The sequence below is a fragment of the Lygodium microphyllum genome, chromosome 10, assembly GCF_053477565.2.
Source record: "Lygodium microphyllum isolate KBCC chromosome 10, Lygodium_microphyllum_v1.1.10, whole genome shotgun sequence".
Classification (NCBI taxonomy): Eukaryota; Viridiplantae; Streptophyta; class Polypodiopsida; order Schizaeales; family Lygodiaceae; genus Lygodium; species Lygodium microphyllum.
This window is the reverse complement of record NC_141144.1, coordinates 33,854,953-33,927,041: the sequence shown is the minus strand read 5'-3', so window position 1 is coordinate 33,927,041 and position 72,089 is coordinate 33,854,953. Positions and strand designations below refer to the sequence as shown.

Genomic DNA, 72,089 nt, shown 5'->3' with positions numbered 1-72,089 from the left:
ACATAGAGGGCAAGCGGAATGTTGTGGCCCCCACAACTCTCCTATATTCAAGGGAGGATTGGCCCCAAGATGTGTCGTCTTGATTTGTAAGGCATAATGAAATATAGTTCACTCTTTGTATCTTTTCTTATCTAGGAGATTTATTATTTTCTCACACAACCTTTCTTGAAGATAGCCACTCTAACTTATGACAAAGGAACCTCTTTCACTCAACATAGATCAATAATTTGGCAGACGAGTACCATGCATCTAAAAGATTTTCTTTGATACCATGCTTCATCCATATGCAATGTCAGCCCTAGTGTTCTCAAAGATTTTTTCATGCTTTCCCCTAGCATAGACCTTCTTTTCATGCTTTCCCCTAGTGTAGTGTAGAATAATTGAGGAGACACAACTACGCCAATCCGTGCTTCCGCTCCTTTAGATATTGAACATAACCTAAATGATGCACTTTAGTCATCTATTTTTCATGAAATAAAACTTTGCATTTCAACCTCAAGGCCCATTGATTCATTATGTCACGTTCTTTATGTTATATGATATTTTTCCATAGAACCAGCCCCTAAACGGGCACTTTAATATGCAATGCATGTAGGGTGAGACTAAACCTCATGCCCCATAGCCCACCATACATGTGAGTGTATTTTACTATTTTTTTCTATTTTTATAGATTTAAAAATCATTTTTTCTTATTTTTGTGCTATTTTTCTCAATTATTTCTATTATAAATACTCATTATTTTGTAAATTTTATTACACACCAACAAATTCTAACAATGGCAATCATCATATACTATTTCATCCACATGTAATATTTCTTTCTACTATTTTTTTAAAATATTATCAAAACTACTTATTTTTGCGTGTTTTTTAATTTTGGATAATTACTTTCTTATTAATGTGATATCAAATTGTGAATTTTCTTTATGACCAAATTTAAACACGTCACATGCTATGCTGATATCAAATTTCATGCCATAGGCACATCATTTTCATGATTGAACATAAAAATGAACCAAATTTTCATGAAAAACAAGACTTATTGAGATTTCTCATCTTTTATATTTTTATAGTTGCATATATAGACAATAAATTGGTCTAAATTTAGGGTCTACTCAGTGTTGGTCATCGCATCTTAGCATTAGTCTCATCTCATCTTCATCTACCGGTCTGCCATCTCTCATCTCAACCTTCTCTTGATGATTCCCACAAGAATAACCCACAAGAGAAGAGACAGAGAGGAGAGAAAAAGTGTAGAAATGGGTATTTTTTATCAAGCCACCATTTGTGGAGTCGGATGTAAGGATGGAGAGTGAAAAAATGAGGAAGAATCATGCTGCCATCGGTTGGAATGGGTATTTTGATGCTCCATATCTCTCTCACCCCCCTTCTTCCCCTTCACATCAATCCACCTCCCCCCCCCACTTACTCCAAACCTCTTTCCCATTTGGCCATTTCTATGCTTTCTACTACTAGGGCACCAATAACTTCCACATTTGACATCAAAATGGTGACTTGAAAATATTTGTATGTTTGTCTTAGACTCCTGCATTGCTTGGCACTTGTCGTTGTTGGTTTCACTACTCCAAAAATTTTATAAAAATTCAAATCCACTGCGGTGTCGTGATGCTGCATGTCTACCACTGTAAACATGAGGGCGGAATTTGTGCCAAGATTTTGGACTCTTAAGTCACTGTAATATATCAGTTTATTTTTCATTGCATGTTTCTTCTGTGTTTGCATTTGCATGACGCACAAGCACATGTAGTTAGGCTAGGCACAAATTCCTCAATGCATTCATATTTTTTGTGTGGAACATCGCTTGATTGATTGCAAATCATGGACTCAAATTTGCAAACTGAATGAGTGAAGGCCACAAAGTTCTTTTCCAAAGCATGATCTTTGATAGAGAATATTGCATGGAGAAACAAATTCATATGAAGAAATCCGATTTTGAAAACTCAGAAGAGTCATGCATGTCAAGTTTTCAATTAGCCTACAAGAAGCATATGAAGGGTTTGATAAGCTAACAAGACGAAGCATTGCAAGCATTGCATCAAAGGGCATAATGATCATGATCATTGAATTGGTTATATGTATACTCACTTGGTCACAATTTATGAGATGCAAAAAGAATCCAAGGAAGAGAATGATCCAAATTTATACAAATTCCCCTCTTGACTATGCCAAATGATGATTCTACTCATCTAGTTTCTGATTTGACTAGACATAATACTGAGGGCCAAATTTGTTGAGCAACAACAGATTTGTCAATCGTCCAATGATCTTCTATTCCTTTCACGATTAAAGAAAAGTGTGATCACAAGAAAAGATCATGCGAATGTTTCAAATCAACTCTAACCTAACTATGCAAATGGAAGAGCATAAGAACTAAAGATTATGACTTTGGAAGAGAGGAGGAGCATGTCAAGGTGGCCTACGTTGATGAATAAGAATGTAATCTTTGACATATACGATAGAAAATTTATGAATGCTTTTCGCTTTCAATTTGGAGCCAAATGATAAATTGGTGGAAGCTTTTCCAAAGCTTTTCTAAGTTGCAGCTTTTGTTGCTGCGCTGGCAAAGATCAATGGCGTTGATTATTTAAGAGGGTGGAGTATGTTGATGGTGGAGGGGGGAGACGAAGAAGTGAAAGGGCGGGAATAAAGCTCTTGTTGCAGAGGGAATGAATGAAGAAGATAAAGAGGTGGTACGCAAAACGACACAAAGAAGCCGAAGGGTGGGTAAGCACGGCCGAAAGATGAATGATGAAGCTCACAAACGAATTCGACAATGAAGAATGCAGTAGAGAAGGATGGCAATGCAAAAAGGTGATGACGGTAGAAACAAGAGGAAGGTGAAAAAGGAATCGGACAGAGCGGAGCAGAAAAAAACGAGAAAGGCAATGAGATGTTTACTTCTGATCGTGATTGCTATACCAACTACCATTGAAGGAAATTCAACAGTCGACTTTTGATTTTTTTGTGTGATGTTGATCTCACTGACTGACTTCAACAAATATCTGGCCAAAAAAGAGGCAACATAGATTAGGTATGAATTGACAAATTGGCCTATATGTTTAACAACTTCACAATGTTCAGGGTGACGAGAAAGCGATGACAAAGGAGCGAATCGCGGCATCAAAGAGCTCGAAGAAGCACACAGAAGGGGTCTCGCAGTCAAGGCCATTGTAATGGCAAAGAAGAAGTCTCAATCGACAGCAAGTCGAGGGAGAGAAGTCGCAGAAGAGAGCATCGACGAGGGAGGAGGGTGACGGAGGACGAGGACGAGATGAAAGATGACGTTGAATCTACGGAGATCGGATTCTATGTGATGCTACTGTGACGAAGGAGTGCCGAGAGCAGAAGCTAGAGAAGGCCGGCGGACTTAGTAAGATGACGGCAATATTGGTCAATGAAGGGCCAAACTATGTGTCTGCTAATGGTCGTCGCTGTGACTTTGGTGTGAGCTGATATTACTGTTTATAGCCATGGTGTACTTTGGTATAAATTTTCTCATCCACGACCATGACAATGGTATAGCCTCCGATAAATCGTGCCCTTCCACTCGTTGCGGATTTGGTTAGAGTGATAAATTCGACATTGTGTTACCTTGAATGTAATAACACTTGAACCAATAGTCCTGCGGATGAAGAGAAATGAGGAAAAGAGATCAGTGCTTACATGCGCAGCTATCCAAGAATGGAGACCACGGCCATGATCAATGGTCATGAGAAGTAATTGTCCTCTATGGCTTATTTTGCTCATTAAGACATCGAAAGTTTTGTCAAAAAGTCACGTGGCTTTTCTATAAAAGCTCAAGCAAAACATCACTCACCTATTCAGATCTTCATGGCCACAAGGATTGACAACAAGAATAAGGCATCAACAAGTTCATTTCATTCACTAAAGCATGCTTCAATCAAAGCATATCAATTTGTTCCCACATACTCATCGCATGTCAACTTACAATTGTGTAAACCTCTATCCATACTTTCTCTATAATACCTCTTCTCTTCTTCATTCTGTGAGTGGATCTCTTACCTCGGATGATTATTTCTTTGTATCTTGTTCCCAAATACAAAGCAAGTTTGAAAGTATCCTTGAACACTAATGTATTTGAATCTTCTACTCCATCTAAATGCCTTGAAATTGAGTTTTCTTTATCATCCTTTCCTCCCATCTTGCTAAGCATCCCTACGGCGAGCGACGTCACGAACTTCGCGCGCGAATTTTGTGTGACACCTGGTGATCCAGACGTGAAAGCGTTACTTCTGATTGTCGAGATGGGAGACTCTTAGAATACTCCACCAAATTTATCATCAAGTGCTTCTTCCTTTTCGACTGATGAGATGAAGAATTTATTGCAAACTCTTTCTTCAGCCATTATAATGCTGAATCAGCAGATGCAGTTATCTATGCTACAGCAGCAACAGCTACGCCAACAATAATTGGATCAACAACGAATGCTACATCAAGAACAAGAGCATACACATGGAGCAACCAAAGCAATTGAGGCCGTGGTAAGTGAACACAAATTATTTGATGGACGAAACGTTTCAGCTTATCTTAAAACATTTGAAAGCCAGATGTGCTTCTTTGGAGTTCCTACCAACTGGAGCAACTATTTCTTATGACTTGTATGCATGCTTTGCAGGTTAGAGTGATAATTTATTTGTGCAATATTAAAATTCGAATGTCTTCAAGAAGGTGCTCAAAGATGAATATTTCCTATAGGATTATGGTATTACTACTCGGAAGACATTCAGAGAGTGGGTCTATCAGCCCAACAAAGGACTTGTTGCTTCCGAGTTATTGTGCGAATTTGAAGATCGTTACAACCAGTTGGATGCACTTGAGAAAAGAGCCCTAAACTCGGAGAAGGTGGAGTTATTCTTGCAGGTGTCTGCTCCTGCACTACGAGACGAGTTGGGAGAGCTTCTTGAAGATCGTATGCAGCCTATGGGATTGAAGATGGATTGGCAAGATGTTGTTGATGCGGTTTTCACATTCACAAAGAGGTGGAGATGGAAGGCTCGCTTACAAAACGGTATGCAAACACCTCTAACGATGTCTTCTCCGACCTCCACTTCTCCTAATGCTCCTTCCACTTCTTCTCCTACCTCTCATCCCATGTCTATGCCTACTTCTATGCCTATGCCTATGCCTATTCCTATGGCAGTTATTAGACCATTTGCTAAACCAACTGTCGAAGACATGGTGGAAGAAATTTCAAAGAACTTGAAAGATCTACAAATAAAAATGGCCAGAAGAGATCTACAACCACTTAACCCAGTCCCAAATTCTATTCCATCCTCTTCTGCTCCTATGAATTCTTCCAGAAACGATCGTGCTCGCTGTTGCATATGGTGTGATAATCTAGACCATGAGCGTAAGGACTGTCAAGATTATGAAGAGGCAGAAAGACTGAAGTTGGTGGTTTGGTAGGACAGGATGATATGTCTTGGAGATACAGAGCAACCACTTAAAATAAATTTTGACAAAGGAGGTATGAAGAAATTATTGGAGGAATCTCTCTTACATTCTTCTTATGTGAAGCAAGAGGCGGCAAGAGAAGCTGCTGCTTATGGTCTTCAACTGGAGCAATTACCGAAAGATAAGTCTCCTTTATGGTCATATGCATTGCATTCACTAAAGAAAGGTAAAGCTTAATCATCTAAACTTTCATTCATAGGATATGCCATTAGAAAAGGGACTAGATAAAATGATCACGTAGATGTCTTCTCTATCTATGGTTATATTGCAAAATCTCAAGAATTTAAAGCACTTGTTCAAGAAAAGTGCAAAAGAGATAATGATCAATCTGAAGGATAAAAAAGGGCAACTAGGAGAATTGAAATGGTTCTTCAACCTTCTTCTTCAAGACCGGAGCAAAGTATGGCCGATGTACAGAAACCAAAAGTACAAGAAGATCAAAAGGCCCCAAAGATAAAGGATTCAAGCCGAAGAAGCAACCTGGACTCAAGATACTATTCGACATTGAGACATCCACAGACTTGAAAAATGTACTTGAGGATGGAATTCTTAATTGCAAAATTAAATTTACACTTGGAGAAGTTTTGGGGATTTCAAAAAGGGAGTTTCATGATGTTATTATTGACATCATAAAAAAAGCACCAAATTATTGAAGAGCCAACACAGGATATGATCCATGGAGAGGCTTTAGCTATTGCCGAGGCTATTATCTATGGATTACAGATTGAGGAGGTTGATTGTGAAGAAGAGACCATTGAGGAGCCGACAGATGGAGCTCTATGTATGCAGTCTAAAAAGTCTCTTCATCCTTTATTGCAGCCCATACAATATTATGAGAGTGATGATGCGCCTAGATTGGTGCCTCGTAGACATTTTTCTCAAAGTCACTAGGGGCTCGTGCGACTAAAGAAACTGTCATCAAGCTTGGTGAGATTGAGACTCCTTGTGTTGCTCTTTTGGATCATGGTTTCGAGATTAATGTAATTGTGCGAGGTTTATATGAAACTGGTAGATGGCCAGTTGATGTTGATCATGGTTGGTGCATGCGTGCGGCCAACAACCCTGCAGGAGAGTTCTATGCTACTTTTCCAAATCTGAAGATTGCTATTGGAGATGTGGGTGAGTCTTATCATTTCTTTGTTCAAAAATATTGTTTCTATCCTATTATTTTGAAGCAGTCATTTATTGTTGAGTCTTGGATGGAGACTAAGGTTTTGGATGATGGGTCTACGTATGCACGGATCCGAAGCAAGGATAGGAAGAGAGCTATCCAGTTCAGGACTGTTTGCATCAATCAACAGAGGAATAAAGATTCTTTGAGGGATTCCCCTCTTCTAGCAGGAGAATTGGATTTTTGCTATGTACCACTGTCTTGCCAAACGATGGTGGTACGAGTTAGAGAAAGCTATCGCCTCCTGGTAGCGGTAGTTTTTCCTCATGTGTTTATGGTATATCCACTGAAAGTACTTCATGTTTTTAGCATATTTCTGATATGCCTAGAGCTGCTAGGAAGTATGTAAAAAGAAAAGAAAAAGAATTGATGATTGCAGGTGTTTTGCAGGAAGAAGACCGAATAGATGGTCTCTATGATGGTCTTTCATGCTCAGATACCATGGATGAACTTTTGGTATTACTACATGCTAATAATCAAGAGTTGACATATGTCTTACAAGTTCATTCTCTGGCGATGTATTGTGATATTGTTGATTTCATGCTTCAAAATAATTTGGGTGTTAAGGATTCTTAGCAAAAAGTATTCCTTGCTGACATATTTCAGCAAAAAGATTTGGGTGTTGCTATTTATACACAACAAAATTTGTGTTTATCAGGGTATTTTCATCGAGGGATGAAATCTACAGGTTGTAGCAATGAAGCCAGAGTTCAAACAAAATATAAGACTGTTCACAGAAAAGTTAGACCGATTGCAGGACCGCTACCTTTGGACAGTGATGAGATGATTAGGAGAGCTGCTATGCAACCTCCTTTGCAAGATCCTACAGGTATCAGAAACATAAGTTTTCAGCTGAGACATTGAAAGAGATAAAGAATTGGACTGAAGATTTTCTATTTCCTAAAGAGGTAAGATGTTTTGAAGAGATGTTATGCAGACATGAAAAAGCTTTTGCTTTCTTTCCATATGAGATTAGATGCGTTGATCCTAGGGTTGTGACACCTATGGTTATTTTTACCATTCTGCATGTCCCTTGGAATCTATGGCCTATTAGTGTGTCGAGGGCTCACTTGCCCAACTTGGTAGAGCTTTTGAAAGAGTGGATCATGATAGGAATTTTAAATCATCTTCAGCTCCATATTCCAACACATGGTTCACAATTCCTAAGAAGAATGGGACAGCCAGATTCATATAGGACTTATAGCTAGTAAACAAGGTCACTACTCGAAATATTGGTGCTGGACCTATTGTGGATGTGTTTGCTGAAGCTTTTGCTGGACGTTGTCAGAGTGCATAGGGTTGAAGGTCACCACAAGGGTTTGGCAAGAAAACTGGACAAGATAGATGGAGATATGTCTTCACGAGATGGGGGTTCAAGAGCTTAGACTCTAGAGATGATAGAGATAAGAGAAGGGTTGAAGATAGATTCAGGGAAAGGAGTAGAGGGAAGAGAAGGGGTTGGAAGAAATGGAAGTCGTTGAAGAATACTCCCAATTTTTTTTTAGAAAATATAGAAGAATACTAAGAAAGATGAAGCCTATCAGTTTATTCCAGCATTATGAGAGGATAAAACTCTAATAGACAAAACCATGTATAAAATATTACCTTCCTCTATGCCGCTTAGATCGCCAATTTGATGCCTCCATTGCCTCCGAAAGGGGTGTTAAATACCAAGACACCTGGCCAGAATTCTGCCATATCACTCCTTCTTCATCTACCACTTTGGAGTGCTGTTCACTGCCTAAAAACAACGATCAGGCGTCGCGTGATTTCGTCAATCTTTTTTTCTACATAAAATCCTCTCAATTTGCCTGAAAGCTGCATGCTTTCTTTTACATGTCATCCTAATCTAGAAGTTGTCTATAGTTTTATGGATTTTTACAAAAGATAATATCTAGAATATAAAAAATTGGTTAAAACTTGTCCAAAAATCTAATATTTTTGAACCATGGACACTAACACTAATGTCTAAAATGGCATTGAGTCTCTAAATCAATAAGAAAGCCACACTCTAGATTTTTTTACATGGTGTGCACATAGCAGCAAGACATTCACCCCCTCCTAACCTGCACATCCTGTGGCATGTGCCAAAGTCTTACGGATCTGCAGTGTTAGAAGAAGTATCTTTTGCCATGTCAATGTCTTCATCTTCTGTCTCTTCTTCTTCTTCTATGTCTTTCTGCTTTGGAATTATATCCAAGTTTTCTAACTCACATGTTGAACTTTCTCTTCATTTGAAGAGCTTGATTCTTTTTTCTGCTATGGATATCTTTATGTTGGTCCCATCTAATTCGGCCAATGAATATGTTGCATTGTCATGAACGACCTTTACCACATACGGGCCAAACCAACACTTTACCATTGTCCTAGAAGTACTGTATTGATTGTCTAGGCTACCGTCATGGATAAGGACCCGGTCATTTTCTTGAATTGCTCTTGGATGAAGTCGATGTTGCTTATCAAATTTTCTTTTGTTCTTTAGTCTTACTCTCTTTAGCTTCTCAATAGCTGCTTGAATATCGTCAGGCCTTCTTTCTAGCTGCCATGTGCACAAAGTCAGCAACTCTTCTCTACTGATGCCTTCCTCCCAAGGTAGAAGACTCTATGTGAGAATAGATTCTTCAATTGGCATAACTCGTTGTTGTCCATGCATAAGTTCAACTGGCATATAGCCAGTCACTGTACTGTGAGTAGTCAGGTCAGCCCATAATGCAAAAGGTAGCATTTTAGGCCATTCTTTGATCTTTCCTCTACAAGACTTTGCTAGAGCTTTGAGAATAGGCTGGTGCCCTCTCTCACTTTTCCCATTTCCTTCAGGGTTTTAGACTAATGTTAAAGCCAACTTAATATCCAATTGAGTAAAGAAGTTGTGTGCCTCATTAGCATCCAACTCTCCTCTATCTACAATTACTTTACCCACACAACCATATCTACAAAACACTTCTTCAAGCAAAAAATGACAAATAGCTTGAGTGGATTTGGTTGGTAAGGCTTTGCCTTCAACTTGATTGGTTAGATCCTCTCTTGCAAACACTAAATGTTGCATTTCCATATTCGTGTAGTAGGCATAGTTATAATATCAATAACCCATCTAGAATGTATAGACAAAGGATAAGTTGGTTGTAATCCATCTCGATGCTTAACCATAGAATACATTTGACACACATACCAGGTTTCAAAAAAAAGTGCTATATCCTAATACATGTTTTGCCACCAATACTTTTCTTTGACTTTACTAAAGGTTCCCCATATGCCTCTATGGCCAGCCCACAAGCTTTCATGAAATTCCTTCATTATATGTTGTTGCAATCTTTTGTTACCTAAAACTCGGACAGGCGCTCCATTCTTTTTCTTTGCATGCTTCCATAGATGTCCTTCTTTAAGAAAAAAGCCATAAGCTTTCCTCTTGATATGCTTGAACTCCTCATCAATGGAAGTCTCCTTCTTCTTCATTGTGCTCAAATATTGGCCGATCTTCATCCAATCTTCTTCATAGTCTTCTTCAAGGAAATGAACTAGAACTTGAGCAATGTAATGAGCATGCTGGCTTCTAGTTGACCACCCTGTTGTTTTCAGCTTTGGACCAGTATATGCAGTAATTGAAAATGTATTTTCAGGAGCCATGGAATGAAATTCAGCAATATAGATTTTTAAGCTTCATCTTCTTCCATCAACTCTTCTTCATTGTCATATCTTGCACGTGATAGCATGTTAGCAAGTGGATTCACCTTTCTTGCAATATGCTTTAAATTGGGATTGAGAGATTTAATATACGCAATCCATCTTAGCATAGCAATGCCGGGTGTAGAGTAGTTGGCAATCATGCCCAAGAGTGGAAGACAAGCAATTTCTACCACTATGGAAGCACCTATAAAGTATTCACAATCACACTTTAATACGGTTACAATCCTTAGAATTCCCTTATTACTTGTGCATATCTTCTTTGACGTTCATTGAGAACTTTTGCTCCAAAAAGAATTGCATACTTGTTACCTTCAAGATCCTCTTGGCCAATAGCCCATCCTATCCCAATGGGACTTGTACCCACAGTAAGGTGACCATTTGAATAATCAACCCTTTGAAGAGTGGGGTTGAAATTAATAGCTTCTTTAATTTACACATAGTGAGATTATGCTCATTACCCCAAGAGAATCTTTGGCCTTTTCTTAATAATTGATAAATATTTTTAGCTACATGAGCAAAATGTGGTATCCATATGAGATAGAATATGCATGCGGCAATAAATCTTCTTACTTCTAAAAAATTTGTGTATTTTCTTGCATTTTGCTGATGGAATCTATCTTGATTGGTGAAGGTTTGCGTCCATAGGGGCCACATAGATGATAGACCACTAGGACTTCTTCTACTCCAAAAATCAACTTTGCTCCAGAAAGAGTAAGATATACTTCTTCTAGCCTTGTTAAAATCCTGTCACAGTTCATAAATATGGTTAACTACAAATGTCCTGCAACCATCTTCGTCAAGCTCCTCATTATTTCATTGAATTCACATCCCTTGATAGGTACATCATCAAGAAATGGAAGAGTAAATTGTGGAATAAAGTCCCTTAATACTTTGTGCATGGCATTCATCATATGGGCTACGGAGTTTATTGCATCTTGTAGTAGAGTGCACATGCAGACCAATCCAAGAGGTGTCTTCATTGTGGTAATGTCTCGGATTTCTAATGAAAGATGAAATTGGTCATATCCTGAATATAGGTCACCCATAGAATAAATTGTTGTACTTGCAAAAGCTTCAGCAAATTCGTTAACAATTGGACCCGAACTAACGTTTTGGATTGTGACACGATTAACAGGTTGTAGATCTTGAATGAATCGTAAAGATCCATTTTTTTTGGGCACGATAAACCATCGGTTTGAGTAAGGTGTTGATGAAGGTTCTAAAATCTTCATTCTGATCTTCTCATTTAGAACTTCCAATAATTTGGGCAAATGCGCCCTTGGAACAGGAATAGGCTTGAGGTTCCAAGGCACATGTGGGACCATAAAAATGAATATATGAGCCACAATATTTGGATCCACACAACCTATTTCACTTGGTTGAAATGCAAAAGCTTTTCCATGTTTCATTAGCATTTGCATAAAAGAGTTTTTTTTTTGCCGGCGAAAGAAAAGATTTTTCACCTATTGTGAGCTCTTTTATACTTTCAGATGTCAACTTGTGACCAATGTTGGAAGGATCACGAAGACTTGGCTGATATGTTGCCCTATCAGCCACTCCTTTACTTTCAAGAGGTAGTGGGACTACCATAGGCTTGACTCTCTTATCCACCGTCTTGTATTTTGTCTCCACTTGCGCTTCATCCTTGTTGAGTAAACCAATGTCTTTCTGCTCAACAAATTCTTGAATTATTTGATAAAAATCCAATGTACATCCTTCTATGGACTGATTTTCAGCCTGATTTTCTATATGAGCAGCTGCATATATTTCAGCCAATGTGTCAGTTGTAATTAGTATTAAAAAAATGCCTAAAATATCTTCATTTTCAGCCATCATGTCATAAGTTTTCAGCTCCCTTTTTACATGACATAAGTATTTTCTTTTAGTTTTGTTTATGGCTGAAAGAGACTTATAACAACCCATACTATTGGTTATACATACATACATATTTACTAGAGACACAGTTTCTGTAGCATAAGGAGGTTTAATCTTTGTACATGACACATTTCCATAGCCTCCTTTTATAGCATTGCAGCCCAAAAAACCCTTGAATTCTCGAGCACACCGTGTAAAAAAATCTAGAGTGTGGCAGATAATCACGTACTCGATCTCTGTTTCAATGATGGTTAACACAAACAGTAAGAAATTGGACAGCTCATTCATTATGCTTACTTTGGATTCAAGCATAGGAAGAACCATCATTAAGAGCTTTTGTTTCCAAGTGGGCTTCAAAGCTGTAAGATTGCCCAAGAATGATAGGGTAACTACAAGAGTCTTGAACAAAAAAGTGACAATTGTCTTTTATGTCTCCAATAGTTACCTGCACATTAGGACATGTAGCATATAACTCTCTAGAAGAGTTGTTTGCAGCTCTCATTTACCAATCTGGATCAACATCTATGGGCCATCCACCACTTTCATAGAGACTCCTTGCCATGACGTTTATCTTTGAGCCATGGTGTAAGAGTGCAATACATAGTGTTTATTTTTCTCCAATTTTGACGACTATCTCCGTTGTTGCTCTCACCCAATGCGTACGGGAGTAGTGACTGCTTGGAATGAACCGAGCATCTTCTTCCTCATGCATGTGCTGTAGACGGCATTCTTTTTTAGGGGTGGGTTGCCCAACTGGTTTGGGCCAGCCGATCATTGCATTTTCAGCTTTCACTTCTGTAATTTTTGCATTCATGCTTTCTTTATCTTGAGCTTCAATTTCTGCGATTAATTCTTTAACTACTTCAAGATGAATTCCTTGTGAAGTCAGCTTCTCTTCATCCTACATAAAAACTCAAAGAACTTGCAAAAAAGCATGCACTGTTTCTTCAGCTTCATCACTAACATATTGTCTTTTCCTTTTGATTACATTAATAATTACATATTGGAATTCACGTTTGGAAATTCCAAGAATTTTGCCTAAGATGAATTCAATTTTGATTCCCATAACTCATTTTTCTAGGACTCGTTTGAGATCGGTTGTAGATTCTATGTGAGACTGCAATTTGTAGCCTAGCTACTTGCCTTTCTTCTTTTCTTCAGTTTTCTTTATTTGTGGTGCACCTTCCTTCTCTTGATCTAGGGTTATATTTTCAGCAAGCTTTGGTTGTTCATGTGTTCTTTTAGTTACCCGTTTCGGAGGGCCAGAAGAGGAAGGCCCTGGTTCCTCTTCTCTTTTCTTCAATCAAGACTTCTTTATGATTGACGTCAGCGAAATGTGCACTGACTTGCGTTAGCCGAATCTTCTTTGGCTACTTTACCACGTTCCATTTGATCTAGTGTATGCATCCATAATTTAGATTGCACATTAGCTTTACATGCTTCAATTTGCACCCCATAGGTAGCTGCATCAATTGCTGCATAGGCATTCTTTACAACTAAATCTTCTAATCTTCTCTTCATTCCACCATTGCCAAAAATTTTCTCTAGTGGAAGACCAGTTTCAACTGCATGAAATTTTCCGTCTTTCCAAAAGAAAATCTTCTGTGTTCAGCTTCACGCAAGGCAGAACACTCCCTCTTGTCATGTTGTTAGCTGTCACACAAAATATAGCACCTCTTAAATCCTTCTCTCATGGGTCTTTGAGTTGATGATCGACCGCGTTCTTCAACTTGGACATCCACCTTCTCCATCTTGGAACTAGTTTTTGTAAGATTTAGATGAAGATCACGCATGCTTTTAATGACTTTATCCATGATATCATTTTATTAGAAGGAACAGAAGAATAAAGAGTTAGTTGATTAGTCAAAGGAATAGGGGATTCCGAAGGTGGAATAAGGTCTATCAATGGAGTTGCTAAAGTTAAAGTAGAGCCCAATCTTAGTTGCATCTACTCTCTTCGAGCAATCATGTTAACTACATCAATAACATCTGTCCATGCAATCTTGACTCCTAATTTGGAGTTAGCATCTTCTAGGCGATCATCAAGCTTCTCTTGTAGAATGGGATCTACAGCCTTAAGGAATAATTCAATCTTCTAGCCTTCCATACTTTGTGGGTCTTCAGCATCAAGTTGTCCAAATTTACTTTCAAACTCATGGTATAAAGCTGTTGCAGCTAAACCTTTGTTGGGTTTCTCAACCCAATCAGTGAAACTTTGGTCTAGAATCTTCTAAGAAGAATTCTTTATGTAGGGCTTTTTTGAATGCAGCCCAATGCACATCTTGCTGAAAAGGACCATGGATTCTTCCTTAAAGACCATGCTTGGCTAGTTTGGCGAAATACCAGCTCCATGCATGTTGCGGTACACCAAAGACGAGTATTTTCTATACATACAAACAAATGAAAACATAGATGTTTTGACCATTAAATTTTTTTAATTCACACCCAACTTATTCTCGGGCCTTGATAGCTATGGAATCAATCTTCTCTTCTTCTTGTCTTTGTTGTTGTTGTTGTAACATTTGGATTTGTTATTGTTGGATTTGTTGTAGTATGCGCACCAACTGTTGTAGAGCATCTCCTGAAGAATCCCCCGTCTTGAAGTTTTCTTACAATGACCTTCACATCGGGTTCACTAATGTCGCAGGGCGTAGGGTTGAAGTTAACCATAGGGGTTTGGCAAGAAAATTGGACAAGATAGATGGAGATATGTCTTCACGAGATGGGGGTTCAAAAGCTTAGACTCTGGAGATGATAAAGATAAGAGAAGGGTTGAAGGTAGATTCAGGGAGAGAAGTATATGGAAGAGAAGGGGTTCAAAGAAATTGAAGACATCAAAGAATACTCCCAAAAAAAGAATTAGAAAATATAGAAGAATACTAACAGAGATGAAGCCTATCAGTTTATTCCAGTATTATGAGAAGATAAAACTCTAATAGATAAAAACATGTATAAAAGAATATCTTCCTCCATGTTGCTCAGATCATCAATTTGATGCCTCCATTAGATCCAAAATGGGGGTTAAATACCAAGACACCTGGCCAGAATTCTTCTAGATCACTCCTTCATCTCCTACCTTGGAGTATTGTGAAAACAGCGATCGCGCGTCATGCAATTTCGTCAATCTCTATTTTTACTTGAATTCCTCTCAATTTGGCTAAAAGCTACATGCTTTCTTTTACATGTCATCCTAATCTAGAAGTTGTCTATAGTTTAATGGAATTTTACAAAAGATAATATCTAGAATATCAAAAAGTGGCTAAAACGTGTCCAAAAATATAATACTTTTGAACCATAGACACTAACACGAATCTCTGAAATGGCATTGTCTCTCTAAATCAATAAGAAAGCTTCACCAATGTCGCAGCGCGTAGGGTTGAAGGTCACCACAGGGATTTGACAAGAAAACTGGACAAGATAGATGGAGATATGTCTTCATGAGATGGGGGTTCAAGAGCTTAGACTTCGGAGATGATAGAGATAAGAGAAGGTTTGAAGGTAGATTTAGGGAGAGGAGTGGATGGAAGAGAAGGGGTTCGAAGAAATTGAAGACGTAGAAGAATACTCCCAAAAAAAGGATTAGAAAATATGAGAAGATAAACCTCTAATAGACAGAAACGTATATAAAATAATACCTTCCTCTATGCTGCTTAGATCGCCAATTTGATGCCTCCAATGACTTCGAAAGAGGTGTTAAATACCAGGACACCTAGCCAAAATTCTGCCAGATCACTGCTTCTTCATCTCCCACTTTGAAATGTTGTTCATTGCCTGATAACAGCGATCGTGCGTCGCGCGATTTCATCAATCTCTCTTTTTACATAAAATCCGTCAAATTGGCTGAATGCTACATGCTTTCTTTTACATGTCATCCTAATCTAGAAGTTATCTATAGTTTTATAGATTTTTACAAAATATAATATCTAGAATATAAAAAATTGGCTAAAACTTGTCCAAGAATCTAATATTTTTGAACCATGGATACTAACACTAATGTCTAAAATGGCATTGACTCTCTAAATCAATAAAAAAGCCACACTCTAGATTTTTTTACACGGTGTGCACATAGCAGCACGACAATGTGCTATCTATTCTCTTGGTGATCTTTATTCGAGACATGATTAGTTCCAGCTTGCCCTTGAAAGCAGAGATTTGACTACAATGAAGAAACCCTTAGGCCTTGTCCGAATGTGTATCCCTTTGTAAGGAGCTACTAATTCGGCTACTCATATGATGGATGGGATGAACAATGCTCTACGAGATCTTATTCCTGAGCTTACTATGCCTTTCATTGATGATTTACCTATCAAAGGTTGCTTGAAAGAAGGAAAAGATGATTCTTTAGATGATCATGGATTCAGGTTCTTTGTGGCTTCACATATTAGAGATGTTGAGAGGATTCTTTGCAGATTGGAAGAAGTAAATTTGACCTTGTCAGGGTTGAAGTCAATTTTTGGTGCCAAAGAGGTTTTGATTGTTGGTCATATGTGTGGATATTATGGTAGGAAGCCTTCTCCTGCAGAGGTTGATAACATACAAAAGATTTTTGAGACTTGCTCCTCTACTTCGGAGGTTCGCAGGTTTCTTGGAGCTTGTGTGTTTTATCTTATTTGGATTCCTCACTTTGCTCATATTGCAGATGATCTTTATCAGATCTTAAGAAAAGGGAAAATTTTTTCTTGGAAGATAAAACATACTAAAGCCATCCAGAAATTGAAGAAATTATTGAGAGCTGCTCCGACTCTTCGAAAGCCATATTATGAGTGTGGAAGACCTATTGTGCTTACTCTTGATTCTAGTCTTATTGGCATTGGATGGGCTGTTGGCCAAGATGATGCAGATGGGAATAGGTATGCTATTAGTATTGGGGTGAAAGTCCTAAACAAGCGACAACAAAGGTATCCACAAGTTAAAAGAGAGCTCTTGAGAGTTGTCACGGCTCTCAAGAATGACAGAGAATACTTCATTGGTGCTACTGTGGTGGTCGAGACTGATTGTTTGCCTCTTCTAGGTATGATCATGAGTTGTTCTACCCCAATTATTGCCATGCTTAGATGGATTGGGTACATAAAATCCATGAATCCTGAGTTCAGGCACATAGCAAGTAAAGACGACCCAATAGCTGATATGCTTTCACGAGCGAGGTATGATGATATGGATTTTTCTTGTTTTGATGATGCTGATGATGGGGCTGATCTTTCATCCATGCAGGGAGTATTTATAGATTGGTCGTTATTTTAGTACTATGTCTAGACAAGATGGATGGACTAATGCAAACTTCAAAAAGATTAGAAGAAAATCTTATGGTTTCTTCTTGTGAAGTGGGCTACTTTGGAAGCATCCACAAAAGTGAGGAGGATAGCCACCACTGAGATTTGTTTGTGATAAAGCTTCACAAGTGTGTATCATTTAATTCCATGAAAGTCTTTAGGCTGGACATCGAGCTGTATGGGTGACCTAGAAGAAGATCAAAGAGCGTTATTGGTGGAGAGGCATGTATAGAGATATCTGACAATTTGTTGAAACATGTCCTGATTGTCTATTCTCTTCAGTGAGGCATAGAGATGAGCTTCATCCTACCTACTCGCTATGTATTCATTACAAGTGGGTTCTTGATTTAATTACTATGCCTATTGGTTTATGGTGGCAGATGCACTATATTGTTTTGGCACGAGAAGATCTCAAAAATCAAGTGGAAGGAAGAGTATTACGAACAAAGTCTACTTCAGTGGTTTGTAAGTTTCTTTTGGAAGATGTTATTTGTAGCTATGGATGTATTGGGAAAAATCCAGGAGGAAACGGGAAGAGCGAAAGAGGTCATCCGCCAATTGTGAAAGCCTTGGCCAAAGCATGCAGTGAACGGGTTTGAGAGTGGCCTAAGTTATTTCCTTATGCCTTATGGGTCGATCACACTACTCACAATGTGACTATAGGATATATGCCAGCTGAGTTGATGTATGGATAGAAGCCAATTATGCCTATAGAGACTTGCACACTTATTTGTAGTGCTTTACTATGGCAGTTGGAAGAGATGTCTAGAAAAGATATTTTGGCTCCTTGTATTTGTCAGTTGAAGACAAAGACCTGAAGATATTGAAAGAGCAATTCAAAAGCTCAAAGAGGCCAGAATTCGCAATAAACACCACTTTGATAGTAGACACAGATTGAGGCCTAAAGAGATTAAAGAGGGAGATTGGGTGTTGGTCTATGACAGGAGTCTAGACAACTAGTATAGTGCTTTCTGCAAGGTTTCCAAACGATGGTTTGGGCCCTATCCAGTGCAGCATGTCTATGACAATGCTACATATTTCTTAGTAGAACTTGATGGTTCAGCCTTGCGGATTCCGATTGCAGGGAAGAGAATCAAACTCTTAAAGAGAAGAGATGCTACAATTTATTCAGTTGAGGAGTTCGATGATGCGATTCATGATCAGCTTGAGACAAAAGGAGATGAAGATGAAGATGTGGACATTGAATATAATTTTGCAGAAGATTAAGAGATTGCATTGACCATAGAGCTTGGCGGTGATGAGGATGGGTAGCTGTGGCCCTCTCAAGGATGTGCAGGTTTGGAGGGGGCGGATGTTGTGACACTGCACGTCTACCACTTTAAACCTGAGGGTAGAATTTTGTGCCAAGATTTTGGACTCTTAATTCAACGTTATTATTAGTTTATTTTTTGCTGCATGTTTCTTTTGTGTTTGCATTTGCATGACGCACAAGCACATGTAGTTAGGCTAGGCACAGATTCCTCAATGCATTCATATTTTTTGTGTGGAACATCGCTTGATTGATTGCAAATCATGGACTCAAATTTGCAAACTGCATGAGTGAATGGGCTTCTTTTCCAAAGCATGATCTTTGATAGGACACATTGCATGGAGAAACAAATTCATATGAAGAAATCCGATTTTGAAAACCCAGAAGAGTCATACATGTCAAGTGTTCAAGCCTACAAGAAGCATATGAAGAGTTTGATGAGCTGCCAAGATGAAGCATTGCATTGCATCAAAGGGCATACTGATCATGATCTTTGAATTGGTTACATGCATACTTACTTGGTCACAATTTATGAGATGCAAGAAGAATCCAAGGAAGAGAATGATCCATTATACAAATTCCCATCTTGACTATGCCAAATGATGATACTACTCATCCAATTTCTGATTTGACTAGACATAATACTGATGGTCAAATTTATTGACCAACAGTAGATTTGTCAATTGTCCAATGATCTTCTATTCCTTTCACGATTAAAGAAAAGTGTGATCATAAGAAAAGATCATGCGAATGTTTCAAATCAACTCTAAGATAAGAACTAAAGATTACTACTTTGGAAGAAAGGAGGAGCATGTCAAGGTGGCCTATGTTGATGAAAAAGAACATAATCTCTGACATATACCAAGGAAAGTTTATGAATGCTTTTTTCTTTCAAATTGACACCGAATGATAAATTCGTGGAAGCTTTTCTAAAGCTTTTGTAAGCTGTAGCTTTTGTTGCTGCGGCAAAGATTCATGACGTTGATTATTTAAGAGGGTGGAGTATGTTGATGGTGGAAGGGGGAAACGATGAAGCAAAAGGGTGGGATAAAGATGCTGCAGAGGGAATGAACGAAGAAGACGAAGAGGTGGTACATAGAACGATGCAAAGAAGCCAAAGGGTGGGTAAGCATGGACGAGAGATGAACAATGAAGCTCACAAACGAATCCGACAATGAAGGATGTAGTAGAGAAGAATGACAATGCAAAAAAGGTGACAAACGACAGAAACAAAAGGAAGGTGACAAAGGAATCGGATAAAGCGGAGCAAAAAAACAAACGAGGAAGGCAATGAGAAGTTTCCTTCTGATCGTGATTGCCACACTGGCTACCATCGAACGGCATTCAACAGACGACTTTTGATTTTTCGTGTGACGTTGATCTCACTGACTGACTTCGACAAATATTCGGCTGAAAAGAAGGCAACACCAAATCAGGTATGAATTGACAAACTAGCCTATATGTTTAACACTTGACATTGTTCAGGGTGACGAGAAAGTGATGACGAAGGAGTGAGTTACCGCATCGACGAGCTTGAAGAAGCACATGGAAGGGCTCCTACAGTCGAGGCCATCGTAACGGCAAAGAAGAAGGCTCATTCGATGGCAAGTTGAGGGAGAGAAGTCGCAAAAGAAAGCATGGATGAGGGAGAAGGGTGATGGAGGACGAGGACAAGATGAAGACGACGTTGAAGCTATGGAAAGTGGATTCTATGTGACGCTGCTGTGACGAAGGAGTGCCGAGAGCAAAATTTCGAGAAGGCCAGCGGAATTACTATGGCAATATCGATCAACGAAGGGCCGAGATGTGTGTCTGCTAATGGCCACTACTGCGCCTTTGGTGTGAGCTGATATTACTATCTACAGCCATTGTGTACTTTGGTACATAGTTTCTCACAACCATGAAAATAGTATAGCCTTCGATAAATGGTTCCCTTCCACTTGTTGCGGATTTGGTCAGAGTGATAAATTCCAGAGTGCATTACCTTGAATGTAACAACACTTGGACCAATAGTCCTGTGGATAAAGAGAGATGAGGAAAAGAGGTAGGTGGTAATATGTGCAGCGTATCCAAGAAGGAAGACTATGGCCATGATCAATGGTCGTGAAGTAATTGTCCTCTATCACTTATTTTGCTCATTAAGACATCTGCAGTTTTGTCAAAACGTCACGTGGCTTTTCTGTAAAAGCTCAAGTAGAACATCACTTACCTATTTAGATCTTCATGGCCACAAGTATTGACAACAAGAATAAGGCATCAAGAAGTTCATTTCATTCACCAAAGCATGCTTTAATCAAAGCATATTAACTTTTCCCACATACTCATCACATGCAGCTTATATTGTGTAAACCTCTATCCATATCTTCTCTATAAAACCTCTTTTCTTCTTTATTTTGTGAGTGGATCTCTTACCTCGGATGCTTATTTCTTTGTACCTTGTTCCCAAATACAAAGCAAGTTTGAAACTTATCCTTGAACACTAATGTATTTGAATCTTCTACTCCACATAAATGCCTTAAAATTGAGTTTTCTTTATCATCCTTTCCTCCCATCTTGTTAAGCATCCTTGCGGCGAGCGACTTCACGAACTTCGCACACGAATTCCATGCGAGAGTGGGATTCATATTTACATGTGACTTTAACATCCATCTTTCACTTGTGCTTAAAATGACTAGACCTACCTCTGCCGCTTCTAGTGTGGACTCGCATATGGTAAATTTTGGCACACTTTTCATTGTTTATCTAGATTAAAATCCCACTCTTAATATACTTGACAAAAAGTGGGAATCCATATCTATGGATTTTATCACTAAGTTGCCGATTGCCAGGGGAGGATATGACATTATTTTTGTGGTAGTACATTTCTTTCCTATGAAAAAAGACTGACACATCTTTAAATGTAGCTAAACTATTTGTGAAATAAATCTTTCGTTTGCATGGTATGCCCAAAAGTATTGTTTCTGATAGAGATTCAAATTTACATGTAATTTTTGGCAAGCCACATTTAAGGGCATTGGAATTGATCTAAGGATGAGTATTGTATTTCATCCGTAGACTGATGGGGGGAGACAATGAGAGTGAACTGGGTTTTAGAAGATATACTTAGAATGTATCTAAATGAAAAAACAAAACAATTGGACTGAATATTTAGCCCTGATTGAATTTGCATACAATAGTTCATGACATGCGTAAATTAAAACGACTTCATTTGAAGCAATGTATGGTTCTAACCATGTGACTCCTATTCATTTTTCTAATGCTTCAATAGAGTAGAAATTTCAAAACAAATGCTTAAAACAATGGATGAGGAATGAAAAAAATAAAGAAACACATTAAAGAGGCATAACTAAGGCAAAATAAATATTATGGTAATAAAAAGAGAACACTAGAGTTTAATGAAGGTGATATGGTTTTCTTGAGAGTTGAACCCCATTTAACTAACTTGTTTCTTGGGAAAGATAGAAAGTTATCTCCACATTTTGGAGGACCACTCAAAATTCTAAAGAAGATTGGTTCACTTGCATATAAGCTAAAATTGCAATCTCATGTCAAGGTTTGTCCTATTTTTCATGTGAGTTTATTGAAAAAGTATGTTGCTAACTTTGATCATGAGAAGTTTAGATTACAAGAAGATGGAATACTGAAGGTGCAACTAGAATTAGTAACTTGGATTTATGTAGATAGTTTGGAACAAGAATATCCATCTTTCCAACTCTCAAGACAGAGTGTTTGAAAGAAGGGGAGAATGTGATATGTCCTAATAAAGCGATATTGAAGTTTTTTTTAAAACATGTATCTAGATAGTATTTGGAAATGATTTTTATATCATTTTAAGTGTTTTGACAAATTTTGGTGATGATAATTTTTTTGTCAAAATTTTTCTTAAGTTTTAGGCAAAAGACTTGTTTTAGAAGCTAATTTCTTATCAAATGGAGCAAAATTTGGTAAATTTCCTCTCACAAAGTTCAAAGACGAGATCGAGGAGAATATTTTATCATCTCATAGGCTCGGTCCAATTATTCACCATTTTGGAGATATGAGCCTTCAAAAATAGAAAATAGAAAGTTTTTAACACTTTAAAATAAAAAAACGTATCATGCTATTTGTGATTTCTTTCCATTTTTTTGCAACTTTACGTGCAAGTGATGATTTGGGAGGATTATTTCAATTTTGATATATGCCTTTCTTGAAAAATACACCATTATTATAAAAGCCTATTTTGGATATGTGAATTCATTTTGGTAAAAAGCTGAGCAAACAATCATCTTCCTCCAAAAGCCAAGATTGAGAATGTGAATTTGATTGCGACGGAGATTGTGAGTGAAAGTGAGATTGAGAGTGAGATTGCGATCCTTTTCATGTACATGATTGCATGCCTCTATTCCCATTCCACCTATTGCCCAATTGTAGTACTTCCTGCATGGATTAGATTTTAATATCCAAGTGCAGTTGAGTAGAAATACTCTTGCTAATATAGATAGTGCCATTACACGAGCAGAGGAGTTAGAGTCACGATTACAAGCAACCTATGCATCTTGGGAAAATCTTTAAAGATTAAGTAAGTAATGTAGAGGGTTTCCTTACCCTAGATAACTTTGTTGATTCGTTAAAGGAATAACCATAATGGTTGTTTGGATTGATGTTATAAAAAATGAATGTCATCTTAGATGATGATGATAGGTTAATTACTTGATTGTGTGTTTTCACAAAATTTCTTATGCCCTCATGGGCGGATTTATAGTTATGCACTAAACCTCTCCTAAGGTTAGCAGCGGGAGCACGTCACCAAGGCACTATTTCACTAAGCTGGAGGTTAAGACTGACCCTAGGGAGGGTAGGGTGTTAGGCTAGGAGGCCACAAGGATACTAGGGGGCTCTAGTCATAAATCCCTTGGGTTTAACCTAACCCTTACAAGTCCAAGATGGACTTCATGGAAGGCCTTGATGCCACATAAGGGTGGATCAGTGGAGCGTATGTCTAAGATTTGAACATGAGTCTTGGATAGAGGGATGGAATGTTGGGTTGGCATTGCACTTTGGAGAAGGTATAGAATAAAATCATATTCTTTTGCAAGCACTTTCAAAGGATTGTTTGACATTATCTTTGTGTGTGACAAAATTATGTGAAGGAAACATTATTAATAGTTAATTAAAAATTTTATCTTTGCATGTCAAACATAAATGTGTTAGGATAATTATTTAATTAAAATACACCCTCCAAAAAAGTGGGAGGACAAGATCTCGGATGCGTTCATCTTACGGATGGGTGGTCTTTTCAATCACTACATGCACACAATGTACCAAGGCATACCAAGAAATACGTAACAATATTTCTCCCATGCATCACATCTCATCCTCTTGGATGCATAGATGGGCTACTATGTTTTGGAGAAAAAAATCATTGTTGCTCCATTATCAAAAACTAATAATGAATTCTAGTCCCTCATATCTCCCTATGCTCTACAATACTCAATAGTATCATCATTAGGTTGATCATAAACTATATCAAGCATCAAACAAATAGATATTTGGGCCTTTTTCCCCTCAACTCTCCCTTATTTTCAACTTTTGTAGCTTGGTGTCTATTGGAAAAATTATTTGCTATGTGCCCCTTCTATTAACATACAAAACATCTATTTGCATCTATTAATTCTCTATGTTGTGCAACCAATTTCCAAGTCTCCCCTTTCTATCTTTTCTTTTTGTAGCCTTATTTTCATATCTAGCCTTTTACTTACCTTTAGGAACTTTTTGGATGGATTCTCATCTTGCAAGGTTGAATCCTTTCCTTACAACAAAGCATTGTTTATACTCGTTGTCTCTATGAGTTGTGACGTGCTTGTCGTGGTGGGATTTATGTAAAATTTCCTAATTTTTTAAGGTAAAGCATATCAATACTTCTCAATTTTCTCAGGAAGGGGAATGAGAGGATATGAAGTAACATGTAGCAATACATCCCATAATGTCTAATTATATTACTCTTACTTTTTTCATTTTGATTCATCCAACTTATTCTAAGAAGTTCTAACATCCACTTCAAAGATGCTCATGAACAAATTGGAAGCAAATCTTTGCTTTAATTGTATCCATGTTGATGGTGCTTTACCTTGCATTAGAAATGTGGCCCTCTCAAGTACTTTGTATAAAAATTTTCAATGAAAGTTGATGCTTTCATTGTGAGTTGCACACCAATTAAGGCCTAAAACTCTACCCCTTTACCACTCTCATCATAGTCCTTTATTTGCCCTTTTGGAGTCAAGTTATCATGCATTGGCAACTTCAAAACGGGGACATTTGTTGTATTCGCAAATTAACTAGCATCATATGAAGCATTTCCATATTTGCATGTATGCATTGTTGTCCAAAATCTATCTCATTTAAAAAACTAAGATGACCTTGTATTTGGATGTCTTGCCCTATTGGCAACTTGAGGTTGTGTTGGCTATTTTTGGAAGCTTCTTCATGTCCCAAAGCTTTAGGGGACAACATTGTTTTTAAACCCTTGTTTTTCTTCTTTGAAAAGTTTGAAAATTTTATGAATCATGGATCCTTGGCCGACTTGGCAAAGATGTTCTTCAACTCCTTGCTGGTTACATCACCGTATTGTGGCCTAGAGAAACCCACTTCTTAGTCAACACCCACATTTTGTGCTTTCTACCCAAGCAATGTTCCTTGTCCAAGATGAGGCATTGCATTCTCCCCTTCGTTATGTCTTCAATCATTAAGACAAATGGTAGTTAAAAATGACCAGTACTCCTTGGAAAAAAAAGTTCTCTTGATTTTACAACAATCTAGGTGTCTCAATTTGGGTCTTCAATATCTTGCATGTGGCCCCTCAATAATTTAGAAAGGGCTATCTTTCGGATTAGCTATAAATTAATACCTTTAGGTACTATATTGAGTATTTGGATCCTCAATAAGTGGGCACAAATCCAACGGTGGTCGTGGAAACCCTAATGGATACTACAAATTAGGGTTTCAATAGAAATTTCTTCAATTTCTCTTAATGGATGGCTTCAATATGCTAAGAATTGATGAGAGAATGTCAAAGGAAGAGAGAAAAAATCAAGCAAAAGGAATATCATTTGAATGGTATCTTTGATGGCAATTCGAAAGTGCCAATAACTCCAAAAGTGGGTAAAACTATAGAGTAAGTACTCTCCACTGAGAGGTAGTGAAGGAAATATGATGCCCTTATGTTGTTGCATTATGCAATGAGTTGTTTCCTATTTCAGAGCTCACTTGATGGTAGCTCCTTCCTCCCTTGGTCTTTGAACACTCAAATAACCCTCACTGAGCTCCTAAACAACCTTCTCTTGGCTTGCATGGGTAATTTCAACAAGACCTAGCCTGTTTTGCTACTTTGCAATCTTCTAACTATAATTTCTAGCTTTAATTAATTAATTTTCAAAATTGAAATGATTCTAATTGGAGTCTAGTAATTGTAATTTATATCTTTGATTAATTAATTTTTAGAATTTTAATTCTAAAATTTCATTAACTATACATTTGATCGTATCCAAGAACTTTCTAGTACCCATTCACAAATAAGGTGCTAGTCCCCATGGGACATTTAATGGTCTCAATATTAATTCACATTGGATTAACAGTAATTTATTAATTAATATCTAGTCCTAGAATGTCACCACTAGACATCTTATTGACCCAGTTAATGGCCTAGATCCCAAATTGATACTAAGTATGCGCAAGTACCTACCGTGGTGCATAACTTTGTACAAGCCTTTCCAATGTCACCCACCACTATTCCCTTTGGTCACTTAAGCCATGAGCATGACTTAACTGACTTATGCTCCACATGTGTACCTCACATACCCATAGCTTAACAATACCAAACCCAAGCACTAAAAATACACATCCTTGTGAGAGGCTCTCAGAGTGTCAAGAATCCTAGTAGCTACAATATGATAGTGCACAAAGAACTGTAATCAAATGCCAACTCTTTGGTAGCTTGCTACCAAATGTATAATAAATCAAGTGTGTTGTATTATCTTGCTAAGCAAGGTGATTTCCTCGTGTATACTAGGCATGCTTGCACTATGGACCTCGATGAGAAGTCTTCACCTTAATGAAGATAAGATGAACAACATTTTTGAACTACCATAAATATAATCAACAACGTGTAATATGAGCTAGATTCTAGCACCTTGAATATGCCCTCCAAGCTATGCAACTTTGACTATGTCCTTCAATTGCAGGTTTTGAGCTCTAATACATTCGAGCCATTTTGGTGAGGTTTCTAGTCTGTAAAAGACCTCGAGAACCTTGGTTCTGATGCACCTCCATTGCAAGATCCCTCATTGAACATATACAAGGAGGACACCCTCTATATGACAACTAGGATAGGGGAGTGACCTTAAGCAGGAGGCTCTACAACAAGATCCCTCATTTCGATCTTTATGTGTCTGTCGTCTCACATCACCTACCTCTAATTACATGCAACTTCTATAGACACAGGAGAAACTCTTACATGTATTAGGTAACACAAAATAATTTGAAAACACGGCTTGATTTTGTAAACTTTCAAAGAGACACCACCTTGTCACCACATCATTGTAATAGCATTTTCCAACCCTCAACAAGCAATGCTAACAAAAGATTAGTTTTGCAAATGAAGCATTGATAGTATGAAGATTTAGGCTCGTGTGAATCTGCACCTCTAAACGAGTGTTGGCACGAGTCAAGACAAGAAGTTCGGCTCTTTTCATTCTGGAATCTGGATCCTCGAAGGAGGGGGAGGGGGCCCGGCGGATAATCCAATGAGCGACGCACCGGCTTGCAGCCTTGTTTTCCTCTCTCTGGGGCGATCATAATCATGAGACTTGGATTACTAAGAGCGTCTATAAAAGGCCAGCAAATATAGTAGGGATCGCCAAAAGGCATTCACGCAGGGTCTCTCCCCTCTCTCTCTCTGTCCCCCCTCCCCGCTTCACTACGCAACGATGATAAATACTCCAGCTGGACCTGCAGCTCAGCGCCGGCAACGGGGCAGGTCGCAGTTGGTGCCTACATTGTTGTTCTTTTGGATAATTCTACATCATCTCCATACAAGTAGCACCAGGGCGCAGAATGACGATACTTTGCAGCTCACAACATTTACACGCCTCTGGATGACGGCTATGCGGATGTAGGGATAGTGTCCTGGATCTCTCTGTTGGCGTCGTCCTTGCTGGGGCAGGACACGCCAGGATTCTTTTATGGCGCGGTGCCAGCCGCCACGGTCGAGTCGGCTTGCCAGATGGTGGAGAACGGTTACCAATCCATTCCGGCCACAGTCACCGCCTATGGTTCCACCGTGAACTGGAACTTGCAGGTACTATATGTACCAACGTATACATATAATGTCCATAGCACCCACTCGCACATAGCATATTTGCATAATTCGTAATTAGCACATTCCAAACTGGCATAAACTTGGTCTCCTCCTCCGGCATGCACCAAACGTGATCAAACGTCGACCCTTTTCCTAGTACAGTTCACACCTTCCTCAGAAGCACGTATAGCATCTGAGGAATTCAACTGAGCAATTTTTCATTTGGGAGCTTTTCTCCCCATCATGATCATCTACAACTTACCTATGTATCTATTCTGTGCTAATTTGAACGTCTTTATAACAGGTTCAAGCAATTGGAGGTTGTGATGCATCAACTTACTCTCCTATGGGTGTAGAGCTGGTTTTCAGACGATACAGGCCGCACTAATGTTGTGAGCTAACATCACATTCTCTAATCAAAATAGTTTATTCAATAATACTGCGATTTGAATGCTCAAAATAATTGCAATACGTTAGAATGTTTGTGTATGATGAGTTCAGATTCTTTTCATTCTGACGGATTTCATCCATCTATTGTTAATGGACTCAAATATTTAGATCATATGTGATGATAACACATGGACGATTGGTTGTTCCCTATACAACACTGCAGATGATGTCAACTCCATCTACGAGCAACCTCCATACCACTCAAGTGTTGCCATCCACAATATCGATTCTCACACTAGTACTACTTCCATGAATCGAAGCACACAACTCGCTAGGGGTGGTCTATCCAACATGGATAGTGTCTCACCTTACTGTACTCTTGAAGGTTATCTTAAAGCCTATCCAAATTTGAATCTAGCTTGTTATTTCTAATCACAAGATTGTGTTCATATTGCTAGAAAAAAGAAAAGCAAATGCATTTTGATACACGCATGCTTTTGTGCGAGTATTATACAAATATACAGATATACATCGCGTTCAATATAGTCAAGATAGCTCATGGTGTCTTGGAGGAGCAATTCATGACAGTCATTTTCTAAGCTCCAAAATATATTATATCATGTGGAGAAACTAACAAAAGCAGATTGATCTATTAATCATGCTCCTCCACAACGATGAAACACACAATGTTAGAGAAACTTCTCATGGTGGTTCGTCACCAGTTTTCACAATCAACAAGTAGTTGACTCTTACTAAGAATACCTCAAGTTGTCTCCTTTTTTCTCAGCATATCATCTTATAGATCTCATTGCCTATACTACCTATTCTAATGTCTTACTACACAAAATTATTAGCTCCACAACCTTTGAGTAAAACAATGATCTCAAAATATTGGTTTGTAGGTTTTACTTCAGGTGCAATTTTTGGGCTATCTGTCGTTCCATTTACATGTATCGAGGCTGGTGTACTCGCACCTATTTGTGCAATAGAAATTGTTGGGGCCACATCAATTGTTGGTGTAGCTGCAAGGTGTATTGCTGATGCAATTGCAAGTAAAGCTGGAACTTCTTGCTTCCCAAGTTGGGCTAGGCCCATACATAATATCTATGTTTGAAACTTAATAGCAATTACGTGATAATGTCAAGCACTATACTATTAATCTTGGTTGTGTTTGTGTGCTTGAATGAAATGTTGTGTAAAATACTTCCATTAATTAAATTTATTAGAATCTATATTATCAAAATTTGATATCGAGCTACTTTGTATGAGATTATGCCATTGCATACATGAAATTCTGTGCTTACCACATCTACAGGGTATCACAAAAAGATGCATGACCTCTCGATTGGAGATCAGGTTATCCTACAAGCACTTCATGTATAGTATATATAGTTTATACAATACCTCATTCATGATAGTTCCTAATTGTTGTGGACCTAAAGTAGTAGTAGTATACTTTCTAAAACCACCATATACTCATCAATTTAGGGTGCTACTACTTGTCAGGTTGCAGTGTGGAATAACAATCGCAGAGAGCTTGAGTTTAGTCATGTATATGGATTTGGACATGCTGATGCAAATATATCCTCAAGATTCTTGCATTTCAAGCTCTCATATGATCAAGATATCTTTGCTAACAAAAGAGTCATGGATTTGGAGATCAGTCCCCTACATTTTGCCATAGTTTTAGGTCAGGATATTATGTATAAATATAACCAAAATCGCATCTACACTAGTATACATCTAAAATGTCAAACTAATTATCTATCCAATTTACTATTGATAGATAATGATCAACTTTTTCGCTACAAGTATGCTAAAGAAGTGGTTATTGGTGACAAAATGCTGGTTTGGGACCAAAATAAGACTCAATTTATTACCTACATGGTTATAGGTAAATTGAAAATAGTTATTACTTAAAGATCATCATACTTTATCACTAATCAAAATGCAATGTATTGCTTTAATTAGCATGATCTAACAATCTTTCTTGTAGACATTCACTACACAATTGGAAAAGGGTTGTACAACCCATACACTCTTCAAGGAAAAGTCATTGTTGGTGATGTAGTCATCTCTGTGCATAGCGACTGGTTCCTAGATACAATGTTTCATCATCTTGCAATGGCACATCTACTCCCTTCAACTTATCAGATTTTCCATTTTTTGAAACTCTAAAACGCCACTTTATATGAATCTTTCGTTCAAACTAAAAATGAAGAATCTTTGTGGTTTCAGCTTATATTGGGTTTTCCACGAGCATTCTATTGCCTCTTTGGGAAGGATATCTACTCTAGCTTGTATTATGCTATTGAATCAAGCATAGGAATACCCACATTTATCTTAACATATGGTGGTGGCATATCTCTCTTAACATCCATTTTCACTATGTCAACAATACTCAAGATATTTCCTATTTTGGGCATATGAATTAATAGAAATTCACCAAACAAGGATCAATAGCCTTTTCTCCCATTCAGCAAAAGTATTTGTTCTCTACAATCATCACAACCACATCCTAATTGATAATGTTGTACTTTCATAAAGCATGAATCATGGATGCCCAATGTGGGACTATTATAGAACTACATGGACTTAATGCCAAATGTTTCTCCTCTCTCAATCACTCACTGTGTGTGTGTGTGTGTGATATAATGTACTATGATGATTTTCAATATTTACAAAATATAAAGTTATCCTTAAGTACATGTATATGTACATCCTTCCATATGAGTGTATACACATGTGCATACCTCCATACATGTCTGTGTGTGTATGCAAGCACATACACATACATGTGGATGCATGCATGCATGTGGGGTGCAAAATTTACAAGTAGAACAGAAACTCTATAAACTTAATGATAAAGAAAGACTATACTAGAATTGGAGTAGTGAAGTGGAGGCATATATTGTTAAGCAAGTTTATCCTTGTGTGTAGATTCATGTGTAATAACACGTGGGATGATGTTTCTAACAAACGACATTATAAAGATAGTTTTAATGACACATAAAAACATGTACTTCTGTGACTCAATAAATACTTATTTATATGTGTCCCTATGTTTGAAATCATACACGCTCTATTTTTTACTTTCCCTTTGAGAAAAAAGACCAAAATTAAAGAAAAGAGTCACACATACACACAATGAGAGAGAGAGAGAGAGAGAAGAAGAAGAAGACGAAGAAGAAGAAGAAGAAGAAGAAGAAGAAGAATAATAATAATAATAATAATAAGAAAAGAAGGAGAAGTAGAGAGATAAAAGGAGAGAACTTTAGCCTTTAAGGGAAGTTACAATCACACCTATGTGGGTACATCTTCTATTGAAGTTTTCAATGTAAACCCTCGGTTAAACCTTTCATTTTTGTTATCTATAAACTTAGCTTGTTATTTGCATGGGCGTAAAGGGAACCATCTCCATAGGTTTAGTGCAGGTATTTTGTGTATACAAATGTGGACATTATCTTCTTTGTGAATGCATTTTGATCTGTTGCAAAAATGAGATGTTGCTGGGTGTTTTAACACAAAAGTAACTACCATATTTCTTGATGTTTTTAACATGTGTTTTCATTTGTTTCTTTTGGATTGGTTAATACATTAGGTATGTGGTTTCTTATAGAGAAACCAAGATATTTATCCTGGTGATAAATGCGTTATATAGATAATTTGATAGGACTATCATATCATTCTCAAAACAAGATGTAACCTTCAACTCTTATATTTACATTTTCTCTTCTCTTTCTCTTTTGAAAATAATTTTGGGTATCTTAGGCTTATTTGTATTTGAACTTTAGAGTATAATTATCCTCAAGAGAAAGACAAAATGAAAGTGTCGATATCTTAATACTTAATAGTTATATGTTTGTTATGCTTTGTGGTTGAAAATTTTAATTAGTAAGAGAGATAATATCCCCAACTAGCATATCAATAGGTGCATTTTTTTGTATGTTTATAGAAGTGCTTAAAAGTATGTTTTTGACTAGTTTAATATGGAGTTTCTAACAAAAAAATTAAAAGCATCTTACTAAGTAAATTTACATAAATATACTTATAAATATAAGCTACTCAAGTTTAATGGATTCATTCATGAGAATGTGGCAATATAGTTGTGGTTCTAGACCCTAGACTTCCGAGAAAAATCATGTTAAGGAACTTAATGGAGATCATGCACTCTCTATATACTTACAATTTACTCATTAGATCTTTAGAGAAGAGAGATTTGGATTTAGCATTAATGGGTTAGTGTTTAGATTTTAGTGCTTAGTCTAGCGCTTTGTTTATGGTTTAGATATTACTAATTAAGGTTTAGAGTTTAGGGTTTAGTTTTGTCCTATGCTTCAATGGGTAGTTCTTCACAAGGTGGATACATTATTTAATAAGGTACCATGTGAGAGAGTTCAGGGTTTTGTGTTTTGTGTTTAGGGTTGAGAGTTTCGGATTTAGGCTTTAGGGTTAGGTTTTAGGATTTACATTTTGTATTTAGGATTTAGTATTCAGATTTTAAGTTTTAGTATTTAGGGTTTAAAGTTTTGCTGGTTTTAGGGTTTAGAACTCTAATGTGCTTTGATGGGTAGTGCTTCATAAAGTGGATATATTTTTTGCCAAGACAAAACATGAGAGGAAAATTCCCAAAGTTGATATGTAGGACAACATCAAAGCTATTAGTATCTTTAAGTTCTAGGTATGAAAGGGGGATCTATACTGCAATACCAAAGAATACATGCATTTTTCCTGAGCTTGAGTATACCAATCATTAATGTTAGAGCGAATACATATAATACTTTTACAAATACTTATCAAAGCCTTTATTTTGTCATCCAAACAAGTACAAATATCAATATGAAATATAATATATACCAGGCATTCATGTTTAAGGAGAGTGTTAAATGTAAAGGTCACACTCCATTGCAAAGCAAACACCAAATTACCACAATACTACAGTGTTGAGCTTTGTTGAGCTAAGTAAATGCATGTAAAAAACTTTTCCACAAATTGTTAGGTAAGGATATTACAATGTTATCTCTCATGGAATTTGATGTGTATAATAGTTCAAAGATTGAGTCCACCTATTGAGTAATGTTTTCTTAGATGATGATGGCAATCAAATGTGGAAAAATGTTTTCTCCGTTGTCGTATTGCTGCGCATTCGAGGTGTGAAAACCACCCAAAAGTTGTGTGTGATTTGATACTTTGTACATACTTATTTGTTGTGTTTACATTTATTTTCTGCGTATGAGTATAGTGGGGAGGAGTTGGAGGCATAATGGTGAGCATGATGAGATGCTTTCAGCCTATGTTGAGCAAGGTCAAGTGGAAAGCACAACTGATGCTGGTGAATGTGTTACACGTATTCGTTCAGGACCTTTGCCTTCTCCTTCTCCAGCTACATCAAAAATACCTAATGATACCAAGCCTCCACATCCAGGAGTTGGAAAGAAGGAGCCCAAGCATATTGGACGCTTTGATGTTTTCAAGGATGACCTAGATCAAGACAGTGCAGATTCACCTCATGGGATCAAGAGCTTGCAGCAGCAGAAAGGAGAAGAGAAAGAGACTGTTGCAAAAGATGATGACGAGATCCTTTTTGAAAGAGACCTTGAAGGCCTTAGAGTATCTTCATCATCATGGACAAATTCACCGAGATGTCAAGGCAGGGAATATTCTTGTTGATGGAAATGGTGCTGTGAAACTTGGGGACTTTGATGTTTCTGCTTGCATGTTTGATACTGGTGACAGACAACGATCAAGGAACACTTTTGTTGGAACCCCATGCTGGATGGCACCTAAGGTTATGGAGCAAGTTCATTGGTATGATTTCAAGGCTGATATTTGGTCCTTTGGGATCACAGCATTGGAGCTAGCACATGGGCATGCCCCCTTCTCGAAGTACCCTCCTATGAAGGTACTTTTGATGACCTTACAAAATGCCCCTCCAGGGCTTGACTATGAGAGAGATAAAAGGTTTTCAAAGTCATTCAAAGAGATGATAGCAATGTGTTTGGTGAAAGATCCTACAAAACGTCCAAGTGCAGAGAAATTGCTCAAGCACTCTTTCTTCAAGCATGCTCGCTCTGCTGAATACGTTGCTCGAACAATATTGGATCCTCTTCCTCCTCTTTGGGAATGTGTGCATGACTTGAAGATGAAAGATGCCGCACGTCTAGCTCAAAAGAAAATGCCGTATGGGGAGCAAGAAGAGAGGTCTCAGAATGAGTACAAGCGAGGTGTTAGCGGCTGGAATTTTGATTAAGAAGACATGAAGGCATAGGCTCCTCTGGACGATGTTGAAGTTACTGTTGTGAAGGAAGAGCCATTTTTAAAGGAAGGTGAGAAGAAAACCATGGATGCCTTGGCAGCTTCAGGCTTGCGAGCATTACGGTATGCGCGGGAAGTTGAAAAGGTGGAGGCCGCTTTTCTGCGTGTGGTATGCTATGAAAAGGAAGAGTGGCTAAAAAAGGGGCAACTTTTCCTTGGAATTTTGCGACTGGGACCATGAGTGCTTTATTGGTTCGAAAGGGAGGAAGATAATCGGGCCACTAATTCTGTTGAGTTCGCGCTCGGTATCATCAGAGGAGACTTCGCAATAGCTGTTGGAAGGAATGTTTTTCATGGAAGAGATACCGATGAAAGTGCGTGAAAAGAGATTGCTTTCTGGTTTCCTGAGGGCGTAACTGACTGGCAAAACAGCTTGCACTCTTGGATCTACGAGTAGAGAGCCTTTTCAATCTCGAATCCACTAGCGAAAAGGTTTTTTTTTCTGACATTGGAGCCCGAGTTACGCTGAAGTAGACGTATGCTGCAGAAAAAGCGACGCGAATTCGACGGAAGAGAGGAAAGAAACTCAGCCACACAAAACCTTCGCCGTTGGTGACACTTGAAGAGATTCTCAACAGCACATCTAATCAAAGGAACTAGATATTGGGAAACATCAACAGCATCGACCCAGGCTTCTTTGCAGCGAGCAGCCCTAGAATTCAGGCGCAGAGGATTTGTACTAGCAGTTGCTCTCGGGGATCGTCCTCAATGATGGCCGTCTGGCTTTTTGGGTCAATCGAAATGCATGTGAAGGATGATTCATGCTACCCGCCAGAGCATTATCCATAGTTTGGATTGAGGATCTACGTTATTGGAAGTGGGAACCTATTGCAAATTCATGGTTTTAAGAGGGTGCTTACCTGAAAACTGTATGCTGGTTTGAAGTGCAGGACAACAATTTGAGATGCTTTTCCAGCCTGGACTTTATATAGTGTCAATCAGTGCCAGCTACATCAATATTGAAATAAACAATCACAGAACTCTACTTTGTAGCTTTTTCTCTACAACAGAAAAAAAAAGAAATCTGAAAAACTCTTTAGAGCGAAGATGCCCACCAAACAACTTTGTTTGGATCGGCAATATGATGATCCGTCTACCCTGATGGAGCGGAAGTGTTTATTATGGTTCAGCATTCTCATGGACAGGTGATGATTTTATGTCTCTGATTATCGAAGTTGAGGGCTTATTTGTTACAGTGCCATGAATAAGTACAATTTTCTCTGTTCTAAATCAAGTGGGAGCACAATCTTTCCTGTACCTTTTGAATGTACCTCATCGTCATTGTGCCTTTTGATTGTAGCTCAGCATTGAGGAACTCTCTCATCATGATACTTACATTTACTTTCTTGATGCTAATGATAATATGCATACATTTCAACTGGCTGCAAGTGATTGTATGATCATGGGAAAGATATGTTGACAGGTAGATACATTAGAGAGATGTTTCTATGAATGCTTACTGCTGCTAGAAAGGGTTAATATTTATACAATGTCAAGTGAATATATACCATCTGCTGGTCGATACAAGGACAAAGGATACATGTATGAGAGATGTAAAAGACAGATCTGAAGGTTACAATCAAGAAGAAATGCAAAGATCTTCTGGATTCTAGAATGGTCCATGCAAGTCAATACATGGCAGCTCTAATAACTCTGCTTCAGACTCTGCTGTACTGTATGGATAGTAGAATTGACATACTTTCTACTTGACTTTATGTCAACTGCCATGCTGGTGATCTATGCTCAAAGGCTATTCGGATTTCTTCTTCTTAAACCTTGTATTTGTTATTGGCAGAAATAAAACAGAGTTTTGGCATCATTTTCTCATCTTGCTTATTCGCCTGATTGATCTTCTATCCTGAAATTAGTCAAGGTCCTCTGTGGTCGCGACTTTGCTTTCGAAACCCTTCGACATCTTTGGTGAACCCAACGTGAAAGCGTCGCAGAAATTTCAGGATGGGAGATACTTCAGCCTCTATTTCAGCCTCTTCTACAATTCCAGCTGCGTCTACTTTAGCTCCATCAATGACTGCTGCATCAAGTACTTCAACAGAGGATCTAAAGAAGATTTTGCAGAATATGTCCATGTATATGCAGCTCCAAAATCAGCAGACACAATTGTATATGCAGCAGCATTAACAATTGCATCAACAGCAGTTGTCTTATCAAAGGCAACTCTATTCGGAGCAGGAGAATGTTAACAATGTGACTAAGGCTATTTAAGCAGTTGAGAATGAGAAGAAGCTATTTGACGGCCGTAATGTTTCAGCATATTTGAAGACATATGAGATCAAGATGGGGTTTTTTTGAGTTCCAGCTGGACTTATGAGTAAGTACTTCCTTCGTCTTGTCACACCTGCTTTGAGGACAAAAGTGACTAATCTATTTATTCAAAATACACATTGGCAAGATTTTAAGAAGGCCTTGAAAGAAGAATATTTCCTTGAGGACATTGGTATGGCTACTCGGCAGTCATTCCGACAGTGGGTCTACATGCCAAACAAAGGTCTAGCTGCTTCAGAGTTGATTCGAGAATTTGAGGAGAGGTATAGTTAGCTTGATGCCATTGAACAAAGAGCATTGGATGTTGAAAAAGTTGAGCTTTTCTTGTAAGCTGCAGATCGTGCTCTTCAAGAAGAATTGGGTGAGCTTCTTGAGGATCGCACGAAGCCTATGGGTCTTAAAACGGATTGGCAGGATGCTCAGGATGCAGTCTCGACTTTGACCAAGAGGAGGATATGGAAGACTCGCCTACAGAATGGGTCCATGACACCTACACCATCATCAGCTCCTATGCCTGCTTCTATCCCTTTTATTTCTTCTCCTCCTCAGCCAGTTTCTTGGCTTATGCCAGTGCCTACTGTTTCCACTCCACCTATTCCTCCTGTTCCACGATCGATGCCTACACCTTCTGCTCCAAAACCATCCGCTCCATCGGTGCCTACCTCTCTTGATGACATAATCAAAGGCATAACAGATTTGACACTGGAGTCAGTCAAAGCCGAGTTGGTGGGAAAGTTGAAAGAGCAGTTTGCTTCGACTGCGCCTACTACTTCTAGTGCTCCTACTGCTCCTAGGAGTGCTCCTAGTGCACCTAGGAGAGACCGGAGATGTATTTGGTGCGATAGTACGGACCATCAGCATTACAGGGATTGTGAATCTTTTCAGGATGCAAGGAGGAAGAATTTGGTATATTGGGGGCAAGATGGTAAGATTTGATTGACTGAGACAGGAGCTCCACTTGCTATCAACTTTGGTAAAGGTGGAATGAAGAAGTTAGTGGATGATATGGTTGCGCGTACTTCTTATGTGACACCTAGAGGTGATGCTTCTGCATATGGAGTCCAGATTGAGAAGGGATCAGAGACTCAGTTAGTACTATGGACTTATACTATGGAGACTGCAAACAAGGGGAAAATTCAGCAAACTATTTTGACTAGTGCAGGCTCTAGCATTAGATCAGAGACAAGTTGGGATTCGCCTGTTGACAGGTACTCTATTTATGCTTATTTGGCTAAGTCTCAGGGAGCAGATGTACTTGTTGAGGAGAAGCGTAAGAGGGATGAAGAAAATCCAAGTGCAGCTAAAAAAACTAGAGGGGGTGAGTTTGTTACACCACCTACTGCAGGACCGTCTTCAAGACCAGGGCTAGATCGACAAATGGAAGATGCTCAAAAGAGAGAAAAGAGGCAAGAGCCTAGAGAGAGAAAGCAGCCACGGTTTAGATTGATGTCCGATATTGAGACATCTACAGACATGAAGAAAATTTTTAATGACAAGATACTTGGCAGTGAGGTGACTTTCACTATTTCTGAGATTTTGGGCATCTCAAAAAGAGAGTTTCAAGATCAGTTTCAGGAGGTCCTGAAGAGGAAAAGACATGCATTGTCTAGCACTGATACACAAGGAGTTTTGATTGGGGAGTTGGATGAGGATGAGGATGAGGTTATGGTTGAAAATGCTTCTATTTTTTCGCAGATAGAGAAGAGGGTTCAGCCTATGCATTATGCTAAAATTGATGAGCCTGTCTTGATACCGCATAGTCACTTTTCGCGGAGCCATTGGACTAGGGCAACTACAGAGACGATGGTAAAGATTGGAGAGAAACAGGTGCCTTATGTTGCATTGGTGGATCATGGTTCAGAGATTAATCTCATAGTTTGTGGAGTTTATGAGAGTAACAGATGGCCTATGGATGTAGAGAATTGGTGGCATATGAGAGCTGCCAATAACACTGCAGGTGATTTGTATGCTGCCTGTCCTAGTGTCAGGGTTTCTATTGGTGATGTAGAGGAGGATTTTCATTTCTTTGTGCAGGATTCATGCTCTTATCCCATAATTCTTGGACAGCCATTCATCACAGAGATGCGCATGGAAACAAAGGTAATGGATGATGGATCTGCTTATGCACGGATTCACAATAAAGATGGTATGAGAGCAGTTCAGTTTATGACTGTGTGTGTGAACCATGTTAGAAACAGGGATACTCTCAGAGATGCACCTTTGCCCACTGTGAGGGATTCGGGTTTTCATTAGGTACCGCCGTTTCGCGAGACGACGGTGGTACAGAGCAGAGGAGATTGGAGTTCTCGCCTCCTGGCAGCGGTGTTTTCTCCTCCAGTTTTGTTGGGATTTCAGCAAACAGTTCAATGAGCTATCAGAAGACTTCTAGGTTGCCTAGAGCTGCCATGCAGTATATATGCAGGAAGGAGTAAATTTTGAAAAATGCAGGAATTTTGGAGGATGATGAGCACATAGATGGGATGTATGACAGTGTGATTTATGCAGATACGATGACAAAGATGGGAGATATACTGAAAACTAATTTGCAGAATTGTCACAGTAATGTATTAGTGCAGTCCCTAGACATGTTTCATGAAATTGCTGATTTTGTGTCACAGATTGAGTCAGAGGCTGAGGTAACTCAGCAAAGAGTGTTGAGTGCTGAAGAAATTCAGCAAACAAAGTTTCCAGCTGGTTATGATCAGCTTTCAGAGTCACAGAGGGCTGAAAACTTTCAGCCAACAGAGTTTACTGCTCAAATATTTCAGCATCCAGAGTTTAGGGCTGTTTCTATGCAGTCCATAGAGCAGAGGGCTAAGGATATTCAGCCATTGGAGTGCAGAATTGCTGATTTACAGTAAGATTTGAATAATGCAGAAGAGCATAATGAAGCCAGGGTTGACACGAAATACAAAACTGTGGATAAGAAGGTGAAGCCGGTTGCTGTACCGCTTCCACCTGACAGTGATCAGCAAATAGAGAGGGTTGCTAAACAGCCAATTTTGAGGAATCCGGAGCATATTGGTCATAAATTTTCAGCAGAGACTCTTGCTGAATTGAAAATTGGAAATGGTGATTTCTTGCTACCCATAGAGAAGCAATGCTTTCAGAGATGCTTGAGCGACATGGAAGGGGATTTGCTTTTTTCCCGCATGAGATTGGATGTGTGAATCCAGATATTGTTGCTCCTATGGTCATTTTTACTATTCCTCATATTCCATGGAATCTTTGACCTATTCCAGTGCCTAAAGCACACCTGCCAAAGCTGATTGATTTATTGAATGAGAAAATCAGGATGGGAATCCTTGAGCCTTCATCTGCACCATACTCAAACAGGTGGTTTACAATTCCAAAGAAGAATGGTACTCTCCGATTTATTCAGGATATGCAGCCAGTGAACAGAGTTACTATTAGGAATGTTGGTATAGGTCCAATTGTGGATGAGTTTGCAGAGGCATTTGCTGGACATGCCATCTATTCTTTAGGTGATTTGTATTCAGGATATGATTAGTTTCAGCTGGCTTTGGAAAGCAGGGACATAACCACCATGAGAACTCCTATTGGGCTTGTCAGGATGTGTACCTTGCCTCAATGTGCCACTAATTCTATTGCGCATATGATGAATGCCATGCATAAGGTCCTTCAAGATTACATACCTCAGCTTACTATGCCTTTCTTGGATGATGTGCCCATTAAGGGGTGTGCAGAAGAAGAGAAGAATGAGAGTCTAAATGAGCAGGGATGCAGATCCTTTGTGGTTGATCATATTTCAGCATGTGAGAAGATTTTGGCCAGGATAAAAGAAGTGAACTTGACACTTTCAGGGCAAAAATCTGTTTTTGGAGTGAACGAGGCTATCATTGTTGGACATATGTATGGATATTATGGCAGGAAACCCTCACCTGATAAGGTGAATGCTATAGGCAAGATTGCGGAGTATTGTTCTACCACTTCAGAGGTACGGAGATTCATTGGAGCTTGTGTGTTTTATATGATTTGGATACCTCATTTTGCACACATAGCAGATTGTTTATATCAGCTGCTTCGAAAGGGGCAGAAATTCTATTGGGATGAGAGCCACACTAGAGCCATGTAGAAATTGAAGAAGTTATTGCAGAATGCTCCTACTCTCATGAAAGTGGATTATAATTGTGGAAGGCCTATTGTATTGACAGTTGACACTAGTCCAATTGGCATAGGTTGGGCTGTGGGTCAAGATGATGCAGATGGAAACAGGTATGCCATTCAGTTTGGGGCGAAAGTCCTAAATGAGAGACAGAGGAGATATCCGCAAATCAAGAGAGAGTTATTGGGGATTGTTATGGCTCTCAAATGTGACAAGGAGTACTTTATTGGAGCTTCAGTTGTAGTAGAGACAGATTGCTTGCCATTGATTGGTATGATTACGAGTTGCTCTACTCCGGATATAGCCATGTTGAGATGGATTGCATACATCAAGTCATTAAATCCAGAATTTAAACACATAGCAGGAAAGGATAATCCAGTGGCAGATATGTTGTCTAGAGCCAGATATGATGATGAGGAGACTCTACTTGCAGAAGAGGATGATGCAGAAATTTCAGCCACTATGGTTGATCATGTTTGTCATGTCTATGATATTGTGGCTTTCATAGAAGAACTCTATGTTGGAGATTGGTTGCAGATTGGCAGGTATCTTAGTACACTAAGCAAAAGAGATGAATGGACAGATGAAGAGTTCAAGAAGATCAGAAGGAAAGCCTATGGTTATTTTCTCAAGGACGGATTTCTTTGGAAGCATCCGAAGAAAAGAGGCGGATTACCTTTGCGGGTTGTCTGCGATAGAGAGACACAGTTACAGGTGATGAGGGAGTTTCATGAGAGTCCTTGGGCTGGTCATAGAGGAGTGTGGGCTACTTATGAGAAAATCAAGGAGAAATATTGGTGGAAAGGCATGTATAGAGATGTTTTTCACTTTGTTGAGACTTGCAGAGATTGCCAAATGTATTCGGTAGTGCGTCATCGAGATGAGCTTCATCCGACCTATCCACTATGCATTCATTATAAGTGGGTAGTTGATTTGGTTACCATGCCTATGGGTCTATGGCAGATGAGATACATTGTTTTGGCTAGAGAGGATCTTACCAATCATGTTGAGGGCAGATCTTTGAGAACGAAGACCACTAGTGCAGTGTGTAAGTTCTTATTGGAGGAAATTTTCTGCAGGTATGGTTGTGTGGGTAAGATCACTGCGGATCGTGGTGAATTGGATGCAGATGAAGCTAGGGAGTTTTTCTCTCAGCTAGGAATCAAGTTGGCTCTAACTACAACATATAATCCAGAGGGAAATGGGAAGAGTAAAAGAGGGCATCCGCCGATAGTGAAAGCATTAGCCAAAGCATGCAGAGGATGGATTGGACAATGGCCGAGACTTCTACCATTTGCTTTGTGGGCTGATCGTACGACTCATAGTGTTACCACAGGATATATGCCTGCAGAGTTGATGTATGGTCAGAAACCTGTTATGCCGACTGAGACTTGTGCTTTGACTTGGTCAGTTTTACCTTGGTAGGACGATTTGACGAGAGAGGAGCTCTTAGCTCTTCGGATTCGACAGTTAGAGAGGAGACCAGAGGATATTCAGCTAGCTATTGACAGGTTGAAGGTTGCTAGACTAAGGAATAAGGACAGGTTTGACAGCAGGCATCACTTGCGGCCTAGAGCAATAGAAGAGGGAGATTGGGTATTGGTCTTTGATATCAGCCTTGAAAATCAGCATACTGCACTTTGGAAGATGGTGAAAAGATGGTTTGGGCCGTACATAGTCAGACATGTCTTTGATAATGCAACATATGAGTTGACAGAATTGGATGGGACAGTGCTTAGAGTGCCTATTGCTGGAAAAAGAATCAAGATTTTCAAGAAAAGAGATGATGAAGATTATGCATTGGAAGAATTTGCAAGAGAACAACGAGAAGAAACTCTAATGGAAGAGACAGATAATCTTGTTGATATACCGGAAATGCATAATGAAGAGATTGATCTGTTTGTGGAACTTGATGATAATGATCATGGGTAGTTGGCCCGTCCGGAGGATGTGCAGGATTAGAGGGGGTGGATGTCGTATTGCTGTGCATTCGAGGTGTGAAAACCACCCAAAAGTTGTGTGTAATTTGATACTTTGTACATACTTATTTGTTGTGTTTACATTTATTTTCTGTGTATGAGTATAGTGGGGAGGAGTTGGAGGCATAGTGGTGAGCATGATGAGATGCTTTCAGCCTATGTTGAGCAAGGTCAAGTGGAAAGCACAATTGATGCTGGTGAACATGTTACACGTATTCGTTCAGGACCTTTGCCTTCTCCTTCTCCAGATACATCAAAAATACCTAATGATACCAAGCCTCCACATCCAGGAGTTGGAAAGAAGGAGCCCAAGCATATTGGACGCTTTGATGTTTTCAAGGATGACCTAGATCAAGACAGTGCAGATTCACCTCATGGGATCAAGAGCTTGCAGCAGCAGAAAGGAGAAGAGAAAGAGACTGTTGCAAAAGATGATGATGAGATCCTTTTTTAAAAGAGACCTTGAAGGCCTTAGAGTATCTTCATCATCATGGACAAACTCACCGAGATGTGAAGGCAGGGAATATTCTTGTTGATGGAAATGGTGCTGTGAAACTTGGGGACTTTGGTGTTTCTGCTTGCATGTTTGATACTGGTGACAGACAACAATCAAGGAACACTTTCATTGGAACCCCATGTTGGATGGCACCTGAGGTTATGGAGCAAGTTCATGGGTATGACTTCAAGGCTGATATTTGGTCCTTTGGGATCACAGCATTGGAGCTAGCACATGGGCATGCCCCCTTCTCGAAGTACCCTCCTATGAAGGTACTTTTGATGACCTTACAAAATGCCCCTCCAGGGCTTGACTATGAGAGAGACAAAAGATTTTCAAAGTCATTCAAAGAGATGATAGCAATGTGTTTGGTGAAAGACCCTACAAAACGTCCAAGTGCAGAGAAATTGCTCAAGCACTCTTTCTTCAAGCATGCTCGCTCCTCTGAATATGTTGCTCGAACAATATTGGATCCTCTTCCTCCTCTTTGGGAACGTGTGCATGACTTGAAGATGAAAGATGCCGCACGTCTAGCTCAAAAGAAAATGCCGTATGGGGAGCAAGAAGAGAGGTCTCAGAATGAGTACAAGCGAGGTGTTAGCGGCTGGAATTTTGATTAAGTAGACATGAAAGCACAGGCTGCTCTGGACGATGTTGAAGTTACTGCTGTGAAGGAAGAGCCATTTTTAAAGGAAGGTGAGAAGAAAACCATGGATGCCTTGGCAGCTTCAGGCTTGCGAGCATTACGGTATGCACGGGAAGTTGAAAAGGTGGAGGTCGCTTTTCTGCGTGTGGTATGCTATGAAAAGGAAGAGTGGCTAAAAAAGGGGCGGCTTTTCCTTGGAATTCTGCGACTGGGACCATGGGTGCTTTACTGGTTCTAAAGGGAGGAAGATAATCGGGCCACTACTTCTGCTGAGTCCGCGCTCGGGATCATCAGAGGAGACTTCGCAATAGCTGTTGGAAGGAATGTTTTTCATGGAAGAGATGCCAACGAAAGTGCGTTAAAAGAGATTGCTTTGTGGTTTCCTGAGGGCGTAACTGACTGGCAAAACAGCTTGCACTCTTGGATCTACGAGTAGAGAGCCTTTTCAATCTCGAATCCACTAGCGAAAAGGTTTTTTTTTCTGACATTGGAGCCCGAGTTACGCTGAAGTAGAATTATGCTGCAGAAAAAGCGACACGAATTCGACGGAAGAGAGGAAAGAAACTCAGCCACAAAACCTTCGCCATTGGTGACACTTGAAGAGATTCTCAACAGCACATCTAATCAAAGGAACTAGATATTGGGCAACATCAACAACATCGACCCAGGCTTCTTCGCAGTGAGCAGCCCCAGAATTCATGCGCAGAAGATTTGTACTAGCAGTTGCTCTCCGGGATCGTCCTCAATGATGGCCGTCTGGCTTTTTGGGTCAATCGAAATGCATGTGAAGAATGATTCATGCTACCCGCCAGAGCATTATCCATAGTTTGGATTGAGGATCTACGTTATTGAAAGTGGGAACCTATTGCAAATTCATGGTTTTAAGAGGGTGCTTACCTGAAAACTGTATGCTGGTTTGAAGTGCAGGACAATTTGAGATGCTTTTCCAGCCTGGACTTTATATAGTGTCAATCAGTGCCAGCTACATCAATATTGAAATAAACAATCACAGAACTCTACTTTGTAGCTTTTTCTCTACAACAGAAAAAAAAAGAAATCTGAAAAACTCTTTAGAGCAAATATGCCCACCAAACAACTTTGTTTGGATCGGCAATATGATGATCCGTCTACCCTGATGGAGCGGAAGTGTTTATTATGGTTCAGCATTCTCATGGACAGGTGATGATTTTATGTCTCTGATTATCGAAGCTGAGGGCTTATTTGTTACAGTGCCATGAATAAGTACAACTTTCTCTGTTCTAAATCAAGTGGGAGCACAATCTTTCCTGTACCTTTTGAATGTACCTCATCGTCATTGTGCCTTTTGATTGTAGCTCAGCATTGAGGAACTCTCTCATCATGATACTTACATTTACTTTCTTGATGCTAATGATAATATGCATACATTTTAGCTGGCTGCAAGTGATTGTATGATCATGGGAAATATATGTTGATAGGTACATACATTAGAGAGATGTTTCTATGAATGCTTACTGCTGCTAGAAAGGGTTAATATTTATACAATGTCAAGTGAATACATACCATCTACTGGTTGATACAAGGACAAAGGATACATGTATGAGAGATGTAAAAGACAGATCTGAAGGCTACAATCAAGAAGAAATGCAAAGATCTTCTGGATCTTAGAATGGTCCATGTAAGTCAATGCATGGCAGCTCTAATAACTCTGCTTCAGACTCTGCTGTACTGTATGGATAGTAGAATTGACATACTTTCTACTTGACTTTATGTCAGCTGCCATGTTGGTGATCTATGCTCAGAGGCTATTCGGATTTCTTCTTCTTAAACCTTGTATTTGTTATTGGCAGAAATAAAATAGAGTTTTGGCATGATGCCAGGAGGCATATTCCACGGTGGATTCCGTGAGGTTTTACGGTGGATTCCGTAAACTTAGATGACCAAGGCTCATACACAAAGAGGATTCTTTGTGCGAGAAGTTGATGGGGACGCCTGTCCTTTTTGGGCGTTTCATTAATTTAGTGTGTACATGGGTGATTCCATAGCGAGTGATTCCGCAAAATGCATATTAAATTAATAAACGTTTATGAGTTTAGAGTGCGCACTCGTAATAAATTAAGGTTAGGATTTATTTCTAACCAGTTGATTTATTTATGTAGCTGAAGACTGCTAGGTATTCACTTTTGTCAGTTTAATTGTATTATTTTACTAAGGATTGTGAATGCTTCAGTTGATGTGTAGAGATAGCAGCAGTGGCGGAGGAAAGCATTGGAGTCTAGCGGGTATTCGACATTTGGACTATATTTTGATAGGCGCCACGCCTATATTTTGTTATGTCTATAGAGACATTGATTATTGATTATTATTTTGTATGCGTTTATGCGCCCGGATATGTTATTTCTATTTGGACATTGAGATTGGGCGTGCCAGACTCTATGGGCACCGTCCATTAGCTTTATTTTCCTATTTTTGTAGAAAGCAAACTCAAAAGCTAAAAGCTTGTCATATTTTTGTAAATTGGGCTATTATTGAGCATGAAGATTGGAAATATACATTAAATACATGCTTTGTGAAGCGCTCACACAAGGCATGGGGGAGATTGAACCCAATTTGTCTCTTGCCTCTTGTCGTGCATGCTTTTACATGGTTTTTTGTGCAAAAAGGTAGAGTTCATTGTTCTTGGGGACCTTTAGGGATTCACTACGTGAGCTATCTGCGACCGATCTGCGCAGCAGTGGTATCAGAGCGGAGTAGAGATCAAGAGCTTCCAATTGCTACCAATCTTGGGCGAAGGCGGAGCTCTAGGAACAAACGGGCTCTACAGACAATCTCATCGCGAACCGTCGATACAGGCAGACTTCTGGCGATCAAGAACCCCTATTTCCACTGTCAGATCGCGAAGGACGAGGCTCTGTAGGCGGAGGACCACTCATCCATCTCCTTTATCAAGTCGTGGATAAACAGAGAAAAGAGTAATTCTCATATCTTTCATTAAGCTTCAAAGCTTAAAGTTATAAGTTAATAAGCTTAGTTAGAAGCTTAAAGAAGCTTCAACCAACAATTTGTCAATCGGCGGCAAGAGGATGTGTCTGGCGGCGTCAAACTCGGCGTCAACATATCGACGTCCTAAATCCAAAAAAAATCATAAGCTTTAGTTACTAAAGCTACTAAGCCAACTAATTTCCTAAATCTTCTAAGTTCAGCAAGTCACAACTAACTCCAGGTCACACCCAAACAGTCAAGTTCAGCAAGTATCTTCAGGTCAAGTTTTGCAAGTTCTGTAAAGCGCCTAAGTTCTGCAAGTCTGCAACTCTGCAAGTCGGCTAAGTCTGCAACTCTGCAAGTCAGACTAGTCAACTGGAATCATAACTGACTAGTGCTTAAAACTCCTAGAAGACTTGTTCCTATGCAAAAACTCTGAACTGGAAAGTTGTTCGCAGCAAGCTGTTCTACCTATCTACAAGTTTGTTGAAGTACTTTCAGCAAACGGAGATAGAAATATTGCAGATTTTCAGAAAATATACAAAGAAATACCCAAAAATACATAGCCTTGTAACCCCAAATTTGAGCTACGCTCATCCCGCTAACCTGATTTTGAGTGAGAAAGGTTTGTTGAGTTTTGCAGGATGACTACCCCACATATGGATGATCCTATGGCTGAAGACGACCTACTTGAGCCTACCATGGAACAAAAGCTGGATCTAATCATGCTACAATTGGAAGAAGAGCGAAGGGCTAGGCAAGCATTGCAAGCGCAATTGACAAAACTTCAAAGAGCGTCCACTAATAAAGAAGAACCTCAAGCTGAAGATTTGATTCGACGTACCATCGACGCCACTCTTGAAGCACAAACCATTCGCAAGGAATCCAAGATAAGTAAAGGAAGTTTCAAGTTTCGCACTTTCAATGGTATAAGAGAAGGAAAGACTGTTTTATCATTCATTAGCCAGTTTGATGACTATTTCCATGAGGAAACTTATCCTGAAAAAGATAAAATCAAGTGTGTTACTAATCATCTGATAGACAGAGCATCACTTTGGTGGACTGTAGTCCGCAAGAGCATAGAATGTCCTGCTACATGGGAAGATTTCAAGAAGAAGTTCATGCAGAATTTCCTTCCACTGCAAGTTCATGAGAAGGCTATCAAGCAATGGGATTTACTTCAACAACGGGATCGTGAGCCTATTCCACAGTATACAGAGCGTTTATGGAATGCACTCTTACAGCTACGCATGCTTGAAGACGTACCAGAGACGACACATAAGCGGAAGTATATGTCAGGACTTCTTGGACATTACTACGCTAAAGTGAACATGTTCAAGCCTGCTACCCTTGAAGACGCCATCTCCTTAGCTCACGACACTGAAGATAAGTTACGCGGAAGAGATCGATGACCACAGCAATTCCAAGCCAACGGTAATTATGGATCTAAACAATTCAATTCCAATTTTAAAAGGTTTAATCCAGGTCGTTTCTCATCACCATCTTTCCGCAAGAATTGGCCTAAACCACCTGCATTACCATCCACTGTCAATCCAAATCCAAAGCCTATTCCACAAGCAAATCCAAATGTACCTAGACTCCTAGCCATTGCAAATAATGTGACCAAAGCCAAGCCAATAGTATGCTACAAGTGTCACCAGCCAGGGCATCTCGCAGCAAATTGTCATTCAAAGAAGCCATCAGCACATATCAACTACCTTGGAGCTATGGATGAAGACGAGCATGAGGATATGCCGGATTTCACTGAAGATGAGGATGATCCTTCTACTACTTCCGACACTTTACCAGGTATGCCTACTTCACATTCATTGTTGACTATGAAATGTATGGTGCATGGAAAAGAAAGAACTATCTTGCATGATGACGGTAGTACCCATGACTTTATTTCAGCAAAATTGGTAAAGGAATTGAAATTGCATACTGTACCTACGCATTATCGCATAAAAGCTGCATTTTTAGGCACTAGGTACAATGGCACACAAGAAGTACAAGATTTAGAAATTCAAATTGGTTCATATATTGAAAGAAGAAATTTCTTAGTTGTCCCATTACAGTCAAGCGACATTATTCTAGGAATGCCATGGAGACACCAGCATAATCCAAATATAGATTATTCCACGCACACAATGAATATTAATTTTCAAGGAAAATCTATTACATTATATGGTATGCATGCATCTCATATTTTTTCACTGCTTTCGCATACTCAAGCAAAACGTGCACTACGCAAGAATACTAAATCATATCTCATTTGGGTGAATGAATTGCACACAAAGGAAAATCATATGCACCCTAGGCATAAGGAATTTCTTGCATATTTTAAGGACTGTTTTGCAGAAGACCTACCACCAGGTTTACCACCTTCACGTCCAGAAGACCATAAGATTGATTTAATTCCTGGCACACAACCACCTTGCAAAGCACCATATAGGCACAATCAAATAGAGCAAAAAGAAATCCAGAGTCAAGTTGAAGAATTACTAAATAGAGGCTTAATTCGACCTAGCAGTTCCCCATTCGGAGCACCTGTACTCCTAGTCAAGAAAAAGAATAATACCTATCGTATGTGTATTGACTACCGAGCATTAAATAAGATCACTGTAAAGAATAGGTATCCCATACCTAGAGTCGATGACCTTATGGACAAACTGCAAGGATCTTCTATATTTAGTAAAATTGATCTTAAGTCTGGATATCATCAGGTGAGGCTAGATAGATCTGACATATTTAAGACCGCATTCAGGACACAGTTTGGCCATTACGAATTTTTAGTCATGCCATTTGGATTGACCAATGCACCTGCTACTTTCAGTAGAATGATGAACCGTATCTTTTTGAAATATCAGTATTGTGTGATTGTTTTCTTTGATGATATTTTGGTGTTTAGTCAAAGTTAAAAAGAGCATTATGAGCATTTATCATTAGTATTTCAATTACTGAAAGAAAATCAATTGTTTGCAAATCCTGAAAAGAGTGAATTCTTTAAGACAGAAATAGAATATTTAGGTCATATTGTATCAAAAGAAGGAATTAAAGTTGATCCTAAGAAAATTGACGCAATATTGCATTGGCCTGTTCCTAAAAATGTACATGAATTACGCTCATTCCTTGGTCTTGCTAGTTTCTATAGGAAGTTTGTACGTAATTTTTCATTACTTGCTTTACCATTAACAAAACTTCTTAAGAAAGGAATTGTTTATCAATGGACTGAAACTCAGCAGAAATCCTTTGATTTTTTGAAACGTGCATTAACTAATGCCCCTGTTCTACAATTGCCTGATTTTAACCGACCATTCTTTCTAGTTGTGACCGATGCTAGCGGATCAAGAATAGGAGCCGTATTAATGCAAGACAACCATCCAATAGCATATTCTAGTTCTAAGCTGAAACCCTCTGAGCTCAAATATTCCACTTATGACAAAGAATTATCAGCAGTTGTACAAGAGCATTAAAACAGTGGAAGCATTATTTAATGGGTTCAGAATTCATGATAAAAACTGACCAGCAAAGCATTAGACATCTACTTAACCAACCCCAAATTTCTGACCGTCATATCAAATGGGCTTCCTTCATTCAAAGTTTTCATCCTATCATTCAATACCAACCTGGAAAAGAAAATGTAGTTGCTGATGCATTGAGTAGAAGACCTGCAATTCATAATATTTCTATCATATCTTTTGATTCTTTGATTGCTATGAAAGATACATATCACCAAGATATTACTTTTCATTCTGATTGGCAAAAATTAGTTCAAAATAATTTCATTCCTATTGATTCATTATCATATAATGATGGATTTATGTTCTTTGAAAAGAGACTGTGTGTTACTATTCCATTCCGATCTTTTGTTTTAAATGAAATTCATTGTCCCCCATATCAAGGTCATAGAGGTATCATATCTACATTACGCATGTTAACTGAAGATTTTTATTGGACGCATATGGATGCAGATGTATCTAATTTCGTTTCTGAATGTTTGATTTGTCAAAGAATAAAGAGACATCATGGTAAACAGTATGGATTATTAATGCCTTTATCTATTCCATCTAAACCTTGGGAACATATATCTATGGATTTCATTATTGGTTTACCAAATACTAACTCTAACCATGACATGATTTGGACAATTGTAGATAGATTTAGTAAGCAAGCATATTTCATTGCATGTAAGAAAACTTTAACAGCATCACAAGCAGCACAGTTATTTTTGAAAACTGTTTTTACTAACCATGGATTGCCAAAAGTGATTATTTCAGATCGAGATTCTAGATTTTGTAACAATTTTTGGATTACACTGTTTGCAAATCTAGGCACAAATATTGATTTCTCATCTGCATTTCATCCAGAAACAAATGGACAAACAGAAGCCACAAATAGCACCATTTTAGATCTTTTACGTGCATACACTATCTCTAAACCTCAGACATGGGATACTCATTTGCATTTATTACAGTTTGCATATAACAATACACCACACACATCTACAAAGAAAGCACCTTTTGAAGTCATTTATGGATATAGATTATCTACACCTGTTGCATCTTTGTCTAATAGAATTCAGAGTGCTGATGATATCGCTACTATGCACAACAGTATTTTTGATGAAGTTAAGGATATGATTGCTAAAGCCCAACAATCATATACCAAACAAGCCAACAAGAAAAGACAAGCCATGAATTTCAAAGTTGATGATTATGTTTGGCTTAGAATAGAAAAGCGTAGACTGCAAAGTGTAGATAGACACCCAGTTGTCAAATTAGCTCCTAGATTCTATGGACCATTTAGAATCATTCATAAGATTAATGACAATGCCTTCAAGTTAGAATTGCCATCTCATTGGAAAATTCATAATACATTTCACATTAGTTTATTGAGACCATTTAGAGGCCAATTACCTATCCACCCTATTTATGAAAACCCACCTTTACTAGAAGAAGAAACTGAAATACTTGAACCAGAAGCCATCATAGACACTGACTACATGACCACTAGAACTGGCCGAAGGTATTCTAGATATCTAGTAAAATTTAAGAACCATCCTGTAGAGGAAGCACAATGGATGCACGCTAGAGACTTAAATGCTTTCCCCACTCTGTTAGCTCCACATTGAGCTAATAGCAATTGAGGTCAATTGCTATCCCACCTCGGGGGTATGATGCCAGGAGGCATATTCCACAGTGGATTCCGTGAGGTTTTACGGTGGATTCCGTAAACTTAGATGACCGGGGCTCATACACAAAGAGGATTCTTTGTGCGAGAAGTTGATGGGGACGCCTGTCCTTTTCGGGCATTTCATTAATTTAGTGTGTACATAGGTGATTCCATAGCGGGTGATTCCGCAAAATGCATATTAAATTAATAAACCTTTATGAGTTTAGAGTGCACACTCGTAATAAATTAAGGTTAGGATTTATTTCTAACCAGTTGATTTATTTATGTAGCTGAAGACTGCTAGGTATTCACTTTTGTCGGTTTAATTGTATTATTTTACTAACGATTGTGAATGCTTCAGTTGATGTGTAGAGATAGCAGCAGTGGCGGAGGAAAGCATTGGAGTCTAGCGGGTATTCGACATTTGGACTATATTTTGATAGGCGTCACGCCTATATTTTGTTATGTCTATAGAGACATTGATTATTGATTATTATTTTGTATGCGCTTATGCGCCCGGATATGTTATTTCTATTTGGACATTGAGATTGGGCGTGCCAGACTCTATGGGCACCGTCCATTAGCTTTATTTTCCTATTTTTGTAGAAAGCAAACTCAAAAGCTAAAAGCTTGTCATATTTTTGTAAATTGGGCTATTATTGAGCATGAAGATTGGAAATATACATTAAATACATGCTTTGTGAAGCGCTCACACAAGGCATGGGGGAGATTGAACCCAATTTGTCTCTTGCCTCTTGTCGTGCATGCTTTTACATGGTTTTTTGTGCAAAAAGGTAGAGTTCATTGTTCTTGGGGACCTTCAGGGATTCACTATGTGAGCTATCTGCGACCGATCTGCGCACCATGGCATCATTTTCTCGTCTTGCTTATTCGCCTGATTGATCTTCTATCCTGAAATTAGTCAAGGTCCTCTGTGGTCGCGACTTTGCTTTCAAAACCCTTCGACACCGTGCATGTCAAGATGGATAATCTAATTCTGAATTGTTAGAATGTAAAACATACATATTGTTGTACATATCACAAGAAAATAAAGATGCAAATCTCATTATAAATTGTTGAGGGTTTAGGATTTAGTAGTCTCATTTTCTTTGATTGGCATTCCTTCATAAAGTGGATACATTATTTGTCCTAGGTAACATGTGAGAGGGTTTAGGGTTTAGGTTTTAGTGTTTCGAGGTTTAAGCTTTAGTATTTAGGATTTTGGGCTTAGTTTAGGATTTAGGAGTCTAGTATTTAGCATTTAGTATTTAGTGTTCACACAAGGAGCTTATAAAAGAATCCTACATAGGAAAACTCCTGGAATGTAAGAAACTCTCTAGTATTTCCTAGGTAGCTACATAAGTGTTTTCTACATATAGCTAGGAAATTACATTTCCCCCATCTCATAGTAGGGATCCTAGGTATCAATATATGAATCTCCCACATATAAATAGGGAGTTTTATTCCACACATCTTAAACTAGGTAGTATCTATGGGTCATATAACGAGGGAATCTAGTTCCCCATATACCATCACAAGGAATTACAAGTCACACAACTCGAGAATTCAATTCCCTATATCCCATGATAGAGAATTACAAGTAGCCATACCAAGATATACTTTGTGGAAAATGGTTACCAAACAAATTAGGGTTAAACTAATAGCCACTCAATCCCATGCTAGCTACACATTCTCAAAAATAATCCATGTTAATTTTCTAATAGATTGATGATTGGTTAGAAACTAATTTTATAGTGGGGTCTTGTTTATATGAGTAATGTTTTTGCATGAGTAATTATAGGTACAAAAGGTCATCCATGCCGGAACGTGTATTGCATAACTTCAAAAAGAATCGCGGCTAGTATCATGAAAACAAAACTTGAACCCTCAATTTGTATATTGGAACGATTAGATTGAAACAATGGTAACAATCTCAAGTCATGAAGTGATCACATTAGTAACAATAATGTGTATTATTTTAAGTCAACTTAGTACTCTTTAGTGAATGAAAAATTAATTTCATTTTCTACACATTTTATTGTTTTTCCATATAGGTCCTCAAAGATTTTGTAATGTATTACATAATGAATGTAAATTTGCTACTACAATAAACCCATATACGCTATGTCTCACATAAACCCAGATCACTAAGGTTGCATTTAGCTTTAGCTAGCAAGCTCTCAAAAGAAATCAAGAATCCAAACCTATATATAATCCAAAAGCCATGGACCCCTTTATAAAGCAAGGCCCCATAAGCTAGCCCTAGCACCATATCCTAATTTCCTAAGATATCCCTAGGCCTAAAACCTATTGAGTACATCATCATGGCTGGAACTTCCATTCAATATCAACTCTAACGGCCCATTTTGTTCAAGGTTGGAACCTCATATGTCTTAATACTACAAGGGAAAATAATATTAATATAATATCCTTACGTATCATGCAATGTGATAGCACATCAAGATTTTGAGAAGTTGAGAGCATGCTTTGAAAGAAGCATTAGTCATACCATGCCTCGATAAATGGAGATATGCCACATCCTAAGGGCCACAAACCACCCCCATTAGTTGGGATGAAACTCCCTAAAACTAAGATGGATACACTAGTCTATTTTATTTATTTCATGCTCAACTGGTATGGCATTACTTCTCATCATTTCTTAAATGAAATTTTGTGGAATCCTTATTCTTACTACTCTAAAATTTATTTGGTAATTGATCAATGATTCAATTTTGACCAAGTTTTAACCTAGTTTTATACTTATAAAAACTAGGAACCAATTATAGTGTGCCATTTGTGCATCTTCTTCCATACCTTTCTAATCCATGTGCATTGCCAAAAGAGATAAAAAGAATCATGTCTTTCAACCTTGCATAAATAATAATGTCCTACAATAAGAATCAACATACTATGCCTATGAGTATGGGAAATTTTCAAATAAGTAGCTTACAAAAAAAAATATTAAACTTACAAAAAGCTATGGTATTCCATGTTGCTAAGATTTAAACTTTTGCAATTTCTCACATAGATAAGTTCCTTGTGCTTACCCAAATCATGTAAGAGTTTACGGACACATTGCCTACCTTGCCTAGGCTCAAACTTAACTCATACTAAATCATTTTGAATATAAAGGTATTCCATAAGAAAATGTTATAAATATCAAATCCCCAAGGCAGATGTGTTAGTTTCTCAAGGCGCATGCATTTAGTTCATTTTCTTTTATGTTTGGGAGTACCAATTAATTAACTCCAAAAGTAGAGAATTAATTTATTATAATTCCATAGGTTTTACCTACATTGTAAATAGTATTAGTGGAGGAAAAGTAGAAAGGAACTTAATAATGGTGGGGATCACACAATAGTTATCCCAAAGTGAGCCACCAAGAACACTCACAACAAGTTATGATCCAAGACTGACGCACCAACTAAGAGTGACTGAATAATGACTTTAGTACACAATGTCGGGTTCCAACAGTAAGAGACTAAAATGGTAAGAGTTTTTCAAAATTCAAAGAATACTCTCACACAATTCTAAACCATGAATACTCACAATAAGTTGGACCCAAGAGTGAAGAACCAACCAAGAGTGAGTAAACAAATGATTTGAGCACATAATGTGCCATGATCCAAACAAGTTTTCCTTTGTCTATGTTGCAAGTGAGATTATACTAAAGAGGAGGAGACTCAAGAGTACAAGTCTCAAGAGGATAAGGTATAACAAGAGAGTCTCCAATGAAACCACAATAGCACTTTATACAACACCATACACACACCCTCTTGATACTCAATAAATGGTATAGTAACAAGAGATTGCAATGTTAGAAAGTAGTCAAGAAGATGCTAGAACCATGGATGCTTGAGTTCTATACATAGACTAGATGTTTCTCAAAGACAACAAGACCCCTCGAGTAGGAAGCATGGGATAAGGAAATAACTCCCCATATGTGGTCGCTCATTATCAATGCCCACAATAGTCTAAGTAAGATTTTCTCAAAGCTCCAAGAAGACCATCCAATAGTTCTAGATCATGGACACTCACAATAAACTTGGGATCCGTGTGAGTAAATGATGATTTTAGCACACAATGTGCAGGGTGCTAGACTACAATGGAATGAGGCTTGAGAGGACCAGACTCAAGAGGATGAGATGAAGGAGGACAAGACTCAAGAGATATGATATAATAAGAGGTTCATGAGAGAAACCACAATAGCACTTTATAGAGTTGCATACATACTTCTTATGCACCCTATTGAGAATCAATAAGTTCTATAGTAACAAGGGATTAAAATGGTACAAAGAGGTTAATAAGATGTTAGACCCATGGATGCTCAAGTCCTATACTTAAACTAGATGTCCCTTCAAGAAAACACAAAGAAGACTCCTCAAGTACAAAGCAAGGGATAAATAAACAACTCCCCACATGTGGTAGCTCACCAATGTCCATGATAGTCCAAGTGAGATTTTCTCAAAGCTCCAAGAAAACTGTCCAATAGTTCTAGACCATTGGAATCACTATACCACTACAATGCTCATCCTTCATCACCAATGCTAGGACAAGAGTATGGTATTCTTTTCCTTTAGTGGAAATTTTTATTGTGGCATAGTGCAAAATCATAGATGTTTCTACAATAATATGGTAGTCTTTTCCTTTAGTAGAAATTTTTATTCTGGCATAGTGCAAAATTATAGATGTTTCTACAAAGTCCATGAACTCTTCAAGTTTGTTCATGGGTACCAAAAATTAGATTTGCCATGGATTATATGTGAATTTCTATTTACACATCTCTCTCCCCCATGAATTTGGTTGGATAATTATATATTAGAAGAGGAAAAAACATTTGGATTGATGGACAAGGGGGCTAGGGTTTTGGTGGAGCAACTAGATCTGAGAGGCATGGGTTTAGAGTTTTGGTGGAAGCAAGGCTTTAGGATAGGGTTAGCATTTTAGGGGCTAAGGGGTTAACTTCTTACAGTTTGGTGGCATTTGGTGGCATGAGGAATAGGGGCATTAAGACTCAGGGGAATCGATCTTCTTAGGTGGGGAGTTAACTTTGATGGAGTGTGCACACACATACATCGACACATACACATGCACACATACACAGAGCAATTCCCTTTAATATCCTCTCTCTAATCCCCTCAAATATCTTGTGATGGCGTTCCAATTACTTTCTACTTCTATGGAGGCTCATGGATGACTTGTCAATCCTTCTCTTTTTTTCTCAAAAGTTATGCTACCTTTGCTACATTCAAAGGTCCTATTGTCTTATTCTGAGAGAGATAATTGGGGAGAGCGAGGGAGAGAGCTATAAATACTTCTATTTGAAATTTAGGTTTAGGGAGCCTTGGTAAATCCAAGGAGATTCAAATTATATGTAAGCTACTGGAGAGATTGAACTGTATTACAAATACATAAATGGAGTGTAGTGGTTCTCAATCTAGGAAAATTTGGATAGTAGTATAAGGCCTAGCATGGACGTCTATATACCATGTTAGAAGTGGGTGCAACAATGAAAGTGTAGAAGATTGTTGTAATGGACTACATAATAGCATTCCTTATCATAGCATTAGCATAGCAAGTAGGCTTGCCAAATACCATGGAATACTTTGCTTAGAAGCTATAATCAAGTGTAGAGTGATATGTATGTTACAACTTGTGATATTACACATGTGCTCCTATATGTGCATTCTCTTCATATCATAGGCAGACACTTCATTAACATTGAGTCCGTTGTGCTCATATGGTGGTTTTGCATTAAATGTTGTTGGATGCAAAAATTATCCAAGAAAGTGAGATTGAAGGTGTCACTATTCCTGCCTCTTTGACCCACTCATCAATCATGAATTATATGAAACAAAAGTCATATGATATCTTTCATGTATTCACAACCATAGCTATGTCAACTACATGTGACTCATCTCTAAAGGGAATTCAAGAGATGGTTCACATTGGCCTTGCAATATTTACTTCTTTAATAGAGCAACCTACAGAGGTTTCACAATTGTCTAGACATTGTTTTCATAGAGGGGTGTGTGGTTGGCTTGTCCTACCAAGAAATCATCTAAATCTATTGACATTTGGATATTTTGGATTCTTTGTCTTGGATGTACAACACAGTTTACATGTAATACATGCAGAGTTTGAATCATTGAGCTTTGTCTTTATCTTGTGTAAAGATTTTGGCAAACTTGGCACAAGGTTTCATGATTGATTCATGATGTATGGACATATCTTGAAGAGAAGTTGATTTCCAGCATTCTTGGGATTCATTAGAATCTCTTGCCTATTCTTTTTCTTCTCTTATGTCTCCTATTCTCTACTTCCTTCTCTCTCAAATACCTGGTGGATACAACCTTTTGACTAAAACCCCTTCTACAATGTTGCATGAGCTATTTTAAAGTATAGTCTGATGGTTTGCCCATTGTGACTCCAAGAAAATGGAGCTTCCCATACTTAGGTAACTATTCCACCTCTGTTTATATACATAGAGGGCAAGTGGAATGTTGTGGCCCCCACAACTCTCCTATATTCAAGGGAGGATTGGCCCCAAGATGTGTCCTCTTGATTTGTAAGGCATAATGAAATATAGTTCGCTCTTTGTATCTTTTCTTATCTAGGAGATTTATTATTTTCTCACACAACCTTTCTTGAAGATAGCCACTCTAACTTATGGCAAAGGAACCTCTTTCACTCAACATAGATCAATAATTTGGCAGACGAGTACCATGCATCTAAAAGATTTTCTTTGATACCATGCTTCATCCATATGCAATGTCATGCCCTAGTGTGCTCAAAGATTTTTGACCAATTGTTAACCACGTGTTTTGCATAGACATTCTTTTCATGCTTTCCCCTAGCATAGTGTAGAATAATTGAGGAGACAGAACTGTGCTAACCCGTGCTTCCACTCCTTTAGATATTGAACATAACCTAAATGATGCACTTTAGTTATCTATTTTTCATGAAATAAAACTTTGCATTTCAACCTCAAGGCCCATTGATTCATTATGTCACGTTCTTTATGTTATATGATATTTTTCCATAGAACCACCCCCTAAACGGGCACTTTAATATGCAATGCATGTAGACTAAGACTAAACCTCATGCCCCATAGCCCACCATACATCTGAGTGTATTTTACTATTTTTTTCTATTTTTATAGATTTAAAAATCATTTTTTCTTATTTTTGTGCTATTTTTCTCAATTATTTCTATTATAAATACTCATTATTTTGTAAATTTTATTACACACCAACAAATTCTAACAATGGCAATCATCATATACTATTTCATCCACATATAATATTTCTTTCTACTATTTTTTTAAAATATTATCAAAACTACTTATTTTTGTGTGTTTTTTAATTTTTGATAATTACTTTCTCATTAATGTGATATCAGATTGTGCATTTTCTTTATGACCGAATTTAAACACGTCACATGCTATGTTGATATCAAATTTCATGCCATAGGCACATCATTTCCATGATTGAACATAAAAATGAACCAACTTTTCATGAAAAACAAGACTTATTGAGATTTCTCGTCTTTTATATTTTTATAATTGCATATATAGACAATAAATTGGTCTAAATTTAGGGTCTACTCAGTGTTCGTCATCGCATCTTAGCATTAGTCTCATCTCATCTTCATCTACCGGTCTGCCATCTCTCATCTCAACCTTCTCTTGATGATTCCCACAAGAATAACCCACAAGAGAAGAGACAAAGAGGAGAGAGAAAGTGTAGAAATGGGTATTTTTTATCAAGCCACCATTTGTGGAGTCGGATGCAAGGATGGAGAGTGAAAAAATGAGGAAGAATCATGCTGCCATCGATTGGAATGGGTATTTTGATGCTCCATATCTCTCTCACCCCCCTTCTTCCCCTTCACATCAATCCACCTCCCCCCCCCACTTACTCCAAACCCCTTTCCCATTTGGCCATTTCTATGCTTTCCGCTACTAGGGCACCAATAACTTCCACATTTGACATCAGAATGGTGACTTGAAAAATTTTGTATGTTTGTCTTAGACTCCTGCATTGCTTGGCACTTGTCATTGTTGGTTTCGCTACTCCAAAAATTTTATAAAAACTCAAATCCAGTGCGGTGTCGTGATGCTGCATGTCTACCACTGTAAACATGAGGATGGAATTTTGTGCCAAGTTTTTGGACTCTTAAGTCACTGTAATATATCAGTTTATTTTTCGTTGCATGTTTCTTCTGTGTTTGCATTTGCATGACGCACAAGCACATGCAGTTAGGCTAGGCACAAATTCCTCAATGCATTCATATTTTTTGTGTGGAACATCGCTTGATTGATTGCAAATCATGGACTCAAATTTGCAAACCGCATGAGTGAAGGCCACAAATTTCTTTTCCAAAGCATGATCTTTGATAGAGAATATTGCATGGAGAAACAAATTCATATGAAGAAATCCGATTTTGAAAACTCAGAAGAGTCATGCATGTCAAGTTTTCAAGCCTACAAGAAGCATATGAAGGGTTTGATAAGCTGACAAGACGAAGCATTGCAAGCATTGCATCAAAGGGCATAATGATCATGATCATTGAATTGGTTATATGTATACTCACTTGGTCACAATTTATGAGATGCAAAAATAATCCAAGGAAGAGAATGATCCAAATTTATACAAATTCCCCTCTTGACTATGCTAAATGATCATCTAGTTTCTGATTTGACTAGACATAATACTGAGGGCCAAATTTGTTGACCAACAACAGATTTGTCAATCGTCCAATGATCTTCTATTCCTTTCACGATTAAAGAAAAGTGTGATCACAAGAAAAGATCATGCGAATGTTTCAAATCAACTCTAAGCTAACTATGCAAATGGAAGAGCATAAGAACTAAAGATTGTGACTTTGGAAGAGAGGAGGAGCATGTCAAGGTGGCCTACGTTGATGAATAAGAATGTAATCTCTCACATATACGAGGGAAAATTTATGAATGCTTTTTGCTTTCAATTTGGAGCCAAATGATAAATTGGTGGAAGCTTTTCCGAAGCTTTTCTAAGCTGCAGCTTTTGTTGCTGCGCTGACAAAGATCAATGGCATTGATTATTTAAGAGGGTGGAGTATGTTGATGGTGGAGGGGGGAGACGATGAAGTGAAAGGGTAGGAATAAAGCTGTTGTTGCAGAGGGAATGAATGAAGAAGACAAAGAGGTGGTACGCAAAACGACACAAAGAAGCCGAAGGGTGGGTAAGCACGGCCGAAAGATGAATGATGAAGCTCACAAACGAATCCGACAATGAAGAATGCAATAGAGAAGGATGGCAATGCAAAAAGGTGACGATGGTAGAAACAAGAGGAAGGTGAAAAAGGAATCGGACAGAGTGGAGCAAAAAAGAAACGAGGAAGGCAATGAGATGTTTACTTCTAATCGTGATTGCTATACCCACTACCATCGAAGGAAATTCAACAGTCGACTTTTGATTTTTTTTGTGATGTTGATCTCACTGACTGACTTCAACAAATATCTGGCCAAAAAGGAGGCAACATAGATTAGGTATGAATTGACAAACTAGCCTATATGTTTAACAACTTCACAGTGTTCAGGGTGACGAGAAAGCGGTGACAAAGGAGCGAATCCCGGCATCAAAGAGCTCGGAGAAGCACACAGAAGGGGTCTCGCAGTCAAGGCCATTGTAATGGCAAAGAAGAAGTCTCAATCGACAGCAACTCGAGGGAGAGAAGTCGCAGAAGAGAGCATCGACGAGGGAGGAGGGTGACGGAGGACGAGGACGAGATGAAAGATGACGTTGAATCTACGGAGATCGGATTCTATGTGATGCTACTGTGACGAAGGAGTGCCGAGACTGGAAGCTACAGAAGGCCGGCGGAATTAGTAAGATGACGGCAATATTGGTCAATAAAGGGCCAAAATGTGTGTCTGCTAATGGTCGTTGCTGTGCCTTTGGTGTGAGCTGATATTACTGTTTATAGCCATGGTGTACTTTGGTATAAATTTTCTCATCCATGACCATGAAAATGGTATAGCCTCCGATAAATTGTGCCCTTCCACTCATTGCCGATTTGGTCAGAGTGATAAATTCCACATTGTGTTACCTTGAATGTAATAACACTTGAACCAATAGTCCTGCGGATGAAGAGAAATGAGGAAAAAAGATCAGTGCTTACATGCACAGCTATCCAAGAATGGAGACCACGGCCATGATCAATGGTCATGAGAAGTAATTGTCCTCTATGGCTTATTTTCTCATTAAGTCATCGACAGTTTTGTCAAAAAGTCACCTGGCTTTTCTATAAAAGCTCAAGCAAAACATCACTCACCTATTCAGATCTTCATGGCCACAAGGATTGACAACAAGAATAAGGCATCAACAAGTTCATTTCATTCACCAAAGCATGCTTCAATCAAAGCATATCAATTTGTTCCCACATACTCATCGCATGTCAACTTACAATTGTGTAAACCTCTATCCATACTTTCTCTATAAAACCTCTTCTCTTCTTCATTCTGTGAGTGGATCTCTTACCTTGGAAGTTTATTTCTTTGTATCTTGTTCCCAAATACAAAGCAAGTTTGAAACGTATCCTTGAACACTAATGTATTTGAATCTTCTACTCCATCTAAATGCCTTTAAATTGAGTTTTCTTTATCATCCTTTCCTCCCATCTTGCTAAGCATCCCTATGGCGAGTGATGTCACGAACTCCGTGCGCGAATTTTGTGTGACACCTGGTGATCCGGATGTGAAAGCATCACTTCTGATTGTCGAGATGGGAGACTCTTAGAATACTTCACCCAATTTATCATCAAGTGCTTCTTCCTTTTCGACTGATGAGATGAAGAATTTATTGCAAACTCTTTCTTCAGCCATTATAATGCTGAATCAGCAGATGCAGTTATCTATGCTACAGCAGCAACAGCTACGCCAACAATAATTGGATCAACAACGAATGCTACATCAAGAACAAGAGCATACACATGGAGCAACCAAAGCAATTGAGGTCGTGGTAAGTGAACACAAATTATTTGATGGACGAAACGTTTCAGCTTATCTTAAAACATTTGAAAGCCAGATGTGCTTCTTTGGAGTTCCTACCAACTGGAGCAACTATTTCTTATGACTTGTATGCATGCTTTGCAGGTTAGAGTGATAATTTATTTGTGCAAGATTAAAATTCAAATGTCTTCAAGAAGGTGCTCAAAGATGAATATTTCCTAGAGGATTATGGTATTACTACTCGGAAGACATTCAGAGAGTGGGTCTATCAGCCCAACAAAGGACTTGTTGCTTCCGAGTTATTGTGCGAATTTGAAGATCGTTACAACCAGTTGGATGCACTTGAGCAAAGAGCCCTAAACTCGGAGAAGGTGGAGTTATGTAACGTGTCCACTAGAATCCTCTAGGACACGTCTTGGCAGTCCATCGGAAAGGCTATCTAGAGAACTCCACCCGGCACTCCCATGGAATGTTACGGGTTTTGCAATCTAGGTCTCCCCGCGTCTGCCACGTAGCGGAAGTGTCCTGGCCGTTTCCCACCTAGGATCGACCGGAATTAAGGTTTTTCCTGTTTGGTCGTTAACTAGCAGCAACTAGCGTCAGACCCGAGCGAACTACTTTACGCAGAAACGCCAGGTCCGAAGCGGATTCATGCTGCACTTGGTTCAAGGAGAATGGGAAACGAGAGGGATGCAAGGCTCGACCTCTCTTCCATAAGGCATAATCCCATTCCGTTCCCCTAAAACAGCGTGAATCGGGTAATAGGTAATTCTAAGTCATCGTTCTTGTTATTTGTTTCGGCGATGATGATCATCCCTCTGTTCGTCGAAGATTTTGAGAAAAGTTCCCGGCTAACCGGGACCACCCATCCATAGGACGGACCCATGGTCCATCCTCCGCACTTTCCTCGGTTTGTTTTAGTTATGTAATTACCTACCACATTAATTTGACATATAACAAATAGCTTCTTTGATTAGCCCTCTTAAGCACTGGTTCCTTCACGTAATCTTATCACAGGACATAAAGAAAACAATGTCAAACAACTTCTTTATTATCATTTTATCCTTTTATCTTTGAAATACAAGGAGTTCCGCCCGTAGGCTTGATCATAATCCGCCCGAAGGCTATCCAGTAATCCACCAGGGATCACTATTCCAAGCTTCTGCCCGTAGACTAGTATGCGGGCCTCGAGATCCAATCCCGAGTCACGTTAGCCTCTTGTGCAGGGCCCGGAAGGCGAGGGATTTACGGCCAGAGCCCCCCCTGGCACCCAAGCGTCCTCCTGCTCCAAGTAGAACTCAACGGAGAGACCTCTCACGGCGGGTTCGGTCCACGTTCCCGGCGCGGTCAACAACCCCCTTGGTTAGGGTCAGGCAGGCAGTCGGGGGTAACTGAAGCTGCCTCTCCCTTCAGGCCTGCAACCTGAAGTATTTAGATATCGTTTCATCCTTTAGTTCATTGAGCAAACAATGCAAACAGTGCTTTCTAAACTGTTACAAGCACAATCAATTCCAGTGGTCGTTTTAGCTGGCAAACTGTTAAGGAGTGACTCCTTTTCTCCGAATGCAACCCGCATTCGATCCGGAATCAATTGCAACTTGGCACGATTCCTATCGTCCTTGGGCTAGGGTCATACCCTGTCAATACTTTAGGTTTGGTTTATGGTAAACTCCGGCGACCATGTCGCTTTAGTTTATTGATTAATCATTTGCGTCCAAGCAAATGCCTAGCTTCCCTTAACTTGACAAAGTTTCCCTAATGAGGATAGAGTAAAAGGACGACTACCCTTTTCCCCTTGCGAGTTTAAACTGGCACAAGAACCTGCCAACCTTAATCCACGGAATGGCAAAACTTCTTACGATCAAACCGCAAAGCTAAGTGACGTTGCAATTTATTGCACAAGTGTCGCCTCCATTCTAAGAGATCATTTCACCTAATGAATGGCGTATTCAGGTCACGGAATTAACTTCAGACGAGAGGGAGGGTTTAGGTTGTCTTTTTACCCACCCCATCCTTAATTTCACTAAATCGACAATGTTTAGTCCTAGGGTTCCAACTCAATTCGAGTTTCATCATTTTAAATGCTTGGTCCTTAAGGTAGAAATCCTAGATTATTGTTTACATGAGCATCCAATTAGCTTAACATTTTGGGAATATGGTTAGGACTATTGGGTTTGAAGGTTTCGACTTAACGTCAATTGGGAAACTTGGCCGAATCCTTAACGTGCTAATCCCTAGTTAGTGTTTGGGGTATCTATCGTATTGATTGAACCATACCCATGTGAATCCTTTGTGACTAGGTGATTTGGGTAATTCACTATGCTTGTCTCGCGACAAGGATGAATCCTTCCTAGAGATAATAAAGTAGATCTAAAGGAGGAAAAATAGTTGCAACTACCACAATACATGTAAACATGTGATTCATCGCCTCTACGCATCACATGGTTCACAATGACTCTATCTTTCCTTGGTATTGTAAAAAATGCATGATAATCTGGGTACTAACTTTCCTAGGACCTACTAGGACTTACATCAAATAATCATGCCTACAACCTTGTTGTCTACACTTTAGAATCTCGTGCTTTGATAAACCATGCGACCTTTCCTAAATACGGCTCCTGATGAATGAAATTTCTGCATGATGACTATGCAACACGCAACTTTCCCCTAGCTACAATGTAGTTAATGAAGTTCATACCAAACTAAAGCTAGTGTTAACTTATTCCATGTTACATGCTACTTGCAAGTCCATAAGATCATTATCGTACTCTTCTATTTCTTTTCGAGTAATATCTTATGGGTGTTAACTTTTCCTCACGAATCATTACAAGGAAGATGTTGCCTAAAATGCGGCACGCGCTTATTCCTACCATGTCTAGTAACCAATGCACTTATCAACTTCATTTCTTTGCCCTAAGTAATATATGTTTAGACTCATTACTTTGATAATGTTCCAAAATAGCAACATGTAGCTAGTCTTCTAAGGCGGACAACTCTCGAAATGCAACCGTTTCAATTTCATGACATGCATCAACCTTATCTAATGTTTAAAGAGATAATTTATCAAATGTATTTTTAACGCTGCCACAATGCAAAAAATAAGCGTAAAATGCGTTCTTCCTTATGGAATTAAGCACACCTAAACATTTCTTTATGCGAGAATAAACTCGAAAAAAACCTGGACTTGTGGGCTCGGGGAGATATCCACTTGTATGCTTGGAGATGAACCTCCCGCAGTCGTGCCTTGCAACTTCTTGGGAGCCATTGTAGTCGTGGTTACGGACTCCTTTACCCTCGCTTTTCGAGACGGCTAGGGGATCGCTATCTTCTCCTTGCGTGGGAATAGGTATTTCCCTAACCGGATTCAAAACCGCGAAGTCGCGTAGGATCAAGGCCTATGGCCTTAATCCTTAGAAGCTTCTTAAGAAGCTTCTAAGAAGCTTCTGGCCTGCGGCAACGTCGGGGGGGGTTCGTCGTGAAGAGGGCGGGGATGGCGGACCGTGGCAGTCTGGCGGCTGGCGGACTGGGGCGGCAACGCGGCGGCCTCCCTCTGCGTGGCGACGACGGCAGCCTGGTCTCCTCCTTTCCCCGAACGGCAGCAGCAGGGTCCTCTCCTTCCTCTCACAGCCCGTCCTCTCTTCTTTTTTCTTCTCTTCCTAACGGGAGTTCATATAGGCAAGGGGGGAGGGAAGGGAAGCTCCACCACGTGGAGGACTCATGCCATTCCCTCCTCATGCATTCCCGATTCACTCTTCCTTGGCCATTCCTCCCCACACTCCCTCTCCTCTAGCCATGCATCGGCTGGGGGAAGGGATAAAAAAATTTGCCTAAAAATTTATCCAGTTGCCTCTTCAAAAAAGGGTGTTTCCTCGCGGCTTTTGCGGTCTTCAACCCCAGCCTCTAATTTACACTGTGGAGGCCTCATTTTTGAGCGTGCATGGTATGGATTAAGCTACCAATAATACGATGTAGGGGATAACCTTGCACAGGATTTACACGACGTGCGGGAAGTCAATATTTACGGTACGCAGTGTGCGGAAATATTACAAGTTATTCTTGCAGGTGTCTGCTCCTGCACTATGAGACGAGTTGGGAGAGCTTCTTGAAGATTGTATGCAGCCTATGGGATTGAAGATGGATTGGCAAGATGTTGTTGATGCGGTTTCCACATTCACAAAGAGGTGGAAATGGAAGGCTCGCTTACAAAACGGTATGCAAACACCTCTAACGATGTCTTCTCCGACCTCCACTTCTCCTAATTCTCCTTCCACTTCTTCTCCGACCTCTCATCCCATGTCTATGCCTACTTCTATGCCTATGCCTATGCCTATTCCTATGGCAGTTATTAGACCATTTGCTAAACCAACTGTCGAAGACATGGTGGAAGAAATTTCAAAGAACTTGAAAGATCTACAAATAAAAATGGCCAGAAGAGATCTACAGCCACCTAACCCAGTCCCAAATTCTGTTCCATCCTCTTCTGCTCCTATGAATTCTTCCAAAAACAATCGTGTTCGCTGTTGCATATGGTGTGATAATCTAGACCATGAGCGTAAGGACTGTCAAGACTATGAAGAGGCGAAAAGACTGAAGTTGGTGGTTTGGTAGGACAGGATGATATGTCTTGGAGATACAGAGAAACCACTTAAAATAAATTTTGACAAAGGAGGTATGAAGAAATTATTGGAGGAATCTCTCTTACATTCTTCTTATGTGAAGCAAGAGGCAGCAAGAGAAGCTGCTGCTTATGGTCTTCAACTGGAGCAATTACCAAAAGATAAGTCTCCTTTATGGTCATATGCATTGCATGCAGAAAAGAAAGGTAAAGCTTAATCATCCAAACTTTCATTCATAGGAGATGCCATTAGAAAAGGGACTAGATAAAATGATCACGTAGATATCTTCTCTATCTATGCTTATATTGCAAAATCTCAAGAATTTGAAGCACTTGTTGAAGAAAAGTGCAAAAGAGATAATGATCAATCTGAAGGATAAAAAAAGGCAACTAGGAGAATTGAACCGATTCTTCAACCTTCTTCTTCAAGACCGGAGCAAAGTATGGCTGATGTACAGAAACCAAAAGTACAAGAAGATCAAAAGGCCCCAAAGATAAAGGATTCAAGCCGAAGAAGCAACCTGGACTCAAGCTACTATCCGACATTGAGACATCCACAGACTTGAAAAATGTACTTGAGGATGGAATTCTTAATTGGAAAATTAAATTTGCACTTGGAGAAGTTTTGGGGATTTCAGAAAGGGAGTTTCATGATGTTATTATTGACATCATAAAAAAAGCACCAAATTATTGAAGAGCCAACACAGGATATGATCCATCGAGAGGCTTTAGCTATTGCCGAGGCTATTATCTATGGATTACAGATTGAGGAGGTTGATTGTGAAGAAGAGACCATTGAGGAGCCGACAGATGGAGCTCTATGTATGCAGTCTAAAAAGTCTCTTCATCCTTTACTGCAGCCCATACAATATTATGAGAGCGATGATGCGCCTAGATTGGTGCCTCGTAGCCATTTTTCTCGAAGTCACTAGGGGATCGTGCGACTACAGAAACTATCATCAAGCTTGGTGAGATTGAGACTCCTTGTGTTGCTCTTTTGGATCATGGTTTTGAGATTAATGTAATTGTGCGAGGTTTATATGAAGCTCATAGATGGCCAGTTGATGTTGATCATGGTTGGTGCATGCGTGCGGCCAACAACCTTGCAGGAGAGTTGTATGCTACTTGTCCAAATCTGAAGATTGCTATTGGAGATGTGGGTGAGTCTTCTCATTTCTTTGTTCAAAAATATTGTTTCTATCCTATTATTTTGGGGCAATCATTTATTGTTGAGTCTCGGATGGAGACTAAGGTTTTGGATGATGGGTCTACATATGCACGGATCCGAAGCAAGGATAGGAAGAGAGCTATCCAGTTCAGGACTGTTTGCATCAATCATCAGAGGAATAAAGATTCTTGGAGGGATTCCCCTCTTCTAGCAGGAGAATTGGATTTTTGCTATGTACCACTGTCTTGCCAAACGATGGTGGTACGAGTCAAAGAAAGCTATCGCCTCCTAGTAGCGGTAGTTTTTCCTCATGTGTTTATGGTGCATCCACTGAAAGTACTTCGTGTTTTCAGCATATTTTTGATATGCCTAGAGCTGCCAGGAAGTATGTAAAAAGAAAAGAAAAAGAATTGATGATTGCAGGTGTTTTGCAGGAAGAAGACCGGATAGATGGTCTCTATGATGGTCTTTCATGCTCAGATACCATGGATGAACTTTTGGTATTACTACATGCTAACAATCAAGAGTTGACATATGTCTTACAGGTTCATTCTCTAGTGATGTATTGTGATATTGCTGATTTCATGCCTCAAAAGAATTTGGGTGTTGAGGATTCTTAGCAAAAAGTATTCCTTGCTGACATATTTCAGCAAAAAGATTTGGGTGTTGCTATTTATACACAACAAAATTTGTGTTTATCAGGGTATTTTCATCGAGGGGTGAAATCTACAGGTTGTAGCAATGAAGCCAGAGTTCAAACAAAATATAAGACTGTTCACAAAAAAGTTAGACCGGTTGCAGGACCACTACCTTTGGACAATGATGAGATGATTAGGCGAGTTGCTATGAAACCTCCTTTGCAAGATCCTATAGGTATCGCAAACATAAGTTTTCAGCTGAGACATTGAAAGAGATGAAGAATTGGATTGAATATTTTCTATTTCCTAAAGAGGTAAGATGTTTTGAAGAGATGTTATGCAGACATGAAAAAGATTTTGCTTTCTTTCCATATGAGATTGGATGTGTTGATCCTAGGTTTGTGACACCTATGGTTATTTTTACCATTCTGCATGTCCCTTGGAATCTACGGCCTATTAGTGTGCCGAGGGCTCACTTGCCCAACTTGGTAGAGCTTTTGAAAGAGTGGATCATGATAGGAATTTTAAATCATCTTCAGCTCCATATTCCTAAGAAGAATGGGACAGCCAGATTCATATAGGACTTATAGCCAGTAAACAAGGTCACTACTCGAAATGTTGGTGTTGGACCTATTGTGAATGTGTTCGCTGAAGCTTTTGTTGGACGTTGTCGGAGTGCATAGGGTTGAAGTTCACCACAGGGGTTTGGCAAGAAAACTGGACAAGATAGATGGAGATATGTCTTCACGAGATGGGGGTTCAAGAGCTTAGACTCTAGAGATGATAGAGATAAGAGAAGGGTTGAAGATAGATTCAGGGAAAGGAGTAGAGGGAAGAAGGGGTTGGAAGAAATGGAAGACGTTGAAGAATACTTCCAAATTTTATTTAGAAAATATAGAAGAATACTAAGAAAGATGAAGCCTATCAATTTATTCCAGCATTATGAGAGGATAAAACCCTAATAGACAAAACCATGTATAAAATATTACCTTCGTCTATGCTGCTTAGATCGCCAATTTGATGCCTCCATTGCCTCCGAAAGGGGTGTTAAATACGAGGACACCTGGCCAGAATTCTGCCATATCACTCCTTCTTCATCTTCCACTTTGGAGTGCTGTTCACTACCTAAAAACAACAATCGGGTGTCGCGCGATTTCGTCAATCTCTCTTTTTACATAAAATCCTCTCAATTTGGCTGAAAGCTGCATGCTTTCTTTTACATGTCATCCTAATCTAGAAATTGTCTATAGTTTTATGGATTTTTACAAAAGATAATATCTAGAATATCAAAAATTGGTTAAAACTTGTCCAAAAATCTAATATTTTTGAACCATGGACACTAACACTAATGTCTAAAATGGCATTGACTCTCTAAATCAATAAGAAAGCCACACTCTAGATTTTTTTACATGGTGTACACATAGCGGCAAGACATTCACCCCCTCCTAACCTGCACATCCTGTGGCATGTGCCAAAGTCTTACAGATCTGCAGTGTCAGAAGAAGTATCTTTTGCCATGTCAATGTCTTCATCTTCTGTCTCTTCTTCTTCTTCTATGTCTTTCTACTTTGGAATTATATCCAAGCTTTCTAACTCACGTGTTGAACTTTCTCTTCATTTGAAGAGCTTGTTTCTTTTTTCTGCTATGGATATCTTTATGTTGGTCCCATCCAATTCGGCCAATGAATATGTGGCATTGTCATGAATGACCTTTACCACATACGGGCCAAACCAACACTTTACCGTTGTCCTAGAAGTACTGTATTGATTGTCTAGGCTACCGTCATAGATAAGGACCCAGTCATTTTCTTGAATTGCTCTTGAATGAAGTCGATGTCGCTTATCAAATCTTCTTTTGTTCTTTAGTCTTACTCTCTTTAGCTTCTCAATAGCTGCTTGAATATCTTCAGGCCTTCTTTCTAGCTGCCATGTGCACAAAGTCAGCAACTCTTCTCTACTGATGCCTTCCTCCCAAGGTAGAAGACTCTATGTGAGAATAGATTCTTCAATTGGCATAATTGGTTGTTGTCCATGCATAAGTTCAACTGGCATATAGCCAGTCACTGTACTGTGAGTAGTCCGGTCAACCCATAATGCAAAAGGTAGCATTTTAGGCCATTCTTTGATCTTTCCTCTACAAGACTTTGCTAGAGCTTTGAGAATAGGCTGGTGCCCTCTCTCACTTTTCGCATTGACTTCAGGGTTATAGGT

General features: G+C 38.9%; 2 pseudogenes; both read left to right on the top strand.

The window, feature by feature from the left end:
• Window positions 1-33,995: 33,995 nt before the first annotated feature.
• Window positions 33,996-34,754, top strand: LOC148029864 (uncharacterized; annotated as a pseudogene).
• A 72-nt stretch (window positions 34,755-34,826) lies between these two features.
• On the top strand, window positions 34,827-44,767 carry LOC148029863 (uncharacterized; annotated as a pseudogene).
• Window positions 44,768-72,089: the final 27,322 nt, after the last annotated feature.